Source organism: Sturnira hondurensis, unplaced genomic scaffold (assembly GCF_014824575.4).
Source record: "Sturnira hondurensis isolate 20B ecotype Veracruz unplaced genomic scaffold, ASM1482457v3 Scaffold0001872, whole genome shotgun sequence".
NCBI lineage: Eukaryota > Metazoa > Chordata > Mammalia > Chiroptera > Phyllostomidae > Sturnira > Sturnira hondurensis.
The window spans coordinates 10,448,325-10,520,413 of record NW_028074503.1 but is presented as its reverse complement, the minus strand read 5'-3'; the positions used below and the strand labels follow the sequence as shown (position 1 = coordinate 10,520,413).

At 39.1% G+C, this 72,089-nt stretch overlaps 2 protein-coding genes across 4 annotated transcripts in view; both read right to left on the bottom strand.

The window, feature by feature from the left end:
- RNF138 (ring finger protein 138) overlaps nt 1-24,878 on the bottom strand; it is a 31,269-nt gene extending 6,391 nt beyond the window's left edge. Inside the window, exons 1-6 of one of the 3 annotated variants that reach the window (XM_037032564.1) lie at nt 24,534-24,878; nt 23,877-24,066; nt 14,017-14,182; nt 12,136-12,251; nt 1,963-2,019; nt 990-1,101 (exon numbers count right to left, since the gene is read on the bottom strand). In XM_037032564.1, the coding sequence (XP_036888459.1) occupies nt 990-1,101; nt 1,963-2,019; nt 12,136-12,251; nt 14,017-14,182; nt 23,877-23,986 (561 nt within the window). In that variant the 5' untranslated portion in view covers nt 23,987-24,066; nt 24,534-24,878. Of the gene's footprint in view, nt 1-989; nt 1,102-1,962; nt 2,020-12,135; nt 12,252-14,016; nt 14,183-23,876; nt 24,130-24,533 lie in introns of those variants that run through there. The other 2 variants (XM_037032572.1, XM_037032555.1) reach the window with 2 other exon arrangements.
- A 12,924-nt stretch (nt 24,879-37,802) lies between these two features.
- On the bottom strand, nt 37,803-71,395 carry RNF125 (ring finger protein 125). Its single transcript, XM_037032548.1, has 6 exons — nt 70,942-71,395; nt 58,505-58,658; nt 55,227-55,321; nt 52,221-52,311; nt 44,553-44,660; nt 37,803-41,617 (listed from the first exon to the last, which is right to left on the bottom strand). The coding sequence occupies exons 1-6, from the start codon at nt 71,103-71,105 to the stop codon at nt 41,531-41,533; spliced, it is 699 nt and encodes a 232-aa protein (XP_036888443.1). The 5' UTR covers nt 71,106-71,395; the 3' UTR covers nt 37,803-41,530.
- Nucleotides 71,396-72,089: the final 694 nt, after the last annotated feature.

The window sequence follows — 72,089 nt, the reverse complement described above, 5'->3', positions numbered from 1 at the left end:
AAAAACAAAAATTTGCTAAAAATGTAATATAAAACAAATAAAATCTCTTAAATGTGTGGTTTTTTTTTCCCTAGAGACATCTTGGGACTGTATTTGTTTATTTAACAGTAGCTGACCCTTTCCTAATGAGCAAAGTTGGTGGTATGTCTCCCTTACTGCTAGGAGACAAGTACAAGGGCATCCACAATAATTACTGAGGCATATTCTTTCAGAATTTTTTTCTAGTACATCCACTGAAACTGCTTAGAAATATCTACAATCCTTATTTTATTTGTAATATTTCCTTCTATTCTTATTTCTGAAGCAAATGTTTATATATCAAAATGCACAGCTGAAAGGGCAGTGTCTCTCCTAGCTCAGTTTGTCCTGTTTCACCCACAATTGAAATCACTTACCTGTGAAACTTATGTTCCAAATGAGGAGTTGTAGGATCATTAACACAATGTTGGAATCCTGCACTCTGCACTATCTCCTTCATTCATCAAAAAGGTCTCACCACTTTCTTACACACTCTCAAAATGGTATCAAAAAGATATATATGCACCAAAAAGTAAGTATGATTTCTTTCCTTCCTTGCTGTATGAATTCATATACTAGATTCTGCAAGGATACAAATTAAAAATACCTAGTGACTTTATTTTTACTTACAATTTTCACCTACAACAGATCTACCTGACCAGATAAAGCTGACTACGTCCTATAGACCAAGTAACTGAGCAATGCTAGGTAATGAACCCCCAAGTTCACCTTCCAATACTTCACTCCTCTAGATTTTTCTACATCACCCTCATAATAAGTATCTCCCTTTCATAAGTAAATTACTGAAATCTTACTATACTTCAAATCTTTCATCTTTTGCTGACAAAAATCTACCTTACTGATAATGCCCCTTCCTAATTTAAATCAACTACCTTCCCTGTTACACGCATGATGTGAAATGAATGGAACAGCATACTAAGCTGAAGACTATTAGAAACATATGTACTTACCACAGGAACTATCTGAAAGAGGTGATTACTGTTACAGTGATCCAGTAAACGCTGTCTAGTAAAATTTGATTCTTGACACAAGGGACACTTAAACGTGGGATGCCCAGAAGAACTATAAAACAATTTAAAATGAAGTATACTTAATTTGAAATTACAAATCACAACATAGAAGTAATGCTCTCCTGTTTTTTAACCAGTTACTACAAGGTTCTTTTTTTAAGTTACAGTTATTAGACTACTGAAATATTCTCTAATTTTAAAGGGGAAAAACCTATGTTTTCAATAAATAATTTACAACCAGTGTTTCCAATCTCATTTTAATGTCTCAGTAAACTTTTTCATGGTGCCTCTAGACCAAAACAAAACCAAACCTTGCTGTTCCATGTATTATGTAGTTAGAGCCAAACAACTTATTTGGTCATTCGTGTGAGGACAACAGATGTCACTGCATCCACCTTGAAAATTTTAAATATCTTGTCATGTCCCCGTTTGGAAACCCTCTATTCCCCCTATCTAGGAACTTAATTTTGAAAAGACTTCCAGTAGCTTTCATCTATCCCAGTCTCTGGAACTCCAATATATAAAATTCCTAGGAAAAAGTAAAAACAAAAAGCACTGGTAATCAAACTGATCAGTATTTCAAAACACCTTGAGGATCATGCATCACTGGATTTTAATACTTCTGAATTTCAGGGAAAGTATTAAAAGTTGTCAAATTCAGTTCAATATTGACAACTCTACCTAAATCACACATGAAAGAAACCTAACCACAGTGAAAGAGGATAGCTAAAAACTCTTCCAATTTAACACATTCCATAGGAGTAGCAACTGCATCATTTATTTCTACACTAGTAAGTTCTAGCATTGTGACTGGTGATTTAACTGAATAAAAACTTTTTAACTCAAAAGTCTATTATTATAAAACAATAAATAGATATTATTTACTAACATAGCAGGATTTTCAAAAGCTTACCTTGTATTCTCTTGATAAGTTTCTATGTTATCAGATGTGGATGTTTCACTCCTATTACTTAAGAAGCATAGGGGGATAAAGTTAATACCTCAAGTAATAAAGCACATTACTGATTCATCAACTTGAACTGCTAATGAAGAAGACTAGTCCAAATTTGTTTTAAAACCCTGAACTTCAAATTGTTCTGAACAATAAAGCACATGACATTAGTTACTTTTCAAATAAATTCTAATTAAGATTGTTTACTGTGTCCTTATCATGTCCTTCAAAATGAAAATATGCAGCTACAAAAGTAAAAGAATGTAGAATTTTGAAGAACTACCTTAAATCTACAGCATGATAACATTTCCCCTGGTCCTTTAGACTATAAAATTAAGAATACCTCTACCTCTATCCAAGCTAGTATGTATATGAATGCTCGGGTAGGCTCAAAAATTCAAACTTTTTGGTTTGTAAGTAGGATATGGGATATGGTTTAAGGTTATGGTCTTCAAAGTAGAATAGGTTTAAGAAAATATTTGAATGTTCATTTTCCAAAAAGAAACTAGGCTCTCCAACGTTTAATGTATAGAACAACTTGACATCCTCATTCAGACCCCATGCCAGAATCATGAGTCATATGCATTATTAGAGGAATCCTGAGGGAAGAGGGAGTATTCCATACAGGAACATTACAGAATTTCATCAATGTGGTCAATTATATAAAAACACCTTTCAATAGCAGAAATGTTAAAACAGAAATGAGATAGCTAGTGAATAAAAGACATACAAGATATATATACCACATAGGTTTAAGAGTTGTTAAACTCAAAAACTGGTTATTCATTTTTCTTTTACAAAAAAACAAGCAGCATAGCTGGTATTCTACATCCAAGGATTTTGCATCTGCAGATTCAACCAACCGTGAACGGAAAACACACAGGGAAAAAAATATATCAGGAAGTTCCAAAAAGCAAAAAACTTGAATTTGCCACACACCAAGCGCTATGCTAAATCCATGTGAATGACATGATGCATAGGTAAAGCCTCCTGTAACCTATTTGCAAATACTGGTTATAGGCAAACACTATGCTTTTTTATATAAGGGATCTGAGCATCCTCAGATTGTGGCATCCGAGGACGGTCCTAGAACTAATCTCCCTAACAGATGCTCTTTCCTTTTTTAATTTTCTTTTTTCAGTTTATTTTTTCATGATAAGCTACATACAACAAGGTGTATTTAGTGCAAAGACACCCTCCAATAACTGTTCCCTTCTGTGAAGATAACAATGTGACCTCTCCACACATATTCTATGCTAGGCAAAGAAGCAAACTCCCATTTAATACTCAAATAAGAGACTATTAAACCACAATTTTGCACCTTTCTGGCAGATTAATGTGTGCTAGGTATAGGTAAAGGTGGCATTTTAATAATATGGAGACTAACAACTGCTTTTTAAAACAAACTCAAACTATTAAAAAGATGTTATAATTTTGTTACCCAAAACATTATGTCATCTATTTCTTAAAGTCTCACATCTACATATTCAAACTTGGTAACAGATTTTTCTACTTAGTTTTTAAATTATCCATATAAATACAATCACTGAGTTTTAACATGTCCTTTAAAAATAAAAACAACTTCTGATTGGTTTGTAGAAACACCTGTAACATTATCAGGAGAGATGAGATTAAAAATCTTAGTAATCTCAACCTATGACACAATTCTTCCTTTGTGTGGTAGATGTCTTTTCTCCAGCCATGACAGTCATCAAAACCAGTATCAAAGTAAAGTGAACTTAGATCCAAATCTTCAATTACTATATCATAGTGTTACACTAAGATTTTTAAAAATTTAAGAGAGCATAGTCAACAATATTATTTTCAGTAAAGTATTAACAAACTTTCAAAATTAAAAAAAATTATGCCATTACATAAAGCAAAATTTATTAACTTTTTCATCTTTCCTTCAATTTTTCATTTTATAATGTACCTAAAATATCAGTACCATAAAATACATGCAGTTTTTATATAAACACATATTCTAGGCATACTTAACTCATATTTTTCATTAATGAGGTATGCAATCATAAAATTCTGATTTAAAGAATTTTAATATCAAAATTAATGTCCTTTTTAAATACTTTCATCCATCTCCTACTATAACTCCCTATTTTTCATTATTACTATCTTTATATCAACCTAGTCTTCCCTAATCATCCTATATCATGCCTTGGCTACTACTGGTAGCCTACTAATTTATTTTAGAAACGCATGAATGGGTTCAACAACAACAAAAAAATCTATTACTGATACCATACTTTCAACTAAAAATAGGTGTGTGAGCCTGCCTCAAACTAAAAAGCTACTACAGAGTAAAAACCACAAAACAAAACAAAAAAAAGGCAAAAAATATGGAATCGGAGAAACTATTTGCAAATCATGTTGTATCTAATGCAGGATTAATTACAAAATACATAAAGAACTCCTACAACTCAAGAGCAAAAATGCTAATTACAAAAAGTGCTAAAAACTTGAATAGACATTTCTCCAAAGATGAAACACAAATAGCCAACAGGTATATGAAAAGATTCTCAATGTCACACTAATCATCAGAGGAATGTAAATCAAAACCACAGTAAGATAATATCTCGTCCTGGCTGGTGCAGCTCAGTGGATTGAGCGCAGGCCTGCGAACCAAACAACCATGGTTCGATTCCCAGTCAGGGCACATGCCTGGGTTGCAGGCCAATTCCCAGCAGGGGATGCACGAGAGGCAACCACACATTGATATTTCTCTCCCCCTCTCTCCAAAAATGAATAAAATCTTTTTAAAAAAGATAGTATCTCAGATCTGTTATGACAGCTAATTTTTTAAAAGATAAGTGTTTGTGAAAATGTTAAGAAATTGGCACCCCTGTATACTGTTGGCAGGAATGCAACATTAGTGCAGCTGCTATAGAAAATAGAACTACCATATGATCTAGCAATCCCCCTTCTGGGTATTCATCCAAAAGGGCTGAAATCAAAACTCTGAAGAATTGCAGATCTATTCAAAATAACCAAGACTTGGAAAGAACTTTGTGAACAGAAAAAGAAAATGTGGTATATAAATACAATGAAATGTTATTCATCCTTAAAAAAAAAAAAGAAAGAAAAGAAACCTGCAAATTTGACAGCATGAATGAACCTTGGGGACATTATACTAAGTTAAAGCCAGTCACAAGGCAAATACTGCATGATTCTACTCATGTGAGGTATCTATAGTCAAACTATTAGAAACAACAGAATGATGGCTGCCAAGGGCTAGGTGACGAAGGAAGAGGAAATGAGTTGGTAATCAACACATATACAATTTCAGTTATGCAAAATAGGGTCCAGAGAGCTGCTGTACAACATGGTGTCTATATATAATACTGTACACTTAAAAATCTATTAAATCTTTAAAAACCAGTTAAAAGGATACATATCTCATGTTAAGTATTCTTACTACAATAAAAAATAAAGCTATATATGACTATGTCACTTTATGCTAAATTAAATTGTGATACTGCCTAAAGCAGTTTTCAAAATACTAAAGTATCTTATTTCTAGTCTTTTTAGAATATAAAGAAAAATCTCAAGTTCTATATTTACATTTTGCAAAACAGCAAAAACAATTTCAATTTTGAATACAAAAATATACTTGCAACACATGTAATAAAGGATTATTATCTAGAATAAAGAATGCCTATAAATTAGAAAAGAGCATTTTATTTAATGCTTATACCAGACTGTTTAATAGTTATTTAGCCACTTAAAATGTTCATTACTTTTTGCCCTGGTTGGTGTTGCTCAGAGGATTGAGCACCAGCCTGGGGAATGAAAGGTCACTGGGTCAATTCCCCAGTCAGCGCCCATGCCTGGGTTGCCTGTGAGGCAACTGACTGATGTATCTCTAACACACTGATGTTTCTCTCCCTTTCTTTCTCCCTCCCTTCCCCTCTGAAAGTAAGTAAATAAAATCTTTAAAAAAAGATACTAATTTAAAACAAAAAGTCCAACAACTTGAAGAGAAATCTATTAAGAACAATGGAAGAGCTGTATTTGGACTAAACAGTCTGAGCTTACTGATACTCAGTTTACAAAGAGTCAAGATTAGTAGGAAAAGCCTGCAAACAGACCAAAATAATTTCCAAAGAAGATAAATAGAATGTGTTCCGGTTTATCTTAATGATTACATGCATCCTCCTTTTCTCCCCCTCTTCCTCCTCATTCTAGGGGCTAAAGAAAACAGAAAGCTAGTCTTATATGTTAAAAGCAGAATTTTATTGTTATGAATAAGAAATGGCCTTAGTAAAACAAATAGTATATAGCACTGATATATACTTATTATGAGAAACTCCCCACGCCAATGCAATAATTTGTTAAACCTCCTCCAAGTTTTGTTAGTTTATAGTTCTACCCTGAATGATCTGACTGAAATCAGTGCTAGCTGATTTTGAATCACTCAACTGTAAGTTATACTACTTAAATACATGGAAAAGGGGATTACGTCTATGTAACCCATCCTTGTATATTCAATAACATGCAGAATGTGCCCGGTAGTTCAAAAAGTAGAATAAATATATGTTGAATAATGAAATGTGCCCTGACCAGATGGCTCAGTTAATTAGAGCATCATCCCAATATGCTAAGTTGCAGGTTTGATCCCTGATCAGGGCACATATAAGAAGCAACCAATGAATGCATAGATAAATGGAATAATAAGCTGGTGATTCTCCCTCTCTTTCTCTAAAATCAGTAAGTAAAATTTTTTAAAAAGAGAATAATGAAATGATCTGTGGATTTTCAAAATTTTTTGACTACCAAGAAAGGTACATGTAAATACCACTTTAAAAATTTCTATAACCAGAGTCCAAAGTCTTAATCACTCATTTGTACTTATAAGAGAATACTTCAAACTATATTCTAATAAAGCACAGGCTCTATCCCGAGGTGGTCCCTTGAATTTGCTACAGAAAGGTTTTGTGTGTTTTTTTAATCCTCACACAAGGATATGTTTATTGATTTTAGAGAGGGAGAAGAAGGGAGAGACAAACATCAATCAGTTGCCTCCTATACCACCCTGACTAGGGATGGAATCTGTAGCCTAGGTATAAACCCTGACCAGGGATAGAACCCACAACCTTTTTTAGTGTACAGGATGATGCTCCAACCAACTGAGCCACCCAGTCAGGGCCAGAGAGGTCCTTATTAAAATAGTGAATCTTCATAAAATGCCACCAAACCCTGCTCAACTAATAACTACAGCATATGGACCTGTTCTTAATCAACAATATAAAATATATCTGCTCTCCAGTTACTTGACAAAGAGTAGAAACTTTAAATTCTCCAAAATAAAGTTTACAAAAAGCATGCTGCTAGCCCTGGCCAGGTGGCTGTGTTGGCTCCATACACCAAAAGGTTGTAGGTTCAATCCTTGGTCAGGGAACATACTTAGATTGCAGGTTCAATCCCAGGTCAGGGTCAAACAGTAGGCAACCGATCAATGATTCTCTCACATTGATGCTTTTCTCTCTTTCCCTTCCTCTCTCTCTAAAATCAATAAAAACATATCCTTGGGTAAGGATTTAAAAAAAAAGTATAGCTGCTAGAAATAATCTTCATGAAGAACTACCTGAATGTATGTATCTTGTCTGTTCTATCACCAAACCTAGCCAGAATATCGCAGAAAAGCCCCTGAAAGAAAAGCTTTAATAAACTGCAATAGTGCATGTGATAGTCTACAAGGAAGGTCTTTAAAGTATAGCCCTAAGTTAGGAGATACTTATTTCCCAGACTCCTCTCCAGCAAAGTTGCCTTGACTGACTACATCCCTCACTAACTGCCCTCTCTACACAGCTTTCTTTCTCCAAGTTCTGGTTTCAACTTTCTCTCCTCCTCTGTTTTCATTACCCCAGGCATATATCACTATTCTTGGTGATTTTCTATAACCTTCTCACATACTGTACCTGATACCCTTATCCTTTGAAAATAGTCCCTTTATTAAATTTTTCTCAAACAATGTAATTTGAACATATTATCTGGTTCTTCACAAGATCTTCACTATATTCTGGCTTTATATCTTTTATTTCCCAGCAATTATTTTTTAAAAACTTTTCCTTTTGCCCTAGCTGGTGTAGCTCAGTGGATTGAGTGCAGGCTTGTGAACCACACGACCGCAGTTCGATTCCCAGGCAGGGCACATGCCTGGGTTGCAGGCCAGTTCCCAGCAGGGGACACATGAGAGGCAACCATACATTGGTATTTCTCTCCCTCTCTCCTTCCCTTCACCTCTAAAGACAAACAAATGAAATCTTAAAAAAAAAAAAAAAACCTTTTCCTTTCTTTACCAATTTCCTTATAAAAACTGAAATACAAACTCAATTTTTCTATTGCAATTAGAATTTTGCATAGAATATAAATATGAATAACCACATTCTGGATAAAAAGATATACATAAGTACAACATATAAAATAAAGTATAAATAAATATAAAGTATTAGACGGTCTAGTACTTTTCTCTAAGACTTTTCTCTAAGTCTTCAGAGAAAAGAAAGTCCACCAGCTGGCAAAGCGTGGGTTGAGGTGGTGAGGAAAGGGAGCACTTCTGGTAAAAGCATGGAGGTAAGAGAGGGATTACAATGATAATGATGATGATTAAAAACCAACATGTGCCTAAGAAAGTACTGTTCAGTATGCTTTACCTGTATTAATCTATTTATTGACTCCTAACCTAATGAGGTGCTAATAAGTATTCTCACTACCATCCACTTTTTTTAAATAGATGAGAAAACTGAGATACAATTTCTTACCAAAATTATACAATTAGCAAGTCACAGAGCCTGGGACCTAGGCAGTCTGGTTCCAAGCCTTCATTTTTAACCTCTAAGTTATACTGCTTCTCAGGGATGACAAGGGTATAATGCAAATAATTCAACATAACTAAAGCATATGATACAAAGTTGGGAAGTTAGGAAAGATAAAGGTTAAAAAGAAAGGCAAGTGCCGGATCAAAGAGAGCTTTAGAATAAGAAATTTTGTCTTGTAAGCCATTTGTTGGATTTTAGATCAAGAAACCCCTTAAGAATCTTGACCTCCCCAGAAAAAAAAAGTACATAAACAAAATTTTAGCAGTTTAGGTGGTTTAGAACCCTTAGTGACCCATGGAACCTTGGATGAGAAACACTGTTACAGGGCTATGACACGTCATTAACAAGGTATAGGGAGAAAGGTACAAGGACAGGGAGAAAGAGATCAGAACTGCACTTCTGAAATATCACTTTAGCTAGAGTATATAGGACAGATAAAGGAAAACCACTACCTAAAGTCCCATTGCAATAAATGGTTCAGGTGAGAGATGATGAGGGCTTAAGCTAGGAAAGTGACAACTGAGATAGAAAAGAAGACCATGAATGAGGGATACTACTATTATAAATCATGATTAAAGAAAACATCAGCAAGCTGAAAAGGAACCAACTGTATGGGAAAATATATTTGCCAACGATACCTAGGACAAAGATCTGAGCTCCAAAATATATAAAGAACTCACATGACTGCACTCCAAGAAGATAAACAATCCAATTAAAAAATGAGCAAAGGCCCCTGGCTCGCATGGCTCAGTCGATTGAGTGCCAGACTGCAAACCAAAGGGTCACCAGTTCAATTCCCAGTCAGGGTTCATGCCTAGGTTGTGGGCCAAGTCCCCTGTGGGGGGTGCACAAGAGGCAACCACACATTAATATTTCTCTCCATCTCCTTCTCCCCCTTTCCCTTCTCTCTAAAAGTTTAATACATACATACATATTTTTAAAGGGGGAGGCAAAGGACCTGAACAGACACTTCTCCAAGGACCATATTCAGAGGGCCCAAAGACATGAAAGGATGCTCAGCATCACTATCAGACAGATGCAAATTAAAACCACAATGAGATACCACTTCACACCAGTCAGAATGGCCATCATAAACAAATCAACAAACAACAAGTGCTTACAGGTTATAGAGACAAGGGAACCCTAGCACACTACTGGTGGGAATGCAGACTGGTGCAGCCACTGTGGAAACAGTACAGAATTTCCTCAGAAAACTAAAAATGGAACTGCCTTTGGATCCGGGATTATACCTTAAGAATCCTGAAACACCAATTCAAAAGAACGTTTGCACCCCAATGTTCACAGCAGCAAGATTTACTATACCCAAGTGCTGAAAGCAACCCGAGTGGCCATCAGTAAATGAATGGGATCAAAATGGGATATACACAGCAGGAAGAAAGAAGGAACTGCTACCTTCTCTCTTCCTGGAACTGAAAAGCATGAATGCTAAGTGAAATAATCCCGGCAGTCAAAGACAAATACCATATGATCTCACCTGTAAGTGGAACCTAATCAACAAAACAAATAAGCAAACAAAATATAACCAGAGATACTGAAATAAAGAACAAACTGACAGTGACTAGGGGGGAAGGGGATTAAGGGGGAAAATAGGGGAAGGGTCATCAAGGAACATGTATAAAGGACCCGTGGACAAAGCCAATGTGGGGTAGCATTGAGTGTGGGGTGGGGGGTGAGAGGAGTAGTGGAGAGTGGTAGGGGAAACTGGGGACAACTGTAGTTGAACAACAATAAAAATAGATAAAAATTTAAAAAATAGAAAAGAAATCAATAGTACTTATGACCAACTAGATCTGAAGAGTAAGAAGGAAGAAGGCACATCTCCTAAGAAGAAAACTTGGTCATTTCACACTCAGTGATTACACAAATCATATGTATTAGCAACTTTGCTAAGAGCTGGAGATACAATGTTCAACAAGACAAATACCACCCCTGCCCCTAAAAATAATCTATTGAGTTACTAACAAATTGTTGAGTAATTTCAATAAAGAAGTACAATAATAAAAACAGATGAAGAAACCAAAGGGAATTTTTAAAAACTGTCATCCAGTGACATTAAGTAAAATGAGAACATGAAAGCATTCTACAGAATAGGCAATCAGAAAATTACTAAAGACAGAAAAGTTTTAACTGAGAAGTACGTAAAAAGCCTACCTAAGTATAAGTGATTACATTACCAAAAATCAGCAACATGTGATGTGAATTGCTACCAAAATAAAATCACAAGAGTCTCTGCTTAACATACTGTCTCAGGGGCCTTTCTATAATACTGCCAATACTGTTTTTTTTTTTTTTTACACAATTGTGTGTGTGTGCTTGTTATTCATTTTTTAAAAATTAAACACTTCATTATTAGAATACATGCAGGAGTGGTAATACTATTTAAAAAGGGGGGGAATTGTGCAAAAAAGAGAATAGTGGTTACCTCTGGGCATATGGAGTTCAGATGACCATGGGCTCAAAAGGACACCAGGTCCTAATAAGTGTTTTATTTCTTGACCCGAGTTAGTGGATAATTAGGTATTTATCACTATTTTTAAAACCACATATGCATTTTGGCCTCTCTTCTATATAAAATACATTTCATAAAATGTCTATTATACAGAAATCTGAGACACTAAGATATAAATTAAGCCAAAATCTAGTTTTCAAAAAAAAAATGAGACTAACCTAGAACTAAGAGTTTAACAGTACCAGGTCTCTTTTAAATGACATCTTATTATCAGGGTAAAAATCTCAAATAACTTTATTTCTTAGGTAGTAAAAGATTTCAGTTTGTAAATACACTACTAAAAGGGATTTTTTCTAGTTTTTAAATAATCTCATTTGAAAAAAAAAGAAAAAAAAAACAGCCTTCAACTCTCGAGTCTATTTTTTAGAGGAAGGGAGGGAGGGAGAGAGGGAGAGAAACACTGATGTGCAACAAAGTTCATCCATCAGTTGCTTCTTGCACACCCCCAACTGGGGACCTGGCCCACAACCCAGGAATGTGCCCTGACTGGAACTAAAACGGTGACCTTTTGGTTCACAGGCCAACACTCAATCTGCTGAGCCACACCAGCCAGTGCTCCTAAAATGATTTTTAAATAACATAAGCTTAAAGATAGTCTCCCACATGTAATCTTACATGTATCAAAGTTCTGAATACACAAATGATATAGTTCTCATGTTACTTTAAATTAAACATAAACACATAAAACAAAACATACCTTATTATATAGTTCCCCAAACAATTTCCATTTCAACTATAAAAATTCTCTTTTTAAGAATAAATATTGCTTACCTGCTCCCTACTGAATCTTGAGAGATCTGAAAGTTTGGAATGATAGCAGAAACACCATATTCATCTTGATACTTCTTACAAGACTTGTAATGATGTCTCATGCGATAGAATTTAATCTGTAAATTATTGATTAAAATGTAACATGACTTTTTTCAAAAAATTTCTATTTATATAGCTACAGGAATAAAAAAAGGCACAGAGAACACGCTGGATGGTGCTGTTTTAAATAACTAGGCACAGAAAGATCTATCCACACCTTCAGAGGTGAGGTGCTGAAAAAGTCAGCCCCCCAGTAGCCAGAAACAGACACACGGTAAGTAAAGAAGGCAACTCAACAGTCCAATTGTCGACAGTGAGAACAGTACCAATGCAGTCAGACCACACCTTTGTTCAGCAACCTCAGTACTTGAATTCTGACTAAGAAAGAATTCAGAGTCAAGACTCAAACTATAGAAGAAAGTTTATTTAGAAAGTCACAGAGGTAGAATAAGTGAACTGTAGAAGAAACGGACTTAGGGAACATGTTACAGAGGCAAAAGAGGGCTCTTGGAGCTTAGGAGAGTGAGGCAAAGGAATGTGGCAAAGAGGAACAGGGTGGGGGGGAAAGGAGCAGGTGTGCGCCCTACAGAGAGCCACGGTAATGTGGCTTTTATTTTTACATAAAATTCACAAGATTTGACATACTGTCAAAGGGGGGAGAAAGATAAAAATTGGTAACTAAATATTCCATTGAAACAAGAGATTTTTTTAAACAAGTGATTTAATTCTTAATATGTTTCTGTCTATTAGATGAACTGACAATAGAGAAGAGTCCATCTGTCTGTAAACTCACAGCAAACAATATTAACAAATAATTTGTTAGTATTTTAACAAAAACATTTAACAAATTTGTTATACACTTGAAACAATACTAATAATATACAAAAAATGAAAGTATTACAAAGATGCCTCATGGTATTGGGTATTTCTTTATTCTTTAACTAGTGAAACTTGGCAGAAGTAGAAAGCACTTTAAAAAACTACATTCCTTGGTTAACACTTGGAACATTTTTCAGTTTCTCATTGACTAGAGCCAAAAATCTCTCAAGTGTAGTTTCCAGCTTCACTTCATTGCCCTGTCAGTTAAGACCTCCCTCAAAGAGATGGAAACACAGATCTGACTTGTGTGAATGCATGAAATAGCAACTGGGTTTACTCACTGACTGTATTAGCTTTTTGAAAAAGTAGCTGCAATAAATCCACAAACACATGGATATACTCAAGGCCTAACCACACTTCACCACTGCACTCCTTCTCCAAATGGGAGTACAATAAAATCCAGATTGGAGAATTAATGCCAGTTACTTGTCTAGCTAATTTTCCCACTTGGTCCTTAAAATTTAAGCAAAGTCTTCTGTTGATATTTTGTGATTTCTTAGATGAAACACATAAATAAACAAGTGGGCAGCTAATGATTCCTTGACTACAAAAATCCATTTGGTTATTTCTACGTGCAAAATTGCAATGATGATACTATCATCAGAAAAACTATTTAATGGTTGAATTTGTATCAGAATGGGGTTTAAATGAGTAGAATACTAGTTTGCTCATTTTCATTTAGTTCAAATTATCTGTATTTAGTAGATAATAAATGAGTAATTACTTTGAGAAAAAAAGAATATGGTAAGAATTACGGTAAATTCAGAGATTGTGCCTTTCAGTTTCTGTTTTCAGTAAAGTTTATAATCTATAGCCATAGCTTTCTTTTTTCTTTTGGCATTTTCAGCCCAATTATCAATCTAAATAACTTCTTTCTCTTCAAAAGGGTACCCATAAAGAATATTCAGACAGGAATTTCAGAGTAAAACTTGACTTTCAAGAGCTATGTCACATTTACTGTACCTGTTTTGCACAGCATCTGCAGCTACCAGACAACTTCCTCATGACATTTTCAAGGTCTAAAGCTCGTTCAGGACATGCTCTTTCTCTTCTAGTCACTGTTCCACGACAGAGGGGACAATGTATTCCACTTTCTCTCATCGCAGTCAGGAAACATTTTCTACAGAAACTAAACCAAACATGTATGACATGTTAACTAGAGAAAAAAGTAGTCTTTTAATTGCTATTATTAAAAACAAATAAGCACTTATGAATATGTACTCACACTAAAAATAAGTTAGGCTATTCACATGTACATAAATCCTGAAAGAGGTGGCTTGGAGAAGGGAATGACAGGAGTTTCTGGAGTGTTGAATAGATAGGTGTGCTTGGTTTGGGAAAAACTCGCTAAGCTGGACATTTATGATGGGGTACTTTTCTATTATGTATATTATACATAAATGAAAAAATCAGAAGTAAAAAACAAGGGTAATTATGTTAAAATTGTTATAAATAATAGTTAAACTAAGATTATCCTATAACGAATGTAAGATAATATTGAATATAAACTATAATTAAAAATAAAATTTTGAAAAGATTATCATCTAATCAGGCTTAAAATAAAATTAAAAATTTTCAAGAATCAGCCCTGGCTGGTATAGCTCAGTGGATTGAGCATGGGCCTGTGAAGCAAAGGGTCACTGGTTCAATTCCCAGTCAGGGCACATGCCTGGGTTGCGGGCCAAGTCCCCAGTGGGGGATACATGAGAGGCAACCACACATTGATGTTTCTCTCCCACTTTCTCCTTCCCTTCCCTCTCTCTAAAAATAAATAAACAAATAAATACATAATTTTTAAAAATTTCTAGAATCAATCCTGCGCTCAATCGACTGAGCTATACCAGCCAGGGCAAAATACACTTTTATAGTACTAGTGGTATTTTGTAAGTTAGCCCAATTTTGTGGAAGGCAACATGACATTTATAAAAAAGAGCAGTCAACCACTTATTGAGTACTTAATATGTGCTAGACAACATTTCAGAAAACTTATATTATCTTGAGTTCTTAAAAATAAGTATTTTAAAAGACACTTAGTTTCCTCATCTGTAAAATAAAGATGAGGAAACTAAGGCTTACAAAATAGCTTTTTTAAAATTATTAAGAGGGTATGAGCGAGGGCCTGTGAACCAAACAACCATGGTTTGATCCCCAGTCAGGGCACATGCCCGGGTTGCAAGCCAGTTCCCAGCAGGGGATGCACGAGAGGCAACCATACATTGATATTTCTCTCCTCCTCTCCTTCCTTTCCCTTCTAAAGATATATAAATGAAATCTTAAAAAACAAAAAAAAAGAAAAAGAATGAGCTCTCCTGACAAATAAAATAAAACAAAACAAAACAAAATAGGCTAAAGGCTAAAAGATGTTCCTTCACTAAAATACAAGGCCCTGAATGTTCCCTGTACCTTGGAGTCTTTGCCCAGAATGTTCCCTCTACCCCAGAATGTTCTGTACACAAACACAGCCCTCTAAGCCCTGGCCAGGTATCTCAGTTGGTTAGACCATCATCCCAATACGCCAAAGGTTGCAGGTTCAATCCTCCACCATGGTACATACAAGAATCAAACAATGAAGACATACATCGATAGAGCAAAATTATCGATGTCTCTCCCCCCCCACTTCCCCTCTCTCTAAAAAATCAATAAATAAAATAAATTCTTTAAAAAATCAACCACAGCCCTCTATCAATACCTATATACCACTTAAATCTCAGCAACAGTACCTCTTCCTCAAGAAACAGTCTTTGACTACCCACCCATCCACCCCTAACCCATCTGAGATCTGATCCCCTTCTTATATGTTCTCAGAACCTAAGTTTGCAACTACATGTTTATTTGAGTATTTATGTGAATGAGAATACATCTCAGCCCTTGCTGGTGTGCCTCAGTGGATTAGGTGCCAGCCTGAAACACCAAAGGTCACCGGTTTGATTCCCAATCAGGGCACATGCCTAGGTTGCAGGCCACATCCCTAACAAGGGGATCATGAGAGGTAACCACACATTTATGTTTCTCTCCCTCTCTTTCTCCCTCCCTTCCCCTCTCTCAAATAAACAAACAAAATCTTTAAAAATAAAAAATTTTTTTAAAGAAAATACATCTCAATAACACAAGCTCTGAGAGAGAAGGGATCATCATATCTAACTCTTCAACACTGTATGCCCAGCACAGAGCTGGGCAACTAATAGGCCAGCTTCATTAAATCTGTTAAAACAGTGAATGCCAATTTACCTTAATCCAATCCAAAAACTATTAAATCTCTTAACTCAAAGATATAATCCATAGTCCTCAAATCAAAACCATGAGCCTTTCCCACACACAAAACACTTTGCTAAAGATGTAATCATCCCTGTATGTATCATATAGCTGACAAAATTCCCCTGTATTTTATCCATTCACCCAGCATTTCAACTTGTGAAAATTTATCTTACAGGGAAAACTCTTACATGTGAAACAGTATTTATGTAAGTTTAATCACTGAGGTATATTCATAACAACAAATAATTAGGAACAACCTAAATGCTCATCAATATTGGAACTGGATAAATAATGATACATCAAACAATGGAATACTAATAGAATACTAAATTATATTCTATGAGGTCAGGGATTTTTACCTACATTAGTATTAGTATATAATGATTAGTGGATATTTGGTCCTAAAACATCCACAGAGACATTTAGTTCACAACAAAAGATCCTTGAAATATAGTACTATCAAAAATGTCCATGAGCCCTGGCCGGTATAGCTCAGTGGATTGAATGCAGGCCTGCAAACCATAGGATCGTGGCTCCATTCCCAGTCAGGGCACTGGCCAGTTCCCAGCCAGGGATGTAAGAGAGGCAACCAGACATTGATATTTCTCTCCCTCTCTCCTTCCCTTCCCCTCTAAAGGTAAATACATAAAACCTTTAAAAAATGTCCATGAGCACATTTGGCCCATGCCAAATGGTCCTTGATATTTGGTGCTGCCAAAAAAGTCCATGGGTTCAAACAGCCCATGTTTACTTTTACTTCTGATTTACAAGACTAATATATTAAAATACTATCATGCTTTCTTGATCAAATAACTGTTGTGTCTGTACTGCCAACAATAACCCTGCCTACTTCTACAGCCTAGCAGGTAGTGGCACATAGGGTTAGATAGATGGGCTGGCATGAACATCTCCATGGATGCTTTGGACAGGACCAAATGTCCTGCAAGGTACGTAATGCATAGGCAACGATGGTTGAATGAATGAAAAGTTAAAAACCAAAAAAGAAAGAAGGTACTCTATGTACTAACACAGAATGATCACTGAGATAGTAACATGAAAATAACAAGGTACAAAGGAATGTATACTATATACTGTTCTTTATGTGAAAAACAAGAAAATACTTGTAACCTTGTTTATACACATATCACTGGAAAAATATATAACAGTGTTTGTAGGGCACAGTTATTTTATTCCCCTTATGTCTTTATAATTATGAATTACAATATTCTCCATTCACCACATATCCTTTGGTATTAACTACCTGGACCAAAAGAACTTGAAATAGATGCCTTTCTATTTACAATAATAATCTAGCTTTTTGTGTATATGCTCCTTGCCCATTAATCACTTAGTAACCACCTTAGTGACCAAATCAGCTATCCCAGTATAGCAGTGGTTGTGTTCAAGTAGCCCCTATTTTACTTACTAATGGCCCCAAAGTCATTCCCATACTTTTATTATAGTATAAGAATTATTGTTGTTATTCTCTTACAGTGCCTAATTTAGAAATTAAACTTTATCATAGATATGTATAAGAAAAAACACTGTATGTATAGGGTTCCGATATTATCTACAATTATAAGAACCCACTGGGAGTCTTGGAATTTATCCCCCACTGATAAAGGGAGACAACTATACTGAAACTGCCAGACACCACAGAATAACATTTATGGAGGTATAAATTAGGAAAAGGTTGTGTGAAGTCACTTCATGTGCTAATTTGAATTTTGTTCAGCCAAGGATTCACTCCCCACCCCTCCTATCATAAGAGCAATTAACATACTTCCCTTTACCATTGCTGTTGGGCATGGCCACATGACTTGTTTCAATCAATGAATACGAGCAGAGGCTAGCAATAAGTCTGCCCTCTTGGTCTTGCTTCTTGCACTTCTGACTCCAAAAGAATTACTGACATGTGGAGCAGGCCTGCAAGCCAGTAGCCTGGAGCCAAGCCCAGATGAGCCAGCCTACATCAGTCAAATCACAGCTGATCTGTAGACTTATGAGCAATAAACAAATGTCAATGTTGTATGTCAAATTTTTTAAAATTTACCTTTTTTGTGTGAAGTGCTGTAGTTATTAAACTAATGACATAATTTTATATTATGCATTTTGAAAACTGTTAGACACATATATATTATGCATAAACACTACCTCATTTGTTCCTTGCAACAACCCTGTGAAACAAGTAACACATTTTTTACCCATTTGGACAAAACAGGGTAAAAGGAATTAAATGACTTAACAAAGTGATACAGCTATAATCTGTGCTCTCCAACACAAACCCACTCGTTTCTTTATTCAATATTGAATGCATATCCACTCAGGTAAGTGAAAGTAGACCTGGGATACTGCCTTTATAGAGGTTATAGTCTAAGAGGTAAGAATGACAGTAGTCAAATCATGATTCCAAAAATGTTGATTATAAGCTGTGACAAGAGGTACAAAGGAAAGTTATTCAGGTCTTCTATCTCCAACTGGACTTGTTCCTTCTTCTATATAACCAAACATGAGTCTATAAAATTGCTTACTCCTTATCTCCCTTTGGCTGGACTATGTGAATCTGCTAAACAAAGCTTACTTGAAAACAAAGTATGGAACGAGGAGGAGAAAAGGTACAAATCAAGATTACTACAACAATTTTTTTCACATATCAAAAGATCTTGTGTCTTTAGCATAGTAAATTACTGTGAAACAACTTAAAAATGTTATCTTTAAGTTTCTTTCAACTTTAAACTAGGAAATGCTACATGAATTACTATCCTTATCCATTCTCCTCTCCTAACAAAAGGCTGATCAACAGACACTGTCTTTTTAAAGATTTTATTTATTTTTAGAGAGGGATAAGGGAGAGAAAATGAGAGGGAGAGAAACATCAATGTGTGGTTGCCTCTCGTGCACCTGGTACTGGGGACCTGGCCCACAACCCAAGCATGTGCCCTAGACTGGGAATTGAACCAGCACTCAAGCCACTGAGTCACACCAGCCAGGGTTATCCTCCTAGTCTTATAATCAAAATCATTCCCCAAAATAACTTTTAAGAAAAAGTTAGACTTTTTAAGTTGGTCTTCAGGACTGAGAAGTCAATTTTCTGCTACATAATTAAATAGCATAGCTTTTTAAAATTATGTCATAGTCTTAAAAACCTTAACGGAAAAAAATGGTCTAGGGCAGTCATTTATTAAACTGGCAAGAACCCATATAAGCCTGGCTTTCAGAATTATAATAAATCTGTAGAAAGAAGAATTTTTAAAATTACATATGCTCAAACAACAAGATACCAATAGTTATTAAAATTACAAGAACTATAAACTGAAAATTCAGGGACTAGATAATCCAAGGCAAGTTATTAGAGAATCATATAAATCTGTGTTTAATGGGAAGTGGAAGCTGATTTACATTAGCTTACTTTAGGATTTTACTTATTTATTTTTAGAGAGAACGTAAAGAAGAGAGAAAGGGAGGGGGAGAAACATCAATGTGTGGTTGCCTCTTGAGCACCCCCAACTGGGGATCTGGCCCACAACCCAGGCATGTGCCCTGGCTGGGAATCAAACCAGTGACCCCTTGGTTCACAAGCCAGCACTCAATCCACTGAGCCACACCAGAGAGGGCCACATTAGCTTATTTTAAGAGGTGCTTTCTTATAAAGATGCCCAAAAGCAAACAGATTAGATTTCCATATTTAAGAATCTGGCAAGGCATCACTTTGTTATTTCTGATTTTCACTGTAATGGAACTTACTTCTAACAATGCACAAGAGTTATTTATTTCCTTGACCATTCACAAAAGATAAGTAAGATTACAAAAGACAACACTGAAGGAGATAAATACGTTACTACTATGCCAGTCTGTACTTTCTTTTGAAAACTGACTACCTGATCAACTTTAATATTCTTAATTCGACTTTACACACTTTTCAAAATAGTACATCTGATATTGCTGATGATTGGTTTCTTACAATTTTTCTGTTTCCACTGTCACATTCCACCCTGGGTTTCCTTCCTATCCTGCCCATTCCTTCTCAGGCTACACTTTTCTTCACTTCATTTTAAAATGTATTCACCAGCACTTTGTTCTGTCTACGCTCTCTGCTACCTTTCAATTTATACACCTCTTCATATGTCTATGTTCATACTCAGTTTTAGATCCATGAATTCCAAACCTACATACACAAATCTAACCAATGAGCATATCAAATCTCACACGATATCCTTAAAATGTCAGAAATCTCTTCTCTCCAGTTCCAGTATTAATTCCTTGGTTCAGGTTCTAATCATTTCTCTCTCTGACACAGCAGTGGATGACTTCTTCACTAGCCTTACCACTAACAAGCTGGACCCCACTACTAAAGTGAAGTTTCTAAAACTGATGTGACCACGCTACTCCTCTACCAAAAATTGAATTGATATCTATGGCTTTCAGGAAAAAGTTTTGGTTTACACAGTAAGTTCCTGCCAGTATCTCTAAGCATTATCTCCACTACATTCATCCTTTGGCTTCAGACAAACCTTGTTAACCAGACGGGATACAGTCATTCTCTGTAATCCCTGCTTGCCTCTGCATATGCTATGAACCTAATCCAGGTATTACCCAACAAACTCTGAATACCAATTCTGACCTAAACTGGTACTTCAGAATTGAAAGAACTATTACTTCATCAAAGAAATCTCACCTATAGTCAAAAGCTGATTTAGATACCTACTCTCAATGCTCACATAAAATTTTATATCTACATCTCTTTCATATTAACCACATTCATATATAGGTCTTCTCCATTAGACTATTACCAGTATCTAGTGATAAAGCACTTTGTTATTCCATGTATCTGACATACAGAAAATATTCAACAATTGCTGTTTGAAGGAATGAATGGGGATTAAATGAGAATTTATATTTTGGTGGAGTTATTCTAACAAAAATGAACTTGGCTTCTTTGACTAGAATAGTAGTGGGCAAATGCTTTGCTGTCATTGAAATGGTAATGAAAACTTTAACTTTCTGCTCTGATTGGTGTGGTCCAGTGGTTTGGGAGTCCGCCTACAACCAAAGGGTTGTCGGTCTGATTGCAGGTCAGGGCATGTGAGGCAACCAATCGATATTTCTCTCACACATGGATATTTCTCTCGCTCTTTCTTTCTCCTTTACTTCACTCTAAAAATAAAATAAAATCCTTTTTTAAAAAAAGCAACTTTATGGCCTGGCTGGTGTAGCTCAGTGGATTGAGCGTGGGCCTGCGAACCGCACGATCGCAGTTCAATTCCCAGTCACGCCACATGCCTGGGTTGCAGGCCAGTTCCCAGCAGGGGACTCACAAGAAGCAACCATACATTGATATTTCTCTCCTCCTCTCCTTTCCTTCCTCTCTAAAGACAAATAAATAAAATCTTTAAAAAAAAAAGCAACTTTATTTTCTAACAGACCCATAGTGCCAGTGACCCAAAGCATTATCACCTCATCTCTCACTACCCATCAATCAAAAACTGACTTTGTAGCCAAATATAAATTTGTTTAAAGCACGGGTTTGTCCTTTGTGAAAAGAGCAAATAACATTGTAAACTTAGATTATTTAAAACAGAACTCTATTTTCCCACCACACTCTTCCGGTCAGTGAGGCCCTGTTCCACTATTTCTATCCCTTCCAAATAGAACTTCATCCTCCCCTTGCTTTCTTTAATTCCTTGTTCAGCCTGAACCCAGAGCAACTGTGTGTGTTGGAGGTTTGAGGGAGGGGGCAAAAGACAGAAAAACAAAATCTGCTTTGCATTTCATTTCATTTCATTTCATTTCATTATCTAGTCTTATCACAACCAAGCCCAATGAGTTGATCTGAGAAAGGTCCTCAAAAGTCATCTCCACTCTCTTTTTCATAATCTTAAAGTCAAGCCAAATTTCAATCTGATTTTAAATGATCCATGAGGGAAACAGACTTGAGCAAACTGCTTGGGATTTTGAGGGGAACTGGAGATTACAAAGAGTTCTATAAGGTCAATGACCAGAGGGTAACTGCAATGATTCGGTCCAGAAAAATTTACTTCCTCTCACCTGGCCCTTCATTCCTTTCTTCCACCCACTACTGGCACAAGCACAGAAAAGGCATCAATTTATGACCATGAATACGGACAGATTAAATGCTAAAAAATACACATTGTACCCTAGACATTTCAAAATATTTTCTAACAATCAGCATTTGTTGCTCCAAAGAATAAAGTAATTTCACACTGTCATTTATCTCCCTTAAACAACAAAAACATAAAGGCATAACTTCTATCATGAAACGCCACATACTCTTGGCTCACATCACCATAGAATAGAAATAAGGTAGGCAGTAGAGTTAATATTGAAGATCACAGTGAGAACAGTGGGTATCCAGAAACAGAAATAAATAACCCAAAATTCAATCCATTCTTTACAAAACTACAGAACCCCTCTCTTCAAAAAAAATAAGGGGGGATGTATTTAGAAACTTGTTTAATTCGTCTCAGCTACTTTCAAGCACACAGAACATTTTAGCTTGAGTGTATTCTTCTAAAATAAAAATTTCTAGACCTAATCGGCCAGAAAGTATATTGTAAGTATGGAATGAAGCCTGGGAACTGATATGTTTACTTAAAAAGTTGCCCAGGGGCTCTGATCAGCAGCCAGGTTTGTCAGAAGTGCCTTTTCAAGAAGGGCTCCTTCCAACCCTTCCTGACATTCCAGCAGTCTATGAGATTATCGAAGCTCTTCCTATAAAAATAAGCCAATTCAAACACCAGGACACCTCACCTAGTCAATCCCTGTGCTCTCCCTCACCCGTTGGATTACTGCCTTATTTTCAGCTCATTCCCTCTAACAGCAGTCTTCCTTTCTTATCTCCACCCTTGTAATAACCAAGAAATAAGCAAAAGAATAAAACAAAGGGAAACTATCACGTCAATACCCGGAAATCCTGTCACTTCCAACATATGAGGGAAGAAACCCCCCTCTAGATCATTCTAACATGCGCTAGATTTAAACGAAACAAAACACTTTCAAAGGAGGTCTGGGAAGCCGGGTTGGAAGGTAAGGTAAGCGCTCTTACATCTGGGAAGGAGGGACGAAGATACTAAGGGAAGAGAAGGTACAACTTTAAAGCCGGGCAGCTCTGAGCGGGGCGAGCGGGCCCGCGCCGGCACCTCCTCCGAGGGCTCTGACACTCGACACCCAGCCTTCACTCGAGTTGCTAGGGAACAAAAAGGCTCCACGTTCCCGGCCATTCCTCCCGGGCCCGGAGGAGAGGCGACGGGCCTCCGGGGCCTGAAGATGCCACGGAGAAGGGGTTGGGCACTGGCCCGGGGACGCAAAAACGAAGTGGAGCAGGAGACCTGGAGCTCGGGCTGATGGACCCGGCGCCTGGAGAGGGCCCGGAGCTCCGAGGGAGGGCGAGCCGGGCTCTCACGCATCGGAATTGGGCCCTCCGCGCGGAGCGGCGCTCGGGTAGGCCACGGCGAGCTCCGCTGATGTCAGGGCGCCGCCGAGGGTCCGGGGCCGGATGCTTGGCCTAAAAGACCACCCGGCACCGCACAGAAGAGGGGGCGCCTACTCACACGTGCTGACAGGCAGCGGTCCGCACCGGCGTTTTGAGCACCTCCTGACAAACGGGGCAGTAGAAATCATCTTCGGTGTAAGAAGTGGCCGCGGAGAGGTCCTCGGCCATGGCGAGAGTGGTTGAATCAAGGCGTCAGTAGCGGCCGAGGTGGCAGAGGCGGCGGCCCGGCCCGACTCCCTGCGTGAACCCTGAGGAGGAGGGGACGTGAGAAGAGGTGGCTCGCGCCAGGAAGGGGGCGGGGCTGGTGGGGGAGGGGAGGGGCGGGGCGGGGCCTAACGCAGAGATACTACTGCCGCGGGCGAGCTCCAGGCCGCTGCTCCCGCCCACGCGGGACCCGGAAGCGGTGTCTGGCCGGAGGCTGTGATGGAAAAAAACCAGCGATTGGTTTCTCTTTCACTTCTACCCGGAGCCGGCGGAACTAGAAGCCGCACCCCTCTTTTGGGAGGGGCGTTCCCGGCCAGTCCGGTACTTGTACTCTGGCACGCGGCCTCGGCTCCACCCCTAGCCTCTACTTCCCTGCCGGCCTCCTTCCCCCGCGCTTTTAGGCTCCTTTTTCCTCGCCCCCAATGTCTATCCCGCAGGGCGGGTCTCCCCGCTGCAACCCACTCTTTCCCGCTGCTCCGCGCCCCGCCCCTCCTCTCTCGTAGACACTCACTTGGGAGCTCCGCAGTGGCGTGGGTGATGGAGCTCTCTCCCCACACGTGGTGAAAGAAGTGGCCCTGCGCCGGCCTCCGGCTCGTCCCGCTGCTGCTCCCTTCCTTGCCGAGGCCGGGAGTGGCCGGCAATATGCGCTGTGCTCATCGACCCGAAACGGTGCCGGGCCCGATGTTCAGGGTGCACCGGAATCCCACCGCCCAGCAGCTCTCTGGTGGCATTGCGCTGCCTGTGGACTGCCCGGCAAGTCACCGAACCCGGCGGGACCGCGAGTGCTGGCAGGGGAATGGGAAGAGGGCAGGCTCCGTAGCAACAGTGCGTGGCGCCTTCAGGTTGTGACGTAAACAGCTGGGTGCCCACCTGTATCGCCCCCACCCCACCTCCCTACAGCGAGGACCTCATTTCTCTCACAACTATCGATTATATTGGGTTTCTCAGGAATTTTTAATCGGAAAATGCCACCCCTAGTGTTAAAGATTTGAGAGATTTGGCCCTTACTACTTGTCTTTGTCATAATGTTCTGATGGTGTCAAGTTGTATTATGAAGCAATAATATCCGTTTGGGGATCTTAATCCCGGGCGGGGGTGGAGGGGCGGCGGGCGGAAATCTCCCTTGAGGTTTCCTTTTCGCCCTTAATGTGACTGATCACTGTTGCAGATGCAGTTTTATACCCACACCTTTGTTTTGTTTCGATTTTTGATAGCTTTGAAGAAAAAAGTAGAAGCATGGATCAAGACATTTCACCAACGTTATTCACTAAATATTATTTTTCATTTTCTTATTTTTGATTTTAGAATGAGGGTAAAGGAGGGAGGAAGAGAAAATGTAGATGTGAGAGAGAATGATTGGTTGCCTTCCCCCACAGTGAATCTGGCCTGTGCCCTGTACCAGAATCAAACTGGCGACCGTTTGGTTTGCTAGAGGACACCCAACCGAGCCACAGCAGCCAAGGCTGCTTTTATTTTTTAATGAGCCCTTAATTTGTTGATATATCCCCATAATTGATAAATCTCCAAAATGGAATCACAATCACAGCCATGAAAAGAGTAAGGAGAATCTGGAACATCATAAAGCATCTTCAGTTAACTTCGGGAGGTGGGGGTAAGGAGAGGTTTCATTAACATGCTGTGTTAACACTCTCCACCATGGTCTAATTAAATCATGAATAGAAGCCATTGAAGGGAGTAGTTAATTCAATTCTGTTACTTATTGTCTAACTTTGTCCTTGACACTATGGTATATGCTTTGCAGATCTTATGAACTTTGCTCCAAGCTAGTTTACAGTCTTGAATGTCTATGAAAATAAAGAGACAAAAATATGGTATTTGCAAAAGCATTAAATTTTTCATTAACAGTTCTGTACTGGTAGGAAGCAGAATGACTGGCTTTGTGTGGCTTAAAGAAAACTTAATGGAGATGGGTCTTAATATGCATCTTAAAATTCCTGTAATAATGTTCACTGAATTCCCTGTAACAAACTGCATATTGTATTTTTGTCCCTCCTCCTCCCTACCAAAAACAGTGGGATTGAAGAAGGATAGTTAATTTTAGCTTCAGATTTCCTGAGAGGAGGAAAAGCACCAGATAGGAAGGACAGCTAATAGCAGTCCAGGTGCTTTTCAAATTCACGTATAGAATGGTTCTTGGAGTCCAAATTTCACTGTATTGATAATATACTTCCAATCATTTCACTCATTTAGGACGTATAGTTTCTACCTGATAAGAGTGTTTCCCTTTACTCCTGGGAAATCCTTAGCCAGAATATTCCTTTTGTAGCTTTATTTGCTTTATTCCTTTTGTGTAATGGCCGCCTTACTAATGCCCTAATTGAAACATGTTTGTGTTGCTTTCTCATGTATTCTAAGAAGTCATTTGGCATACTTGTAAGCATAAGTGATACAGGGTGCAGCTGGGGGGGGCAGGGAGCAAAAAAAAATTTGGAATGGTGTCCAGAACTCAAAGTATATAGGAATATTGGAGTAAATATTATTAAGATGTCCTCACCACCCCCCCACCACCCCCACCCCTGCCCCAGGTGTCAGTTGGTGGAAGGGACAAATGGAGCAGGGCCATTGAGAGCTGTTTTGCATAGCAACAGCTTTGCAGCTAACCTTTGGGATAGTCATTTAACATATCTGTAACCTTTAACTGGTTTCGTAGATATGTTAAATAGCTGTGGCCAAGTTTTGGGCCAGGGAGAAGTGAGTAGCTTGTGCCTAGGATGGAACTGAGGGCTGATCCTCAGAAACAGTACCTGCTTGAGAACCATGTGGCTTTAGCAGAGTGAGGACCCCCTCTTGGTCAGGTGAAGGGGAGCGCCACGCTGTTTTGGAAAGATGTAGACCCCTGGAGCCATTAGGAGGGAGAGCCACATGATTTCAACAGAGTTAAGATCCCCTCTTGGCCAGGTAAAAGGGAAGACCCACCCAGCTTTGCCAGAATGGAGATCCCTGCGGCCAGGTGAAGAAGAAAGATGCAGTTTTGGTGGAGTGCAGACTCCTGCAGCTTTGGTAGAAGAGGCCCACGCGGCTTTGGGGTGCTCCCTTTGGCCAAGTGGCCTGGAAAGCAGGAGAGACTTTCACTGGAACTTGGTACAAAGAACTCTTGCCAGTGGAAGGTGCCGCATGACTTCGGATTAATTGGAGATCCTGCCTGGACAGGCGACACAGCCCACAGTGCCAGCGACCTGAAAAACGGACGTGTGCTCTTTTTCTGATTTACGGTATCCGGAGTTGGGACAGTGGGAGAAGGAAGTGCTGTGTGTATGTGTGTGAGTGTGTGTGTTTGTGTAGGTATATACCCTTAAAGACTTTAATATTTTAATGAAGGCATTAGGCCTAAATAGCATTAAATAAACATTTTGTTTCCTTTTCACAAATCTCTGGCATTGAGAGATGTCTTTCCAAGTGGCAGCGGACAGAAGAGCCCAGTAGATATTAGTAAACCGTCCTCGGGAGGGGCCCCTGTTTTCTGTAGCAGTTTTTTGGTGTCCTTCGGTGGGTCAAGTATTGCCCCCCCTTGGACCCTTTATTCGGTAACATAACCATCAAAAATGTGGATATCAGGAAAATTTGGTTACCTTCTAAGAGGTACGCTTAGAAAAATAAACTATAATTGCCAGACAACACACTCTTCTGTCTTGGCAGTTTTTCATTCATATGAAAACCTACTTGACATTTTTATGGCAGTATCATAGATGTACTCAAAATGCATTCAGCCTTGTAAGTAAAATGTCCTCAGCCTCTGAATAGCAGGAGAAAACCCCTAAGGTTAGACCAATATGATCAACTTAGTTGCAACAATTTAAATAGTTCCTTAAAGGTTAGATTAAACACTGAATCAGTTAATAATCCATCTCTCTCAGTCTGCTTCCATCCAAACGACATTTTGGGGGATAGGAGGGAGGACTAGGAGTAGCTAACATAAACTTGAGACACTACTGGGGAATCTGGGTCCTGAGACCTCCACGGTCTCCTTTGAATTCTTGCTAGACTTTTCTGTAGTGGGGCTAGTTTTGGTTGTGACCTGAGGTACAATGAAACTTGGCTGTCCTACAGGTATCTACTAGTGAAGATGGCTCTGGCCCATCTCAGCTGACAAGGCTTTATGGTATCCCTGGTTGATTTAGCCTCACCAACACTGGAACCCTCTGAATGCTGATGGCAATCATCCTCTAGTTCTTTGACCCTTAACCTGGCAAGTGCCTTAGTAGGGCCTTATACTCTCAACACAACACTGTCCGTGGCATCCTTTCCAATCCTTGCCTCTGCCACTCTGGGAGGGAAACTTACTCTGCCCAAACATTCTATGTCCCTTTATTTCCTTGAATTGTTGACCCTTCTGTTGGTTCTGAACAGCCTGTAAGGCCAATGAAACTTGCTTCCAGCTCCCTATCCCTCAGCACTGCCCTCAACCTAGCTAACAGACCTTCCTGCCACTCTGGTCTCTTTTTCAACCTCATTCATTCCAAGTGAAAAGAATGGACTAAATCCTTCCCACTTACTCATCATTGGAACATGCACTATCTAATCAAAACCACTAAGCCTAAGGCAGGTAGCATTCTAAAGGGATAAATAACTGGATTTAGAAAGTTAGTTTCTTCCTTGACAAAGCCTGGCTGTGTCTCACTACAGAGCATGCAAAGCCTGTTTTTCTGGTAAAAGTGGTTGCCTTTGAAGAAGTGAACTGGGGAGCTGAGGAATGGAACAGGAGGGAGACTCTTGTTTCACTGGTTACCATTTACCATTTGGTATCTCTTCAAACTGGTACCATGTGCAGTGTCGACATTCAGCTGGTTTGCACAAGTACCGCACTGCTAGCCCTTTCTCAGCCTTGTCTTTTCTGATTGGCCAGTAGCCTGTCCTGAATGGCCAGTTATTAATTTGATTCCAGTTGTTAAATATTTTAAACATTATGACCATGTACATAAACAAACCTATGCACTGAAGACCAATCATTTAATTATTCAAGCCTGTGTTAGAAATGTTATTCTTTTTTAAAAAATGAGCAACATTCTTTTCATTTCTGTTGAATTAATCCTAATTTCTTCTTTTCCCCCACACAACACAAAACAGAGGGATGCCTCAAGCCAAGTAGTAAGGAAGTCAAGTGAATAAGAATGTGAAAGGGAAACTATAACAGGTACCATGTTCCTATCACCAAGCATTCATAGACCCCTCTTCCACCCCCCACTCTAACAAATCATGATCATTGTTCAGGTATCTTCTCTCTTCCCAGCTATGTGCCTTAGGAGGCTACATTGATTGCCAGCTCAAGGGGTGAAACCATAATTGAGTTGAACCAATCTGGATGGGCCATTTCCATTTCTTTTCTTTTTTCCCCCAAGATTTTATTTATCTTTAGAGAGGAAGGGAAGGAGAGAAATATCAATGTATGGTTGCCTCTTGTGAGTCCCCTGCTGGGAACTGGCCTGCAACCCAGTCATGTGCCCTGACTGGGAATCGAACTCTGATTGTGTGGTTCGCAGGCCCGCAATCAATTCACTGAGCTACACCAGCCAGGCCCATTTCCATTTCTTGCCAGTGATTTAGGCATGGCCATGTATTAATAACTCAATCATAACTGAGTTTGTGAGGGGAATCCTCAGGGGCTTCAGCAAGTGCTTTGCTGAAGGCAAAACCAGGCAAATAGGAATAAACAATTCCATGCTATGTCCGGATGTTTTCCTATCTGTGCTGCCTGAAACTGCAACCATCATGAAACCATGCACATAGTATGTCAATGTACTGAAGATGCAGAGCTGAAAGATGGAAAGAATGTCCGTCCTTGAGGCTGTTGAGCCATTTAGTTAGGCCCTTCTAGTTTAAGCAATTCTCAGTTGGCTCTTCTGTCCTTTGTACCTCAGAGGGTCTAAGCTGGACGCTTGCTTCTTGACTCTCAGATCCATTTCCCCAATAGTCGCCTGTTCTACTGTACCGCCGGAGCTCACCCCTACAAATTGTTTCCCATTTTTCCTTGCTAACTGACTTTTTGCTATATTCAGTGAATGGGAGGCCCTGATGAGAGAGACTGGAAGGAAGAAATCAAGGTATTGCTCCCTCTCTGATATTGTGATTTATAGTAAGAAATATATATTGAATCTTTGTCCTCATTTCTGGCACAGAGCGCCTAAAATCTTTGGAATTTCTTAAGTGATAAAAGTGGTAAGGGTGCCTTTTGTTATGTTAATGAGGTGAATTCTGGAAAGCCCCTGGGTTGTCTGAGGATGGGCACTGATCACCAGGAGAAACAACCACGTGATTAAAGGGTTGGAATTTTAAGTCCCACACTCAGACCTCTGGAGAAGAGAGGAGCTGGAGATTAAGTTCAGTTAAAATGGCCAATGATGTCATCCATGAAGCCTCCACAAAAACTGAAAAGCACAGGCTTCATAGAGCTTCCAGGTTGGAGATTGAAGAGATACTAGGCTACTCAGAGCAGGGAAGATCTGCACCCTTGTCCCCATACCTTGCCCTGCTCATCTCTTTATCTTGCTATTCCTGAGTAATACCCTTTAATAGTAAACTGGTAATCTGCTGGTAGTTTTCTACTGGTGACCAGTGAGTAAACTGGTTTCCTGAGTTTTTTTGTAAGCCACCTAGCAAATAAATCAAACCTGAGGAGGGGGTAGTGGGAACTTCGGATCTATAGCTAATCAGTCAGAAGCTCAGGTGACAACCTGAACTTCCGATTAGCATCTGTAGGGAGTGGGGGGCAGTTTTGCAGGGCTGCACCCTAAACTTGTGGGATCTGACACTGTCTCCAGGTAGACAGTCTTGGAACTGAGTTGAATTATAGGATACCTAGCTGGTATTGGAGAATTGCGTGGTGTGTGGGATGCACCTCTCCACCCACACAGTGGAATTGAGTGACCGAATTTTACTTTCTCTCTGCTTTTGTCAGTGACTTCATTTCTTTCATGGTTTCAGCTTCTGGGAGTCCGCCCTTTCCTCTGATCCCAGGTCCTCTGGGCTGTCCCTGTCTTTTCTCAGTTGCTTCTGTGTTTGCCCTTGGTCTTTCAGCAATTCCAACATCTTTGTAATTAGTTTTTTACATTAAATGTCCTCTTTTGAATTACTTACTGTGAGTTCTACTTTTCTAATTGGACCCTGACCCATTTTCCTAACTGAATCAACACTTTAGGAGAGGGGAAGGCAATAGAGAAACACTTTGAAAGTATTTCTTTTTCCAAAAGAGAAGGAACTGAGTTACTTTCCATTACAGGTTTGAATTTCCTCCTCACAACTCAGCATATTAGCACAAATGGAAACCTAAAGGGGAAATTAAGTACAGAAAGTAAAGGAATTTATCCTTTTTTAGTGTGCCTCAGTTTGGGACAGTTAAAATTCGACTTTATGTCATTATGAATATATATTTCATGCCACTGACATTTAATTTCATGTCAACCGTATTTTTATGTACTATTATAGAGCTGTCATTTTAAATAATATTCCTATTAGTGACCTAGTGGCCCTATATATCCTGTGCCATCTAGCGTCTATGTTACAATTGATTAGAATAGAAATGTATGTAGTACAAATTTATCCCAGTCACAGTCTCCCAAGAATGTAGAATTCAGATCCCTACATTCTAGCCAATCTCCATTAAATGCCTCAGCTTGGAAGTTGTGTTAACACAGGCCATGGGGCAGCTGTTTTCTCCCTTGGCCAAGCAGAGAAAGTCAGTCAATAGAGAACAAGCTAACAATGAAACAGACATTGTGACTGCAGCTAAAGTTGTTTCACTGAGTAAGGTATGTGGCCGTCGGAGCAGGCAGAGCCATAGACTGACCGGAAATGGCAACAGATTTCAGCAAATCAGCTTATGTTCCAACTTTTCTTTGATTTTTTTATTAATCTTTAAGAGAAAGAAATTTGAAGATAAAATATCCCTTGCCTCTACCCCTCACCCCTCTTTTTCTCTCCATCTGTCTCCCTTCCTCTTTCCTTGTTATTTTTTTTCCTTTTTTCTTTTACACGTTTATTGATATCTTCTGGTCATTGTTCTATCCTGGGCTCATAGCCAGGATAAAGGCAACTATAACAAGATTAGTCTAGTATGAGAATGGAGGCAAAAGCGTAACACCCGTTTTTAAAAGCAAACAAAGCTTAATTTTTAGGGAAATAGAACCTTCCAGTACATATAGAGCCCTCTTTCTATACATAAAGTTCAGTTGGAGATTAAGTTCAGTTAAAAGCCATTCCCCCTTCCATATATACACATTAACTACTTCCTCAGAAGGAGACAATCCAATTCCCTACCAGTTGTGCTTCCAGAAGCAATGTCATGAGGCCACTATTTTTCCAATCCAATGTCTCTTACTTTTTCTATTAATTCTATTAATTGAGTTTTCATCTGGTCCACTTTTAACATTTCATGATCCTGCAGCCTTAGACTAAACTACAAATGTGAGTCCTATCAACAACCGCCTCTATGTACCACAATGCAGAGCAAATTACAACTACGATGAAAACTTCCATAGAACGTGGAGAAAGGAGAAGAAACCGTAGGATATGTATCATCTGCTGCTGGACAGAGTTAATGAAGTAAAGCAGAGAACCACTGAGTCTCATGGGCATCATCTCTTTGACCTGGTAGTGATGAGAATTCTATTGTCAACCAATATCAGCAAGCTCTCTGATACTGCTTGCTGGGATCATTTCTATTGCCAGGGAAACACGTAAAAGGACATTAGAGCATCTGACCCTGTGTGGGGAGAGAGAAGTGGTGTATCTCATTTGAAACTCACTTTTCATTGAAGTTACTGTGGTTCAAAAATGGCCTGAGGCTTTCTAAGGAATTAAGACATTCTGACCCATAGATTTTAATAAATTATAGACCTGTTATACAGGGTTTTTACTGGGCCTACAAGTCTAATAAATTCCAGTAGTCACCTGTCTATCAGTTTCATTGTAGGAGAACTTCCCAGAAGTAAATAGAGCAGGGCTGTTAAATTGAAAATCCAAATCAGGGCTACACTTAATAGATTTTGTTTGTCAGCCAAAACTGTGGGGGCAACACATACCCAGTTTACTCTGTTTGACAAACTTTGTCTCAGGACAAGGTGGAAGAAAGTTGGCTGGATTGGCAGAGAGCTCTTCTCTGTCTTCTAACATATCGCTGACCCCCAAACTGAATTCCAGTTCAGTGCGTATTGCAATGGCAGTGCCATTCTGTTTCTCAGGAAGGGAGCCAGCAACACTCCAGCAACCACACAGTGTTGTGGTTCAGGGAGTCAAGGTACTGCAAATCCCCCATTAATTCACATTTTGAATTATTCCTCCAGGATCTCACATTTTCTGTCAGCATTTCCATTTTATACACAGAAGGGGAAGTGAATCAGAGAAGGAGACTTCTGCCCCTCAGGCCAGCAAACGATTACTTACTTGATTTGGACCCCCAACATTCTCAATTCCCAACTCGTCTTTCTCTCTACCCATGCCCAGGAAGATCTCGATGGGAGCATGCACATTTTTTGTTGGCACTCAAGAAAATTCAACATTTGACTTACAAGTCTGGGTCAAATCAGGAAAGAAATTTGAACATACGCAGTAATTTGAAACTGAGAAAAGTTCATGTAAATAATGTTAACTAATACACTGGTATAAGAAATAGAGGAATCTAAAGAATAGAGGGATGAGTGCTCTCTTTCTCTACTAAAACTGGAACACTGTCTAGAACACCAGTATGGCAGCTATGCAAGGATGACATGCAAATTCATGAAGTGTCCCCCCCCTTTTTTTTAGGAATATAGGGTTGAAATAAAGTATCCAAAGAATGGCTCTACCACTACCACCACCACTAGGGCTAAGATCCTGACCTTGCCGGAGTGGTCCTAGCTGTGGCTCACTGGATGGCAGAGAAGTCCCTGTGGTGCCATGCTGTCAAAACTGGCTGAAAAACTATTTGTTCACAAAGAAGTATCTCATGGAAGGTATTCTGCTACAGTACCACCCAGAGAAATATTGGAGGAAGCCTCTGTATGCAGGGGGCTGTTGGCCACAGGGCACTGCAGAAGCTCTGGCTGGCCCTGTGAGCTACGGGAAACAAAACCCTTTTCCTCCAGCAATTTCTCTCTAGCGCCTTCTATTGGCAAATCTTACCATTGTGCCACCTGGCAAAAGAAAAATATTTAAAGGACCCATTTCATTTTCACAAAGGGGGCAAAAAGGAGTAAGTTTAGACTTGAGAATGAATAGATGAAGACTGACATACTGATACTGACCCATTGTTGACATTGTGCTCCTAAGTCCTCTAAAGCCTCTATGACTATATGCCTTGAGCCTTATATCTACATACAAAATCTTAAGTTCTTACCCCACACGCAATGCAGGAATCTTCACTTTTTTAAAAAATATTTTATTTATTTATTTTCAGAGAGAGGGGAAGGGAAGGAGAGAGGGAGAGAAATATCAACGTGTGGTTGCCTCTCATGTGTCCCCCACTGGGAACTGGGCTGCAACCCAGGCATGTTCCTTGATTGGGAATCAAACCTTGATCCTTTGCTTCGCAGGCCCACGCTCAATCCACTGAGCTACACCAGCCAGGGCAGGAATCTTCATTTTCATGCATCCCCAACCCAGCCACAGCTCAGCTACTTCTCCATTTTGTCTTATGATCTAAAGTAATGATCCCATTTCTGGTATTGATTTTTATATCACTTAAGACTCTTAGGTATAAATTACAGAGCCAAACTTGAACTAGATAAGGAGGTAATAAATTTTAAGGATTCAGAGATACAGCATGGAACCCACATCAGTTGTTAAATTTGGAGGGCGTTGCAAGTGATAGAAATAAATAGGTTTCTCCGGCTCACCCTATTCCAGTGGTAAAGCCTCTGAGAAAATGCATGTTTGAAACCAGAGGCTCAAAATATGTCAGGATTTAGTTTCTCACTTTCTCTTTACTCTGTTTTGCTTGGGTTGACGTTGGTCTCAGGCAAACTCTTCTCTCCTGGTAGTCCCCAAATGCTGAGTTGAGATCAAGATATTCAGTGTGAAAACAGCACCAACACTAAGAACTGCCTTCTCTTCCTAGGAGTTTCTTCGAAACCCCTTTAATTAAGTGATACTAGCCCAGATTGGTGACTGAAGTAATTATAAGAATGTATAACCACTGCATCTTGGGGGGGAAAAGCAGCAAACACAGCTGTGTGCCTTAAACTTCAACAGAAGTCTTGAGACCAGAGGACAGGAAAAATAGCAACAGGGAGGAGAGTTGTTCAGTCTCTATATTTAAATAATCTATTTTTGAAACCTTAAGGGTTTGCCAGTGAGATAATACTTCTTTCCTAAATTTCACCAACAATTGTAAGTTTCCACACTAAGTGGCATAGGAATATATACACACTGTGGTATTCGGTTTATGCGCATACCAATTTTGTTTGTGTTTATTGTGGTAAAAAATATATAACGTAAAAGTTACCATTTTAACTTTTTAAGAGTGAACCACAGTTGCGTTAACTATGATCCTTGTTATGCAACATATCTCTAGAACTCTGTCATCTTGCAGAACTGAAACTCTGTATCTATGGAAAAACTAACTCTCCTTTTCCCCCTCCCACTGGCCCCTGGCAACCACCGTTCTATTTTCTGTTTCTAAGAGTTTGACTACTTTATTTTTTTATATAAAGTTATTGTTTTTCTTTTTAAGGTAATTTTAAAATCAGAATGCCTCAAGGGTGAAACTTCTGTACAACAAACCCTTGAAATACTGTCAAAAGACAGTACGGTTCTGTATATGATTTGACCTTCTTACAGACATTATTATGAATATGTCAAAAGGACAAAGTGCTATATACTTAGAAGTTATCAAATAGAATGGAAATAAGAACTAAACATTTTCTTCATTTTATCTGTTTACTGGGGTTAAGTTTATTTGGCTACCTAGGTTAACTATGTAGCAAATTACTACACTGTATAATCTAGAGCAAATTAAACTCAGCAACTATTATATATAGAAAGTGCAGTTGTGCTTCAGAATTAGCACCATACTTCTAATATTATTGAATGAAGGCAAATTAATGCTGCTTTTCCTCTAACTGGACCGAATCTTTGCTTTAGAACTCTAAGGAAAGAAGTTGTTTAGTAATTTGGTTCACTTGGCAGGTATATCTCTAAAGAGAAAAGATGCATCTCCAGCTTGAAGACCTTATGCATTGAGAACATCTTGTCAATGCTTCCCAAACTACAATTTATTCACTAATTTATTCATCAGGTATTTATTGAGTGCCTATAGGTGCATAGCACTGTGTGCTAAGTTCTGGGGAAACAATAATGATCAAATTCAGAAATAGTGCTGCTCTCTTTAATTTTGTTCTCCATATAGACTTTGCTAGTGAGAAAAGAATATGCAGTCCTGGCTGGTGTAGCTCAGTGGATTGAGCACGGGCCTGCGAACCACATGATTATGGTTCGATTCCCAGTCAGGGCACATGCCTGGGTTGCAGGCCAGTTCCCAGCAGGGGACTCAAGAGAGGCAACCATACATTGATATTTTTATCCTTCTCTCCTTCCCTTTCCCTTTAAAGATAAATAAATAAAATCTTTTTAAAAAAACTTTAAAAAAATTAAAAAAGAATATGCAGAAGATCTAACATGAGTAGTCTGATCCATTTGTCAGCCATTCATTTTTCTATTCAACTAACATGTTATTCTGGAGTGAATGTTTGTGTCTCTCCAAGGTTCCTATGTTGAAACCCCAATCCCCAATAGGAGGGTATCTGGAGATAGGCCTGTGTTACCTGTGTAAGCAACCACTTCTCCAGCCTGTTATGATGAGAAGCACATGGTGACATATAAATGCCATGAGATCAAAGTAATCTGTAATTCCGAGCTGGACAACAGCTGCCTGGAGTATACCCAGGATCCACAGTATACCTTAGTTGAGTGCTGGGATTGGAGGTTTTGATAACCACAGCATGACCTGATCTGTCTTGACCAGTTGCTCCTTGGATTCACCTTTACTGAGCCTCTTATATGGTTGTTTTGTGGGCCATGATTAGCCTTAATCAAGACCCACATGGGGCTTTCTCTGAAATTTGTAGGATTAAAATACCAGGTTATTTTCTAGTGATAAGGTAAAAATAGGCATTTCTTAGCCTGACGGAGCTCAGATATAGGTGGCCCTCTTTAATGTCTTGTTTACTTCAATAAATATAGTCTAGATAACAACAGTAAGCCTTCCCAACTCATCCTGGTTCCCTCTCGGAATGTCACTCATCATAGGTCATGTCAATAATACTTATGTTCTGGTTTGTATCTCTTGTGAAAAATCTAAAAAGCTTTCATATGTTTGAGTGTATTCTGAACTGTGGTACAAATGACAGCTACAGCCACCTAAAAGTTAGTATGTATCAATATTTAGCAGAGAGTAAGAGTTCATCTACATTTTACCTAAATCTCAATGAAGTTCCAAGGGATTTCCTTGGAAGCAGAACCATGGTGATCAGTATTACTTTGGCCTAAATCAGGGTTACTAAACTTCAACACTGTTGACATGTGGGCCATGCCAGTTCTCTGTTGTGAGGGGGCTGTCGTGTACAACATAGAATGTTGAGCAGCATCCTTGACCTCTACCCACATCCCTAGCCAACAGCAATCCCAGTTAAGACTACAAAAAACATCTCTAGACACTGCCAAATGTTCCCTGAGAGGCTTACATGAAGGCATATTTTGGTGATAAATATTGTTGAATGATGACAATTTTGAAAGCTTATTTGGTCTGTGTAAAAAATTATCAAGATGAATATTTAAGAATAGACACAATAGATATTTTAATGAAATTAATGGTCCTGCCATTCTTTATTTCTCACAATACATATTTACAGAAGAAAAAAGAACTGTACATTTTAAATTCTGATCATTATACAGATTTCTTTTTGCAGCTGCATAAGAAAAGAATTGATCTCAATGACTTTTTAAAATAACTGCAATGCTTAAAGGTACAAATTATATAATAAACATTCAATAACTGGAGTAAGCTCACTTCAAAATGAAAGACACTTAGCACCCAGTAAAAGTAATGAAGCAACATGGTTGGAGCCACAGTATGTTAGGAGATCTGACCTAGAGCTATCTTTACCATAGATTCACAGATTCACAGTCCAGCTTTCAACCTGCATTATAAAAACTTGGATGAAAGAATACATGAAAGGAAAATCTCCATAAGTTTTTGTAGGGTTAGAAGAATTTAGCTTTCGAAGAATAACAAGTGAATCAGATTTCCTTTCTAAGGCCTTGAAAAAGTTGCATCTGAGGCACTATTAACAAAGTGGAATTTTTCATTGTCAATAGCTTCATATATTGGTTTTCATGTTTTTAAACAATGAATTTTAAGTTCCTTTTTATCAGAAGTTAAAGGCACAGTAAAACAAGGAATATTTGCACTTGGCCATTTTAGAACTCAAAATAATTCCAAAGGCAAAATAATTCAGGCGTCCAGCACCTAATTTTTCCTGTAGGTGACAAAATTATCAAGCGAGGAATCCAGGCAGGATGCAGGATTGCTGCACTGAGGTCAACGGTGGTAGGTGACTTAAAGCTTTACTTAAAACACGGTATTTAAAGTTTTAAAGGTTTTTCAAGTTTCACAGATTTAAAGTGGACTTTTGTATTGCTCTAAATTAACAAAGATTTATTTTCTGGATAGTTAGTACTAATGCTCAGAAGTATATTTCTTTTACTTTTCAGGGACTAGATTTTCAGTCTGATGATTACTTCTGAAAAGTTCCTCTCCTTTTGCAATTGTCCAACAGGTTTGGCTTTATTGGATAATCCATCCAAATTGGAGGAAGAGAGGTTGTGAAACTAAAAATCTGTTGTCACTTGTTCACAGATGTGGAGTCAGTATCTAACCAGAAGGACATAAAGCCCTCTAAACTTCATTAGCTTTATGTTTTTTAATCACCTTGTAGTAGAAGGCCAAATTGTAAGTTAAGACTTTTAAGAAGTAATGGATAGTTTATTATAGATATTTTGGGCACCATGACTGTGTGTAAAAAAACAAAAAAGTTTATAAATAATTATAATTTTAAAGCTAACTGCAGCCAAATAACATTTTAACTAGTTTAATGGTTTGATTTTCAGATGGAAACGTTATGCTTTTTTCTGGATTCATCATTACAGAGTCAGGTATGAAAAACAGAGCTATCAAATAAGGACGGGTGGCAAGCACTGAACATAGTTACTTGAGAAACTAAGACTAAATGGGGGATAGAGTATAGTATGTTATACCATACCAATATGTTCTGAAAATGTTGATATAGTACAACTTAAAAAAATAGGGAATGGGGAGAGCAAATAAAAAATGTTTGTTTTAATTAAATATTGGCGGTGGTTGTATTAGTGCTGTTGTTCTGAGACAGTTGCGTGTGTAAGGTAGATAAAGAAATGAGTATCTATAGGATATTCTAATTCTGTTGTGGCCTATGTCTTGAAAGCTAAGATTCTCAGTATAGAAAAATGGAGACAGTTGAAATAGAAAGGGTAGGTAAAAACCCTGTAGTACTCAGTTTGATTTGAAAGTATCAAAATAAACTCATGAAGCAATTTTTCTTTAAAAGACAAAGATATTCCTAGCTTTCTCCCAGACACAATGGCAAGCCTAGTTGCAATGATCATAACGGCCCCAATTATAGTTTTGAAATACCACTTCTCACTGAAAATGTCCAGGCTTCTTTGGGAAATGGCCAATTCCAGGTCTGGGGGAGGAAACATACAATCTGAGCCTGGAATATTCTGTCATACGAGACAGCAAGGAAGCTATTAAAGATTGCTAGAGTAATGTCAAAAGGCCTCAGAGACAACATGATGAGGCACCCAGTGGACAAAGATGGGACAATTTGAGCTTTAATAAGGTAATATTTAAAATGGATTAAACTCTATGAAATGTGTTTGAATCTATGAGTTCACAATACTTTAAAAAAAGTGATCACTAGAAGATGACAGGAAGCAATTTTATCTTGAAAACTGGTAAATAAAGGGAAAAATTCAAACATTTGTTTTCCCTTTTCTATATGAATATCGCCACTAAATAACCAAATCATAAATGTGGGTAAACATCTCTTTACAAAAATGTTTCAAGTAACAAACAAAAGAAATGACAGAGTATTCTCCAGCCCACAATAAATCAATGGATCTAAGTAAGCACTATCAGTTTGTGCTGATGTCACAAACAGAGAGAAGCAGACATTTACATGCCCTCTGATGAAAGGACACATCATGACCTATACAGTCTTGCCAAAGTCTTTTCAAACCTCTGCATCCCTGTGTCAATATGCAGAGGACAGAGGAAGACACTAAGTTATGCCATGAGTTTGCAATCAGTAATACTGATAGAGACTGTGGGAAACTCTGGAAGTCGTAAAACCAGGTTCTTCCACAGACAGATTTAAAAAAAAAAAAGAAAGAAAGAAGGAGGAACATGTAGATTAAAAAGGAATGGTATTATTATCTGTTAACAATTTTCAGAGGATAAAATAAAAGAATTAGTGTGTAGAGAATCACACTCGGGTAACAGTACTAAAGAAATGCAAAGAAGTGATTAACTGTTGAAATCGATGTAGTGGTTACTTTCGTGGGGCTGGTGGAGAGGGTTGTGAACTGTCACAGGACACAGAGGACACCCAGGGTGTCTGGCAGAGAACTATCATTATCTGTGAGGGTTCTCTATTACAATGTAATGAACTATACATTTCCTGTTTGGTTTTCAGTATTTATCTTTTATAATTTTTCTAAAGGGTAAAAGGAAAATAATATCAAAGCCCTTTGGGTTTTCCACTAAAAATTATGGAATTGAATACTTCTACTGTAAATATGAGCTGATGATTCTTAAGAAATTGCCTACATTATAGAAATATTTCTAAATAATAAGCTACAAATATTTGAAAAATATAATATTAACTTCTTATGTGTGCAGTTATAAAAAGTAAAAGAACTAAGCATACACTCCTAACACAAAATTAATTTTGTTACATTATGTTATACAATTGGGTTAAATGGACTTCATTAATGTCCAAAATTTTCCTTTCCTACCATACAAGGTTATTAATGTTATTCTATTAGTGATTAGAACATGAACATTAAAACAGATTTCACATTTCCTTGGATGTCCACAATTTTTTCACTTCCTTTTTACAGAGAACAAAGGTTAGTTATCCTGCCCAACCATGGTGGCATTTATTATTACACAGCATTATACACAGTGTTATCCAATGGGCCAATACAGATCCTTCACCCATAAATCCCAGTCTTATGTTCTCTCTCATATATTAATGGCTGATGGAGACTATTTTTTGTTGTTAAGTAAGAAACTCAGGAATGTGAAACAGACTTAAACCATCAAAATGAAAGCAGTTTAAAATGCAAATAACAACATGGACAAACATAACTGTTGTACACTTTTCCCATCAAACATTGACAATTTCCCTCCAACTGTTCAAGCAGCATCTTCACAAGTGGTGCAATTGTATGTTTTGCTTCCTTTTCCTTTCAATAACACTATGTGGTGTTTGAGTGATTCACATATTCCAGAAGTGACCGGTCCAATACCCTTCGAATAAGCGCTTCCTCAATTATATTAAAATCCTACAAGTAAGAAAAATAATTAGAAACAATCAGAGACAGTTTTCACAAACTGAAAGAGGAGGGTCGTTATAATTCCTCCTTTTGCCAGAAACTAAAGCCCTAAGTTTAGTGACCTGTCTGAACTTCCACAAAAAAATGTCAAAGAACATAGGACTTTTGCTTGGGGGCCAGCACATTTTCTACTTCATTTTACTGCCTACAAATTAGCCAGTTATGGTCATAGTAAAACAGTCTTGATTTGGAATTTAAAGCTCTTTAAGTCTGATCTAATGAGCAGTTTTTGGTCAACATTACAAATCCTGGTCAGAGTGCTAGGTTCCACATAAACATGTAATGTGGAGTATAGTTAAGACATTTCCACATGATTCACCAGTGGTACTACTAGATAATCTAGCTGAAAACAAAACTCTCTTTCCTTTGCCTTCCTATGGTCAAAACGGCATTCAAAACTTTGTCAGCACAGCCCTGGCTGGTGTAGCTCAGTGGATTGAGCACAGGCCTGCGAACCAAAGGATCATGGTTTGATTCCCAGTCAGGGCGCATGTCTGGGTTGCAGGCCAGTTCCCAGCAGGGGACACGCAAGAGGCAAGCATACATTGATATTTCTCTTCCACTCTCCTTCCCTTCCCCTCTAAAGATAAATAAATAAAACCTTAAAATAAAACAAACTTTGGCAGCACATTACAAAACAAAAACTATTAACAGCCCTATCCCTTGCAACCCACCTCCTCTTCCTCAAAAAAAAAAAAAACCCAACCAAACAAACAAAAAACTAGAAGCTAAAAGAAAGGGAGGGAGGAAAAAGGTAAAAAGACAAAAAAGTAAATCTCTCTTTGAAGACCATTCTGAAATATAACCATAAGGACAGATAAAATTCAAAGGACAGCCAGAAAGAATGGAAGAGCATAAGATCTGGGGTTTGATACTGGTTGTTTCTTAGGCAATTTATTAACATTTGAATTTCAGATATTTCATACCTACGTGAGGTATAATAACACAGTACTCCCTTGATGGAAGTTGTTGCAAGGAATAAAATGAGATAATCCACATAAAGTGCTTAGCATAGTACTTGGTAGCTGAGAAAACAAAACAAAAAAAAATCCAAACAAAGAACACTGTTTTATCCTTACTTCCATATCAAGAATATAGTTTTGAGTGGGTGGAAAGTGTTCTCATCAAAGTGGCTTCATCCTAATAAGCCCTGAATCTGTACTTTGAAAGATGTTATGAATGGACTGGATGTGCACAGCCAGAATCGGTAATGGAATCAAGCTGGCTTTTATATTCTTAATCATTTTTTACTGTTATTCTATTATAGTTGTTCCAATTTACCCCTTTGCCCTTGCCTGCCCATCCCACACCTCCCTGCCTTCCAAGTCAATTCCTACACTGTTGTCCATGTCTGTGGGTCACTCATACATGTTCTTTGACCTAGTCCCTTCCCCTTCCTTCCACCATTGTCCCCCTCAGCCTGGCTTTTAGAATATCTTATGGAGCTAAAAGAAGAAAAAGTCCCATGTGCTGTGAAAAATGAGAACACATAGCCCGGAACCAAGCTCTGTCACTGAGGCCTTGTGTACTTTAGGGACCAGATGACATCATTTGAGAGAGGGAGCAGAAGCTGCTATACAGCCTCTGTGGTGTAGCTTGTTCAATTTTTCAAGTATTCCTTATATCCCATTTGTTCTGTCCCCCTTGCAAATGTGCCTAACATTCATGCCCACACTGAGTATATCACTTTACACGCATTATCTCATTGAACCTCAAAAGCTTTGGGGGGTAGGTGTTTTTACTCCCTTCACTTAACAAATCAACAAAGAGAGGCTCAGAGGTTAAAGGGTCTGCCCAAGGTCACACAGTTGTGACAGACCTGTTACTTAAATCTAGGTCAGAGCCTACATTGCTTCTTGTATTGAATCTGGATAACTATAGCATGCAAATCAGAAAGCAAGGAGAAAATTTTCAAATGACAGTCTTTAACAATTATTAAATTCTATCTTGAAATAGCATAAAAAAGGTCAGGAGAAATTATATGCAAATTAGAATTAGCTGTTACCACTTCATGTATTTACATAAAAGTTAACAATAAAATATTCTATTTCAGAACACAGCTTTGGTGATTTCCCCCCATAATAAGGCTCAAAGGGACTCAGAGGACAATACATTACCCTCACAGGGCAACACATGGACCAAAGTACAACAAAGCTATGTTAACTTTTTGCTTATTATTCTCATTTCTGATCATGGGAAATATTCGTAAGTACCAGGGCTATTCATACAATACCTAACTTTTCTTGCCTTTTACAAAAAATCTTAATATAACAAGACTGGCCATACTTGTTAGTTACTGATGGGTAGATGATGGGGGTTTATTATACTATTCTTTCTGTCTACTTTTGCATAAGTTTAATATTTTTCATAACCAACTTTTTAGGTTTAAAAAGTTCAGTAAGTGAGTTTCGTGTTTTATAAAATTTAAATAAGAAATAATGCCTGAATGTTCTACACTGATAATGTCATATCTGTTAATAGCCATTCAATGTACCATAAAAGCAACTCGAAGCAGAGCAAATTCTCTGAGTCATTTCATTACTGATGTGATTTCATCTCAGCTATATAAGTTTTCAAGTTCATAAAAATTATAACTACATATGGAGTAGAGTAGAAACAAATAATCTGAAGGTGAATGTGGCTGTTTATACAATGGATAATTATATAGATCACAAAGAAAATAATTTTGTCTAAGGCAGATAACTATTTTAATATTAATACCCAAATTTATAAAACACTGTATTTTTATGATTTCTTGCTTAATGCTAATACTTGACACTTTGGCTATATACACATTTCTTCCTAATTTTGTCCACCAGGATTACAAAGGTAAGCTTAACACAGACAGCATAAAGAGAATGTAAAAGGAAAAATATATACTTACTATGAAATCGTCATAAAATAGAGTGTGACTGACTTGCAAATGTCTTATTAAACTGCCATTGATGCTGTTTGAATTCTCATTAGGCATTAAACGGCAAAGTGGGCAGAACTGGAAACATATAAGACCAAGAGTTCAAGAAAGGATTTAAAACAATCATTAATGTCAATTAAATACTGCCATTTGTGACAACATAGATGAGCCCTGAGAATATGTGAAACAAAGTAAGTCAGAGAAAGGTAAGAACCATATGACTTCACTCATATGTGAGACAAACACCTGAAGCTTGTAGACACAGAAAACAGCATGGTGGTTACCAGAGGGAAGGAGTGAAGAATAAAGGGGGCCAAATATACAGTGACCGAGGACGATTTGACTTTGGGTGGTGGGCACACAATATGATAGTCAGATCACGTATCATAGAAATCTGGACTTGAAACCTATATAATATTAACCAATGTCACTTCAATAAATTTAATGAAAAATTAACCATTCTATAAAATGAATTTTAACTTGATGAACCTATTGGCCATACCTCACTATTATGTTTTAAAATTGAACATTAAAGCAACATTGAACAAATAAAACTGCATTTACTCTTATATGCATTTCCTGCATGTAATTTTGTATAGCTTATTTCCATATTTATCAACTGACTAAACAATATTACAGTTAGTAGATACACTGTAATGTACTAATTACATTAATACTTATTACATTAGTCACTTACCTCTTGAAATAAGTTTTTTGTATGTGGATATTTTATTATTACAAATGACATTATAGTGTTTATCTTCCGGGGATTACCTTCTTAGGATAAGTGACCAGAAATGGAGACTTGTAATCAAAGATTATGAACACTTATGATTCATAATATCTACTGCTTTAAAGTTTTAATTGCCACTGGCAATATAGATAACATACCAGCATCAGTTACTAGTATTTATAGTATTTTCCCAATTTAATAGCTATTAATAACTCTTCAACAAAACCTTTCATTTTGAAATATTTATAAACTCCCAAGAAATTGTGGGTTTTCCCAAATGGTAACATCTTACATAACTATAGTACCTCATCAAAATCAGGAAATTGGCAATGAATTAGACTACAGACCTTCCTGAGGCTTCACCAGTTTTTGCATGAATTCATTTTAGCGTATGTGTGTGTGTGTGTGTGTGTGTGTGTGTGTGTGGTCCTATGAAATTTTACCACTCCGATTCATACAACCATCCACACAATCAAGACACAGAAGTGTGCTGTCACTACAAAGGAACTCCCTAATGCTACCCCTTGACTTCTTCTCTCCATACCCTGGTGTCCACTGATGTTTTCTGCCTCTTAATTTCATCATTTTAGAGTTATATAAATCAAATTATACCGTATTAATCTTGTGAGATTGGCTTTTTTTCACTGAGCATAACGACCTTCAGATTCCTCCAAGTTGCTGTGCATATCAACAGTTCCTAACTTTTTCGTTGTTAGTGGTAAATAGTTCATGGTTTGGATGTACCTATGTTTATCCATTTACTTTCTGAAGGACATTTGTTCTTTGCAGTTTGGGGCTGTTACAAACAAAGCTGCAATGAGTATTTGTATACAGACTTTGCATAAACATGCTTTTATTTCTCTAGGATAAATTTCCAGAAGTCTGACTGTTGATCACATGGCAGTGTTATAGTTAACTTGGTAAAAAAAAAATCTGCCAAACTTATTTTCCAGAGTAGCTATCCCATTTTACATCCCACCTACAATGTGTGAATTATCCAGTTTTTCCTCATTTTTGCCAGCATTTGGTACTGTCAATATTTTTTATTTTAGTCATTTTGATAGATGTGTAGTGGTATTTCATCATGGTTTTAATTTGCATTTCCCCAATGGCTAATAAAATGACTCTTTTAACTTATGCTTCTTTATTACATTTTAACCTAGGCTTGTGTTTTTTAAATTCCATTTCTTCATGTTTTCACTTTTTAAAATGTGAAATGCAGAATCATTACTGACTGCCAAGTATGTGTTAGCATTAAATTAGGTGCTAGTCTCAATTGATCCTAACAACAATCATTAATTATTACCCTTATTTTGTTGAGGAACCCAATTTCAGGGAGGAACTGCCAATATACGGGCTTCTGAGAATCCATAAAATGTACAAAAATCTGATAGGAACCTACGGCCTTGGATTATCAGTGTACTAGATGTTAGCATCTAATGCGGGTACAGCAGGACACATTTTCCAAGGCCCCTCACACCAAATACGAAAGATACGGAATGGATCCGATGCTGCTCCATGGATACACACAGCCAAGCCATCCAGTCCCAGGCCCTCTGAACTGGTCCTAATCAGGTTTCTCAAAATGCCACCCCTCCCTGATCCCCTTAAGGATAAGGGTAGTAACAGAGAACACGACTGATGGGGACAGTCAACCTTCCAGTTCATCAAACTTTGCTTTTCCCCCCATTTTTGTACTGTTAAAGGGGATCCGATAAAGAATATCATTCTCGATAGAGGCCCTTGAAACCCTTCATTGTGATTGAGGTATATTTTATATTGTAAAAGTTGAGATCTCTTTCTAAAGTGTGTACATGACTGATTTGATAAAGAACAGAAAAATTGGATGGGGGAATTTATTTTTTTCTGGTACCCTCTTTCTTCTCAGGTTCTAAAAGCACAGATGCCATGCAACATCGTATTTTACTGTTGAGGGATTTCGGTTGCCAAGTACTGTCCACATATGTCATCTAATAGCAGTGGCCCTTCATGAGTTGCATATTCTGTCAAGACCTGAGACCTGAGGATGAATTCTCAGAGTGCAAGGGTATCCTATCCTAACAGTGTGTCAGGATACAAACATCTCAAGATGCAAAGGATCCAACCCTTTGGCACATCCACGAAAAGGACCCTCAGCTCTGTCTGTGGTTTAGATTAACTTCCACAGCAACTCAGCCAATTATAGAACACTTTCCCTATGATGGCAAATGCCATCTGGGGAAGGAAATTAAAGACGACTGAATCCAACAACAAAAGAAAAGAGATAGGCACCAAAAATAATCACAGGTAAGTACACAACCAGAATCAAGGTAGGAGCTTAAAAGCAAATCTAATGAAAAACTTTCTCACTTGCAAAACACCTCTGCACATACACCCTCTCTGCCCAGTTAAGTCACAGAAACTACTCATAGAGATAAACTGCTACAGAGATGAGTAGTTCAGGGGCCTGACCAGGTAGCTCACTTGGTTACAGTGTTATCCTGATACACCAAGGTTGTGGGGTTGATCCCATCAGGACACATACAAGAACCAACCAAAGAATGCATAAATTAGTCAAACAACAAATGGATGTTTCTCTCATGCTTTCTCTCTCTCTCCCTAAAACCAATAAATAAAAAAATTGTTTTAATTAACACAATTATTAAAACAAACAAAGAGATGGGCATCCTAAGAAAGTAAGATTTAAGCTGAGTTCTAAAAGACAAATAAGAGCCAAGCAGTGACAGCCCTGGCTGGCGTAGCTCAGCGGATTGAGCACGGGCCTGCGAACCAGAGGATCGAGGTTCGATTCCCAGTCAGGGCACATGCCTGGGTTGCAGGCTGGTTCCCTGCAGGTCAACTCCCAGCAGGGGACACACAAAAGGCAACCATACATTGATGTTTCTCTCTCTCTCTCTCCTTCCCCTTTAAATGTAAATAAATAAATAAAATCTTTAAAAAAAAAAAAAGAGCCAAGCAGTGACAGAAAGAGCACTTTTGCAGAGAGAACAGTCAGAAAGAATGGTTCTTGCTAAAATATCTTCTCTTTACCAGATAAAATACCAACTTTCTCTCAAGTGGTCTCACAATTCAATCTGAAGCATGCTGTTTGTGTCATATGCCTCCTTTGAGTCTAAATTCCACGGATATGCCCTGGCTGGTATGGCTAAGTGGACTGAGCATGGGCCTGTGAACCAAAGAATCATGGTTCAATTCCCAGTCAGGGCACATGCCTGGGTTGTGGGCTAGGTCCCCAGGAAGAGGATTGCAACAGGCAACCACACAGCCCTGGCTGGTGTAGCTCAGTGTATTGAGCATGGGCCTGTGAACCAAAGAATCATGGTTCAATTCCCAGTCAGGGCACATGCCTGGGTTGCAGGCTGTTTCCAGCAGGGAATACACGAGGGGCAACTGTACATTGATATTTCTCTCCCTCTTTCCTTCCCTTCCCCTTTAAAGATAAATAAATAAAATATTAAAAGAGAGAGAGAGAGAGAGAGGCAACCACACATTAGTGTTTCTCCTCTCTCCCTTCATCTCTGTCTAAAAATAAATAAAATATTAAAAATAAATACATAAATTCTACCAATGTAATTTTTCAAAAAATTAAACATAGCAGAATATAATTACTAAATGACAAGAGCTGTTGGCTTTTATGGCTACATATGAGAAAAGTCAAAGTTCCCCAACGTTCCTAACCTACCACTCCAGTTTTGAGCAACTCAGAAAGAGATTAGTCCCTTATGGTTTGATCTCCGAATTACCTGATTATTTCTGGAAGGGAGAATCACTTGTCCAAGTTTCTAACTGCCAGAAAAACTTCTTTGTCCAAGTAAGTCAATGATGTCACTGATTTTATCTGCAGCTAAAACCAGTGATCCAGTCATTCAAAGCAGTGATTCCTTGCTAACTTCTGTACCGACCCAGAATGAGCTTCAGACTCAGCCCTCCTTGCCCAGCAGCACTTCGACACGTGTGTTTCAGCCACGTGTCCCCATTGGAAATCCCTAACCACGTGAACTTCAGCCATGCTGCAGAATCCACCTCAAGCCTTTCACAACCCCAGCATACATCTTACTCCTACTGACTCTAAACCCTTCAAACTGATGTGAGTCTCAAGCTTTTTTTCCTCAAGAATAAAACACTAACATAGGAACTGTAAAGGCCTCTGTTCCAGGAACCATCTCTAGATGGCCCCAGTGTATTACAGAACCACAAATCTGAATAACCTGCCCCGGCCTCAAGGCCATAACAACATCCAGCTCTTGTGGTAAAATTTTACTACTTGACCCCCCCCCAGCTCCTCCTGGCTTGGGTTCACCAAGCGTGAGAATACAGGGATTCCTCTAAGAAATCTCTATATGTTTTATACATAGACGCAAAGGTGGCAGTAACCCACCACTATCCCCTCCACTCTCTTTTATTTATGGGATAAACACTGTGTAACAAAAGGGGGCTGAGTTTATATGCCTGACTCCTTTATTACTACCCTGTGAAAAAGCCATCATTACATTATCATCAACATTTTGCAAATGAGGAAACAGAGACAGAGATTAATGGGATTTGCTGGATTCGGCACCAAAGCTTTTCTCCTCCAATGCCTAGATTCTTAACTACTAAATTCCATGGGCGATCTGATCCCATCAGTCCTGGTTTATTTCTGTCCCTAGGTTAGTCTCTTCAACTTCCAGCTAATCATGGAAGACCTAGCTTCCATGGACCTCCTTCAGTGGCCAAATTTAGGAGCAGGAGGCCTGGATTTCTGCTGGAGCTGGTACATAGTACACGTCGATGTACCAGGATGTGGCCTGCTGCAGACTGCTGCAATGATGAAGTCCATGGTCCGGCATGCCTGGTGTTCCTCCAGCCAGAGAGCACCCTGGACCCTGTACTAGTCAGGGCTCAGGCTGGGTCAAGAATGCCTTTTTTAAAAAATCCTCACCTGAGGACATGGGTTTTCATGGCTTTTAGAAAGAGAGGACAGGAGAAAGAGAAACATCAGATGCGAGGGGATAGTCCGCGCCACCTGACCTAATGTTTTCTTCTAACTTCCTCCCACTCCCCAAGGACCTATTCTAAAACTCTAGCCCAGCTCCTCCCACAGAGCAACCTGAGCAGGAAAAGCCCATTGTAATCTCCCCTGCTCCCCCTACACACATCAAGCTCCTAGTCAGCCATTTCAAGAACTAAATGCCCAGGCCATTAGGATTACTAATAAACACCTTTGACTGTTGTGTGGCTTTCTCATGAACTTGCTAGTAGAGCACAGGGGTTCGCCATGTAGGTAGACCCTGGAGCCAGACGGTGTTTAAATTGTGGCTCTCCTACTTACCATCGTATAAGACTGAACCTCTCTGAGCCTTAGGTTATCATTTCTAGGATGGGGATAATAATCACAGCTACCTCATAGGGCAGTTGTGATGACTATCTGTATCTGTCTAATACACTCATGTTTCAATCTCATCCACCTCCCAAAAGGATTTTATGGGGGGGGGGACACCTAAAACCCAAATTAAAAAACTCATATATACATATATAAATGACACACATATTTCTGTGTGTATGTACGTGTATATATTTTTATGTACATACATGCACATATCCATATAAACATACACATGAAATATAAACAACTAAAATTCAAAATAATCTTCAATACATAATTTTGTATCTGTTAAGTGTGGGTAATTTTAAATAAATATAAAATTTGGGGCAGGTTAAGGAAAAATTAATTTACTTATAAACTGCTGATGGAAATATAAACTAACTCAGACCTTTTGGAATGTATTTTATATTTTAAGTTATTAAAAAGTTTGCACTCTTGGCCCTGGCTGGTGTGGCTCAGTGGATTGAGTGCCAGCCTGCTGCGAACCAAAGGCTCTCGGGTGGATTCCCACTCAGGGCACATGCCTGGGTTGTGGGCCAGGTTCCCAGTAGGTGGCACTTGAGAGACAACTACACACTGATGTTTCTTTCCCTCTCTCCTCCCCATCTCTAAAAATAAATAAATAAAATCTTTTTTAAAAAAAGTTTGCATTCTTGGTCCCAGAAATATCAATCTAAGAAATTTCCTTCTAGGAAAAACATCTAATAAAAGGAGAACTTTAAATGTATAAAAATATGAATTAAAATCCTAAAAATTGGTAATAATTAAGGTGTTCAAAAATAGTAAAATGGCTAAATAAATGATGATGTATCATCATCACCCTGCTTCATCTCACAACTGTCCAGAAATAAAAATTATAGAAGCTACACTGCAAAGTAGAACTAAAATGCCCAGCTGAAAAAAAAAGGCAGCATTCACTATGAATCCAGAAAATAAAGAGCAACATGTATATTTTATGTACAAGATTATGAAATAAAATAATAAATTCATGAAGATGAATGACTTTCTACTTTTCATTTCTAGTGTATTTTCATGACAACTCTATTTGCATTATTAAAAATGTTCTTAACCTAAGACTTGATCATGGTTAATATACTAAACTTAGATCTTAACTGGGCATTTTAGATCTTCATAGTTGATCATATCCATGATTATCTGTAAGACATAATTTTGTCTAATTTCATAAATGAATGAGTGATTGCACATCAGTAATTCTTATCAGTTTCAATTCAACACTTTCACATATAGTTAATGTCACAATTGCCATAACCTTGACATTAATTATCCTTTATATCTATAAATAGAAGCCTGTCAAATGAATTTGCTAATGTGTATTGAGTTTTTAAAATTTTTTTAACATAATATTTTTTCTATTTATTTACTTATTGTTCAAGTACAGTTTTCTGTCTTTTACTCCCATCCCAGCCCACCCGCCCAGTGCTCCCCACCTCCCTCCCATTTCCACCCCTGTTAGTTTTTCTCCATGTGTTCTTTATAGTGTATTGAGTTTAGACATTGCAGAAATATATAAAATCCTTACCACTGGTCTCCTTTCTGATCTGTGATGAGCAATACAATGATCCAGCAAGCTGTGTTCATCCAACTCCTTCTGACAAAATGGGCACACACACCTGGAAATTGTACAGAATACAAATATTACTAAAATTGTTAGCAATTAGATAGTCACTTAACTAGAGGTAAAAGGTAGAATGTAGGCAGGTCTAGTTTCCAGTCCTCATTCTTTCTGATGTGACATTTCTTCCGGTCCTGATAATGGCTTTGGTGCCTAAATTTTTCTCACGAGAGAGGTAAATGTGCATCTCCTTTGGGACAGTAGAGAAACAGGAATAGTGCACTTGAAGCAGCCCTTCACTGAGCAACAGAGCATCAGTCCGCCCACCTGTCCCTGGGTTGCTTTTTCTGTCATTTTATATCCTCCTTTTCCTAATTTTGATTTGGGTGTTATTCATCCTCCAACTCTGCTAGTATGTACAAGGTGGGGCAAAAGTAAGCTTACGCTTATTTGGAAGGAAAATAATACAATAATTAATGCATAATAATACAAGAACAAATTCTGTGTTTCACGTACTCACAACTGTAAACCTACCTGGTATGACAAGTGTCAACTCACATAATTAGTATGCAGGGAAGGATGAAAAGTGACCTACAACTATGCTGTTAAGTCCTTACACCTAGGAGTATCTGTCCTTTATCCCTGTGCTGTCCAATACAGTGGCCATTAGCCATATGTGTCTATTGGGCACTTGAAGTATAGCTAGTCCAAACTGAGATATGCTGAAGCATATAACACACACTGAATTCCAAAGGCTTAGTATTAAAAATGTAAAATACCTCAATTTTTATATTGATCACATGTTGAAATGATAATATTCTGGCTCTATTTAGGTTAAATAAAATGCATCAAAAATTGATTTTACTTATTGCTTTTTACTCTGTTGGCTTAACTATTATATGGAAGCTCAGAATTTTTTGCTCACTTTTAGAAATTTCATTATAGAAATAACTTCCTACACCCCAAGAGTTGTACTCTAGACAAGCTCCCAGCACAAAATTTTTAAAAATTTGAACCATGTAGTAACTTCTATAAAGCAAAGATTTCTATGTTAAATGCAAATAGTAATCTATCTTATAAGATTGATTAATCACCAATGCTTCTCATTTTCTATTATTTTAATTCTTTATTATTTCTAACAGAAGAAATTGGGCTTTAAATTAGCTTTCATATATTTTTAATTATTTTATTTTTATTGTTGTTCAAGTACAATTTTCTGTCTTTTACTCCCATCCCAGCCCACCATCCCAGGCCTCCCCTGGGCTTCCGTCCCATTTCTGCCTTCCCCTAGTTTTTATCCATGTGTCCTTTATACTTGTTCCTTATTTTTAATTTTTTATAAAGGCTCTCAACCTTGCAATCAAATATACATATTTTCTCAACCCATTTGTTACCCTTGATTCTTGTTGTTCCTTGTGGCCAATCTATACTCCTTAGAGCTAAAATACTCACTTAAAATTTGTAATGTCATGATATAAAACTAGTCCTATGAGACAGATATATCTGCAAAGCAATCTCTAGTAAAGCAAAAGGAATGGAGCAATGATTTAGACTTCCAGGTTAAAAAGTATAAGCTCTATTCTGAGTGTGTGTGTGTGTATGTATATATATATATATATATATATATATATATATATAAATTTTATTTTTTTATCTTTAGAGGGGAAGGGAAGGAAAGAGGGAGAGAAATATCAATGTGTGGTTGCCTCTTGTGCATTCCCTGCTGGGAACTGGCCTGCAACCCAGGCATGTGCCCTGACTGGGAATCGAACTGTGATTCTTTGGTTCACAGGCCCGCGCTCAATCCACTGAGCTACACCAGCTGGGGCCTGAGTATATATTTTTTAAGGTTTTATTTATTTATCTTTCAGAGAGGGGAAGGGAGGAAGAGAGAGGGAGAGAAATATCAGTGTGTGGTTGCCTCTCACTCATCCACTATGGGAACCTGACCTGCAACCCACGCATGTGCCCTAGACTGGGAATTGAACCAGCAACCCTTTGGTTCACAGGCTAGCACTCAATCCACTGAGCCACACAAGCCAGGGCTGAGTGTATTTTCTTAAAATAAGCAAAAGTAACATTTTCCTTCAGGAATGAGAAAGAAATTACACTCCTACTGAATACCACTATTGGATAACTGAGTTCATAAGCAGATTTGGTTTCAAAGCCATTAGCCTACGTGGGAGAATGTATTTCTTTAAATCATTTTCTTTAGTAGAGAGGAATTCCAAACTTGGTAATTATTCTGGCTATTAGGAAAATAATGACCCTGATTTCTTTTCTTTTTTAAAGGAAAAAAGGTAATGATCAATATTCTCCATTACACCTGCTAGTCACCTCCACCCCTCTTCCAGCCCCCAAAACTACAGAATTCAGGATGCCTGCTAGAGGCCTATACTTCCTAGTTAGAATATATACAGAAATGTCACTTCCTATTTTCTAAGAAGAAACTAGCAAAATGACAGGGAATGAGCTGGGGAACTGAGCAGCAGTAATGGAAAAGTAAAGACAAAAAAAACCTCTTAATCATGATCTACTTCAGGAGTCTATCAGGAAAAAAATCCTATCAGAAACGAACAATTATGCATTCTGTTTTTGAGTTTTCCTTAATACAAACTTCACTAAGGAAGTTTCTCTAATTTCTCCGGTGTTTGGTTGGCTTCTCCATGCAAAGTTTTTAAAGTAGAGAGAGCAAGATTCGTTCATAATTATTGCTACTAACAAATGATTACCAATAATAGGTATTGTGGAGAAGAGCTTACACATAAGTATATGCATATCTTCACAATAAAAACGTTAAATTTTCCAGCCCATTAAGTTCTCTCTCTCTTTTTTTTGCTTTTCAGTAACATAACATTTTAAACTTTTTTTCCATTACAGTTTACATCCAGTATTATTTTGCATTAGTTTCAGCATTAAATTCTTTGTAGACGTATCAAATTGAGCATTCAGCTGTACTCTATCGAAACAAACCTTGCTGCTGTCTCCCCAAGTTCTTGTAGCGGTCCGTATTTATCTATGTACTTCTGACAAGTTCTTATGTGTGCCCTCATTTCGCTGAGGCAAACCTACGGAAAAGCAAATCGAAAATAAACTCACTGTTGAAAGGGGCTCAATGAAGCCTTCTGTGACTCAGCTTTATTACCTTCATTATTTCCAAAAAGGTCATGGTGCGGATCAGCTGATTTTGAAAGGGTGCATTCATGACAACGGTACAATGAAGTTAAGGCATTATCAAGAATAACACTAGTTTTAATTTTCTCTAATACTTTAAAGGCTGAAATGTTGAGTTATTAAAATTTGGTTCTTCTAGAAAGCATATGTTCTTTAAAGGGGAAAGACGTAGATGAACTCGAATTTACATTTTTGCAATGACATTGCCTAAAATGATGATGGAAAAAAGGAAGTAGGAAAAGAAAAACGGGAGAGGAAAAAAGAGAAAAAGAGGGAAGAAGGGGGGGGGGAAGAGAGAGGAAAGAAAACAAAGAGAGATAAGAAGAATAAATGGATGGATTTTAGAAATGTCCATAGTAAGTAAAAAGAAACGTTGTGCCTCGGGGAGAGATATAAATACCATGGTTTTATAATGTATCTAGTAGCATCACATGAATTCACAATGCACAGTATACTTAATGGCCCCATTAAGAACACACATGAAAGACAGCTCTTGCAGTCCATTTTTATCAAGGCCGAATAAAGAGCCCTTGTTCCTCCAGATATACATTCAGAGACCCCTAACCATGAGGGATCTGTTGCTAAACAACACATATTCTGCTCAATGTTTCATTAGAAACTCTGATAAGATCTTGTGCTACAGGAAGCTTTGACAGCTGTGGTAAGGTGGCCAACGCACACGGCTTCATTCTGCCCAAGCTACGGAAGTTAAACCTCAAACTTGAAATCTACCACGTCAAGGAAACGGTTATAATTGCTTAATCAAAGACCAAAAATAAAAGCAAACCCTTGCTTTACAAATATCCATCTAAAAGCTGTAAAAACTGGGACTTACCTAGGTAACTCTCTTGAAACAGAATGTTATGCAATCTTTAACACCCAACTTGGCCTATTAATACTCTCATCTCTTCACTGCTTGTGTTAAGTTTCTTTCTTCCTCTTTGTATTCCTTTGTCAACAAAGCAAAGCATTCCTTACATAAATTAGCAATCTGGGGACTATATACTGACAAATGAACTGATAAATTCATACAGTGGCTACTCTAGAGATAAAAATACCTAAGAGAGGTATTTCTTCTGTAAGAGAGGACAGAAGAAACATAAGCCACTGTGTTTGCTGTAAAGGTGCTTCTAATCAAATGGGAAGGAAAAAAGATGTGGAGACAAGTGAAGAGGAAGCCATTTGGTCCTGGAGACTGGAATACAAAAGCCTCATGGAACGGCGCTCTGGCCTGGATTCTTCAGAGTAAAACAGAGTCTAAAATGGCTCTAGAAGGAACAGCAGTATTCCTGGCAAGACAAATAACATGAAACAGAAGAAACGGATACAAGAACTACCTCCAAGGAAAATGCAAAAACACTTGGGAAGAATCAGAAATGAGGGGGTGGGGGTTGGAAAACAAAGGGGATTTCCACCCAGGATAACTGAGAGCTTGGTCTTGTTTGTGACAGACACCAAGAGCGGGATGAAGAGACAGAGGATGAAATAATACCCCAAGTTTGATTTGTGCATGTTAAATTTTATGTGATGACAAAAATATCAAGTCAAAATAAGCAATAGCCTATTACAATAGACATAAATATTCATTGATTTTGAGCATTTCCTCTGTTTCAAACCATGCTAAAAGCCGTAAGTTTTATCATTTACCTTTAAAACCATCCTGAGACACAAATACTACCCTTTTCCTTGTGTTCCATAAGTAAACAAAAACTTAGATCAATAATTTGCCGAAAATCACAAAGAACAGGTGAGAGAATTGGAGTTTGGTCCCAGGATGTCTGACCCCAAAGACTATGCATGAATTCTGTCTGTAGTCAGGAAGCCATGAATAGGTCACTAAGTCTCACATAAATATACAGAAAAAAGCAAAAATGCATTAAGCACTTACTCTATGCCAGTCACTTTTCAAAGTGCTGAGTATGCGGTTGCTAATAAAACAGGCACAGTCCTTACCTCCATGGTGCTTAGACCTGGTGGGGGTAACTGGCACAAATTAAAGGACCATGACAGCATAATTACAAGCAGTGATCAGTGCTGTAAAGGGAATACAGAGTGCTGAGACAAATATTATAACAGGCTATCATTCAGGTTAACAATCAAGAAACATTCCCTAAAGAAAGTTAGTGAATATAAATTAATCTTTCTCTTATGTATTAATCAGTACATAATCTTTCTTTTCGGTACAGAATGTTTCTTTTGAGCTCTAAGCAGAGGATATCTAAAATATCCTCTACTTAGCAGTTCAAATTTTAACATACCTCAAATTTAACTCTGTGGCTTTTTCTCTGAACCCCATCCCCGTTTCAACACCTTCACCTGCTCAGAAACCCTGCATTTTGGTGCTTCACTCTCACTCAACCCCACGTGCAGTCAGTTACCAATTTCCTTTGATTCTCTCTCCTAAGGACACCCTGAAAAACCAAACCTCTGTACTTCATACCTCACACTATCACTCCAGTCCAGCTTCCTTACCTGATCCATCCTGATAGCCACCTAGTTGTCTTCACCACTCCTGCTTTTCCCCCTCAAACCACTGTCCACGCACATGCTAGAGCAATATCCTGAAAATCTAAACCCCATCAAAAGCTTACACTTTTTCTATGACTCACTATTGCATTTGAGATACAATCTAGACAGAACCTTTTGTGTGGCCTCCAAGATCTCGCATGATCTAACCATGTATCAAAGGATTCAAACTGCAACAAGAAGTGATCAAGAGAGATAAATACTGCAAAACCCAGAAGACCATAGGTGCAATTATGCCACTGGATTTGATGATAAAGTTATTCATTGATGGGCTGCAACAGAGTAGCAGGAATGGAGGCCCCATAACAGGGGGGGTCATAAAAAATCATGGGAAGAGAGAAAAGGGAGGTGGTCAATGAAAGCATCTGTTTGAAAAATTAGGTGACCGTTTTCCTGCAGCGTACATGTATGAAACTGGAGAGAGGCTGAGACAATAAACTTCAGGAAGTTGGGGCAGGATGAGGTCAAAGGCATAGGCGAAATGATTAGCTGCATAACAATTTTCTCAGTGGTCTAAGCTGGTAACCAGGAGTACAGACAGGGCCCCTTACCAGGGTGTCACACTCGGTGCAGTTCTGGTACTCTGACTTCATTCTTTTGGCCACATCCGTGGCTGGAACTCCTTCTGAAGGAAGGTACGCCCGGCAGTAGGGACAGGTCCACTTGTTGTTCTTCAAACTGGTGGCAATACAGGAACGGCAGAATCTGCCCAGCACAAAACACAAATACACTTCCTCGTAACAGAGCTACCACTGCGTGTTCATTTGTGTAAACTGTATTTTAATAACACCTTGTACACTAGGAGCTGTACTACCATTTGCACCCTGCACTGGTCAGAGTCTCTTACCTCCCCCCAGTAAGACTTCTCTGGGATCGCACATTCTCACCACTTGCACTGCACACATTTAAACAAAACAAGACAGACCAAGTAGTGAAATAGTATTCCTGTACTTGGAGTTAAAATGATAACCCAAAGGATATCCACTGTATTCTTCCTTTCCTTTAATCCTACTTTACCTTAAATTTGGGGGGAAGATAAATTCTCTGGTTTACTTACAAATGGTCATAACAAAATTCTAACAGAATCAACAGAATTCACAGAATATCTGGCCCATTTATGGAAGCCGTTAAAGGCTAAGTGCACACGGAAGACAAAATGAGCCTTTAGGTAGGTGATACCCATCGACATAGTCTGATGGCTCTTAAAGCACTCAGCACGGAACAGCTCTGTGGGAGTACTAACACATGCAAAAAGTTATTAAGCTTTTAAAAATTTAATTGTACTATACTTCTGAAAGGTTCACATACAGTAAGTACACAGTTCGACAAAATTTCACAAACTGAATACTCAATTATACCAGCCATTACTGATTCTTAAAAGTACTCTTTTCTGCATTTGTTATTTAAAAAAAAATCTCATTAGCACACAAAGGATGCTGACGTTTGCACAGTGCTTGAGACATTTGCTCGATGCTTGTGCCTGCCCATGTCCATTTCCCCTTTTCCCCCGAAATAGCATCCTTATTTTGTTCTGCAGGAGCTCTACCTCTTACATACAATCTGGCAGGAGCTCAATCAAGGTGCCCACCAGCCCTGGCCAAGTGGCTCAGTTGGTTAGAAGACTGTCCCCATGGGCTAAGGTTGCAGGTTCATTCCCTGGTCAGGGCACATACAAGAATCAACCAACGAATGCATAAATAAATAGAACAACAAATCAATGTTTCTCTCTCTCTCTTAAATCAGTAAACAAAAATTTCTGAAAACAGGTGCCCACCACCCTCTGCTGAAGTAGGCCAGACTAAGTGAACTTCCTCTCTGGGAGATGAGTAGTGAATACAGTGACATAAAGACTGATTCAGGAACAATTCGATGGGACTGTCCTCTTTACTTAGAAGTCCAGATCTGCCTAAGTTTCTACCCTTTTCTTCCTAGGTGTTTTTGCTATGATTACTGTTTGGTGACTCTTTGTTTTGATATAATTTCAAACTCCATACACTGTTTTTTAAATAAAAAATTTTAAAACACTTTAAAAAATACCTTAATTCAAGGGTTCTCTCCCTCTCAGGAACATGCCCACACCTTTCCCTTCTCCCCCTCCTCCCCACCCCGAAGGGAGTTGGTTACCTTTGCCTTTCTCTCTCCTAAATTTCAAGGGCCCTTCTTTTTCTTCTGTAACTGGTTCCTTGAGCCCAAACAGCCCAGCTGGCTCACTTCTACCACCTCTAACTTAGAAACTTTCACTTATACTTTGAAAAACCAAACAAACAAAACTAAGATAAAATAAAATACCTTAATTCATTTAACCTTAACACACCCCTAAGAAAGATGATTATTTCCATGTATAGATGAGGAAAGTGAGGTACATAGAGATTAAGTTACAAAAGTCCGCAAGACCACATCGGTAGAAAATTTGAGCTGGGATTTCCTGACCCAAAATTCAGTGAGTTTTCTTTCTGCCCCCACAGCTGGCCCAGTCAGTAAGAGCAGTACCTTTATTGGCGTTGGGACACCTAAGTCCTCTGCTCTATCGTATTTTTCTCTGCCTCATGATTCATTTAAGTTCTAAAGCACACTCTGCCCTTGCAGAATTCGTTCTCAAAATGTAGGCTTTGAAGAGTATTTATTACAAATGGTCCAAATGCTCAACTCATAATGAACATTTCTAATACAACATCTATGGCTCTGACATGAATTATTTGTTTACATAATTTAGGAACAAGCAGATAACCCTTTGTTTTGTTTTGTTTTGAGCTAAAAGTCTTCCCCCTTCTTCTCACAATGTATTTGAATGTGATGCCAATACAAGGAGCAAACCTCGTTTAGCCCTCACAGTAACCCTAGAATGTTGCTCTGCATTCTCTTCTCTTGCTTGATGGCAAACGGAGGTTCAGAGAGGTGTAACAACTGGCTGAGGTCACACAGCCAGAAGACAGCCGTGCTTTTCCCCTAAGTTTCAGGAGAAGCTTAACGTCTGTAGTCTGTTTAAAGACACTTTCATTCCTCCCAGTGATAAGCAGAAGTGGCACAATTACATCACTGATGTACCTGTATAAACCAGTGGGCTTTACCCAGGGGACATTTCCACTGTCATTTTGTAAATGTTTTGCACAAGTTTTTTTAACCACAACAATGGAAATGCCTGGTAGATGATGGTGAAAAGTAGCACACTTGAACCATTATTTAATCAAGTCGCCTCACTATAAGCCCCCTACATCTCTCTGTACTGTGCTTAGTTACGTGGGGTATGAAACTCTCCGATGAGCATTATACAGATGTTACTACTGCATTACAGAAGATACTAGTTGCAAATCTGGTTAAATTAGTCAATTCGCAGTTCTCATTTTAATAGAAATGGTTATTAAATGGAGAAAACACAGACCAAGGTGTTTTGGAACAGACTCAGTTTATAGATTATGAAGGTGTAAAAACCACGACTTTTCAAAGTGTCACTTTGGAAAGGAATTGGATGCTACTGCCGCTCAAGTCTTACTTTCTACGGTGCAGAAACAAGATTGCAGACCTGCTACATTCAAAAAACCTGAGGTTAAAATTCTCTCATTAGAGGTATAGGTATTAAATTCAAGTAATGAGAGCTGGAGAAGTTAACATCCCCGCCGTAATACATGAGCATAGAAAGTATACAGGTGATCAAACATTTCATGAACTGACTAATTAGAATCCACACAGGGCATTCCAAGTTTGGGTGATACGTACTATCAAGGCCCATAAATAAGATGACTCAAAACTAAAATCTCTTAGGAGGCAAAGTATAGAGGTGTATACAGAGTTACTTTTAGGTTTGCAGATGTATAAAAACATCTAGGATAAAGAAAATAAACATTTATCCACCTGTTGGAGAAGTGGGAAACTGGAAAGAAGGGGTATGAGGTAGAAAGAGGGCATTTTCATTGCCAAATTTTAAGTTAGAACCATATGACCACATTACCTGTGCAATGAACAATTCTTAAAAAAAACATACAGGCGCCCCTTGGCCTTGCATATAAGCCCATGTATTTACCCAAGAGAAATAAAAACTATGTTCGGTTGTACAAGAATATTCATAAGGAATGTTTTCATAATAGCCCCAAACGAGAAATAACCCAGGTATCCATCTACAAGAAAATGGATAAACAAACCACAGCATATTCCCACAATGGAATACTATATAGCAATAAAAAGGACAACTTACTGATACAAGCAACAACGTAGATGAATCTCAAAGAGATATTGAATAAAATAAGCCAAACATAGCAAAATGCATCCTGTAAAACTCCATTCATACAAGGCATTCGAATAGGTAAAACTGGTCTATGGCAGAAAAAAATCACAACAGTAGTTACCTATGGGGGTCTATGGACAGGGGTTGACTGGGAAGGGGCACAAGGAAACTGTCTCCTGAAAATACTGTAGCCCTTGATGAGGGTTTAGCTTCAATATCTGTCAAAAGTCAGCAAATGTTACACCTAGGATGTATGCATTTATGTACAATTTACCTTAAAAAACATAAACAAATATTGAATTCTGCTTAGTATTATGCATACTAATATGAGAAAGAATCAGAGCATGCTAATATTTATAACCTACCCTGAAATGCATCAAAAATAAGGTGGATTAGTGGATGGATAGGTATACAATAAAGTGAGAGAGAAAAGCAAAGGTAGCCAAATTAATAATTATAGAACCTAGGCAGTGAATGTATGTGTATTCGCTGTACAATTATATCAACTTAACTGTACATTTGAAAAATTTTACAATAAAATGCTAGGGAAATGAACCACCTTACTATGACTTACATTTTCTTTACTCCTGAGAAAAATTTAGCTTGGATATTAGAAAGGGAAATGTTTGAAGAATGAGAGTCTTGAAATTTACAATAGAATGTGACTCGAAGACAAAAACATTTTTAAAAATATTTTTAAGGGCATCCAAATCCAGTGTGAGGAAAAGGTTACACTGCATTTATGATTATTTAAGTAAAAGTACACTGAACAACCCTGGCTGCTGTGGCTCAGTGGACTGAGCGCTGGCCTGTGAATTGAAAGGTCGCCAGTTCGTTCCCGGTGAGGGCGCATGCCTGGGTTGCAGGCTCGCTCATCAGCTGTAGGCATGTGAGAGGCAACCTACTGATGTATCTCTCCCACACTGATGTTTCCCTCCCTCTCTATAGCCCTCCCTTTCCTTCCCTCTGAAGAGATAGTAAATAAATAAAATCTTTTTTTAAAAAAAGTGCACCGAACAATTTGAAATCTAATAAAAGACTGAAGAGACAAAACACCAAACTTTTAAAAAATGAACTTGTGTAGCTTTTAGTAAGAACAATTATCCCAGGGTTGTAACGAAGACTTTATGAGAGAATGCATAAATCCACACAAATCTCCCAATACCCAACCGTGTAAGCATGCATTCACTGGCAAAATTTTCAGTGAGAGCTTACTATTGCCAGGCCGTGATTGACAGGCCAGAGATGAAACCGGTGCCGTGCACCAGGTTCCTGTTCTCGGGGTTCCAGAATGGGGAGAGGAAGTAGGCAGGCAAACAACAAATGCTTTGAGAAGAATAAAACAGCTGACAAAAAAAACGGAGTGGGTGGGGCAGAGGGAGCAGTTAGATGATATTTGAAGGCCTCAGTCTTGGGAAGAGCTGGGAATGGTTTTCCAAACTGCACACAAAACATACATAAGCTAGGAACCCGCTTACTGAGTTATTGAAAACCAGAGATAACGGTGGGAGAGTGAGTAGGTAGGAGACAAACCATAAAGCCATGGCTAAGAGTGATGGGGAGGCACTGGAGGGTTTTCAGGAAGGGAGTGACATGATTTGATTTACACTATGTAGATCACTGGCTCCTGTGTCAAGAATGGATTACAGAGGTACAAGAGCCACAGTGAGGGGCCCAGGTTTAAGTCCGTTGTAATAGTTTAAGACAGGATGGTGGCTTAGACCAGCAATGTAACAGTAGACAGTGCAAGGGGACACACAGATTTAGAATGTCTTTAGGAAGAGGAAAAAGGACTTGCAACATACCAAATGACAACAAATACATGCCCCCATTATGCTACATGAAAGAAGCTGAACACAAAAGACTACTTACAAAAGCGTGATTCCAAAACTTAGTGACAGAAAGCAGATGAGGTTGCCTGGGACCAAAGGTCTGGGAAGGGGATTGACTGCAAAGATTTTGAGGGAACGTTTTAGGGAAATGAAACTGTTGGTTCTTGTGTGTGAGGACGGTTACAGGATTTGCATACAATTACCCAAATTCATCAACCTGTACCTTTTGCGTGAATTGTACTGTATCACTTCAATAAAGCTAAAGAACAATAGACAGAATAAAAATGCCCCAGACAACAGGTCAGTGACAAGAGCACACTGCACGAAGATCCTGGAAATGCAGACAGCACAGAGCCATTCCGAATCTGGCAGGCCTCCCTCCTACTCAGGTCCAGGCACACAGTGGCTACTCAGTAAACTGAAATCACTAAACTAGTGATGAGGAATTTCCCCAGGGGAACCTTCTGGGCAGGGCCCAATGTTCCCATGAATAAATAAGAGTCCCGAGTCCTTCTGGAAGTGCCCAAGAGACAGAAATGGACACAAACCCAAGGAAGTAAGGGATTCCTGCTTCTCTACCCTCTCCCACTGAACAATGTGGTTCAGAACGATGAATTGTAAAAGGCATGGTCAGAATGAGGAGTATTTTTCAATGAAAGTCAGAAGCGGAGAATGAAAGTCAATTGCATGTTTTTTTTTTTAAGTTGTATCTTTTATTTATTTATTTTAAAGATTTTACTTAGTATTTATTTTTTAAAGAGGGGAAGGGAGAAAGAATGAGAGGGAGAGAAAGATCAATGTGTGGTTGCCTCTCACACGGCCCCCACTGGGGACCTGGCCCACAACCCAGGCATGCGCCCTAGACCAGGTATTGAACCAGTGATCCTTTGATTTGCAAGCCGGTGCTCAATCCACTGAACCACACCAGCCAGAGCAATTTATTTTTAGTTACTAAATTTATTGGAGTGACACTAGTTAATAGAATTATATAGGTTTCAGAGGTACAATCCTATAACACATCATCTGTATGTTGTATTCTGTGTTCACCACCCTGAGTCAAGTCTCCTTCCATTTAAATGCATGTTTTTTAAGACCAGTTTAATGTTTTCAAAAATTCTGAATGAGGTGCTATTGCTTTAAAATCAGATTACACACACAAAGCCAGATTTCTGGCTTCTCTCTCTTTTTTAAAAAGATTTTATTTATTTATCTTTAGAGAAGAAGGGAAGGAGAGAAGGAGAGAAATATCAATGTGTTGCCTCTCGTGCGTCCCCTGCTGGGAACTGGCCTGCAACCCAGACATGTGCCCTGACTGGGAATTGAACCGTGATTCTTTGGTTCACAGGCCCGAGCTCAATCCACTGAGCTACACCAGCCAGGGCCAGATTTCTAGCTTCTCTTGAAAACCTAACCAACCTCCTGCAACCCCGGACTCAATTTCCAAACGGCCATATGGTTGGTGGCCCTTCCTGTGGAGTAGTCACCCCCCACAATCATTTGCACCACTTCCAACCCAGCTCTGTTGAGTTTACTGACCCTAAAGAAATCAGTTAAGATAATGACTCCAAGACCTCTGCAACCGGCTGGAAACATAACTACCCACTCCCACTGGTCATCTTATTAATCCCTTTCTGTTCCTCTGAATTAAGGGACTGGTGAAGAATGTATAGGAGGGAAACAGGAAGAGTTGCTGAGGCCACTGGGTAAAATTATGCAACCAATCTGAAGAGGTAAAACGAACCCGAAGTATAGCCGATTTAAAGAGGAAAGATGTGTTAAAGACTTTATGAGGCCTGGGCTAGACAGCAAAATGACTTCCCAGAGGTGGTCCCCAAATGTGGTTCTAGAAGAAGCCTCGGCTAACACAGGGCCAGTCTAAACACTTGATTTTTGTTCTCAACACCAGGCTGCCAAAATGGAACAGACGAAAGTCTCAAGCTGGCTTGGTGAGCTTGAAAATGTGAATAGAGTAAGGGGATATGCTACGGTTATTCGAAGTGACCATAAAAAGTCTCAGGCTAAAATACTCCAATGTAGGGCAATAAAGACACAGTCACACACATCACTCCCTCTTCACTGATGATGGATCAGTCTGGACAGGTCCCAGTGCAACTATTAAAGCACAGGCTCCTCCAACCAGGGACTGCCCCCCAAGAATTCCTTTGATAGGCTTGTTATTCACTTAGGTCACCCTCCAAGTCCATCCTGGGAATCATTCAGAAAAATGACTGTACATATCTCTACACTCCACTACGTGTGGGTTTTAAATTTAACCTGAAGGCAAATTTTATTTCCTTTTACTTGACATCTTAGAGGGGTGCCTCTCCATATCCTTCAGACACTGTCCTCAACTTACTGCATCTTACTGTCATTTCAAAAGGGTTCTCTAAGGCTGTGCTTCTCAAACTTTAAAGTGGTTACAAATCACCAAGGCATCTTGTTAAAATGCAGACTCGGATTCATTAGTTCTGAGGTGGAGCCGGAGGTACTGCAATCCCGCTGGTGCAAGGACCAAGGTTCTAAGGAGAATCTGGGCATAAAACTCAATCTGCCGCTGTGTTTAGGTGCTGTTTGTTAGAGAATACATAATTTAATAAATCCCTAATGCTTAATTTGCCTATGACAACACTAATGTTGCTAAGTAAACACAGAGCAGTCCAACCGCCAGATGAGGCAAATTTCAGGCCAGCTTAATCACATCTTTCTGCTATTCTCAATAATACAAGCACAGAAGGGTAACCCTATAAAAGGAATAGAGTTCAAAAACTATCTTGGGATTCCTGTCTGTTACTCAAACTACATATCATCAGCTGGCTGGCACGAAAGTTGTGCCCACTTGAGGGACATTCACCGAAGTATCCAAACTGCATTTTGTTTTAGAGTTGTTCATTAATTCAACTAATATCCAACATCTATGAAGTGCCAGACCTTAAAGGAATGGCAACGTGGAAAGTAGCACGCCTTCATCAGACCAATGGTTCGCAAGAGTTTGTGAACCGTGATGATACAAAAAACTCCACTCATCCCATTTTAACTGACATTTACCCAAGTACCTTGGGAGAAGGAGGCAACCTATCTACATTTGTTTTTAGCATCAGGAGGCTGGATGGTTCATATTTAAACTGTAAAGTGCCATCTGAAGTCAAATAACAGGCCAAATGTTACATCGATGATAATTTGTAATCACAGGGGAACTTCCACACTCCCACTGCCTCAATTCAACTACCTGCATCTATGAATGAAAGAACTGATGTGTATTTCCAGCTTAATTTAGAACTTATCAGTTGATTTTTGGACTCTTTTTAGAGAATCACTAATTTGATGTAGGCTGTATTGCTTGTACTTGACCACAAATGGAACATTTCAATCCACTTACTTCAGAGCAATTCAGCATTATCTTGAACCACTGCATTAAAACAAATGGACAAATTGTGTGACATAGAGCAATTCAGGTAATTCAATCAGTTCAATGGAGATGTGGCTCTTTGTATTCTCCAGTTAGTCCTTAGCTCTGGTGGTCAGTTTTCAACCTTTTAGCCCTTTGTAGATAACTCCCTCAGCTCCAGTTCTGATCTCTTTCCCCAAACCCAGTGTCCTAGCGCCTCTGGCGTATTTCTACTTGTATATCACCCTGTGGAACTACAGTACTGTCCACAAGCCCAATGTCAAGTTCATTAACTTCCTCCTGAGCTAAACTCTGCCCCCTTTATCTCTGTCACTTGTTTGGGAGTTGTCTTGGACTTCTTCTTTCCCTGTCCCAACCATATCCAATTGGATAACAAATGTCTTTTAATATTCCTGAATACTTCTTTTGAATGTATATCAGATTCCCTTTAAGTTTCATTTACACAGTTTTACTAATTTCCTTTTTCCCTATCTCAAAAACAGAAGATAAGGTGACGATAAAGAAGCCTCCCACCTTCAAGCATTATTTTTACAATTGATAGAGTGGTATAAATAGTCATTTTGAGATGCTGAAACTTTAAAATGGAACTTCTTAAAGTGCACCTTTTCTGGACCAGTTTGTTTCAAAAGAAATATAGAGACAAGAAAGAATAACCTGCCCTGGCTGGTGTGGCTCAGTGGATTGAACGCCAGCCTTCAAACCAAAGGTTTGATTCCAGTCAGGGCACCTGCCTGGGCTGTGGGCCAGGTTGGGCCCCAGGTGGGGAGCACACGAGGAGCAACTATACTGATGTTTCTCTCTCTCTCTTTCTCCTTCCCTCCCCTTCTCTTTAAAAATAAATAAAATTAAAATTAAAAAAGAAAGAATAACCCTTCATGGGTTTTTGCTTTGTGAAACGACTTTGAAGGAAATAAAAACTGTTTTGAGCATATATAATAAATATAGGCTACTTGTACATTTTAAATACTCATAAAAGTCCATTACTCGCCTGACTAGTGTAGCTCAGTGGATTGAGAGTGGGCTGCAAACCAAAGGATGGTTGGTTTGATTCCCAGTCAGGGCACACGCCTAGGTTGCAGGCCAGGTCCCCAATGGGGGATGCATGAGAGGCAACCACACAATGATGTTTCTCTCCCTCTATTTCTCCTTCCCTTCTCCTCTCTCTAAAAATATAAATGGAATCTTTAGAAAATTCCACTACTCACCCTATTTTGGAAATGAAACAGATTCAAAGGGCTCACACAGCTGATTAGAAGCAGAGATAGATTTCAAATCCTGCTTCTCTATTCAGCCCTCTGTTTTTACTGCATCAACATACAACTTATAAATTGCTATACACAAATTCACTCAAGATAATATTGTTGCCATCATTGTACTTGCTTGGCTTGAAAAGGCTTATAAATATAAATTAGCATAAATGACCTACTTCAACAAGTTTGAAAATTGGCTTTAATATAGAATAATATTGAGAGGTCTCATTTTCATTTCTTTATTTGCCAATTTCAGTTCAATGGAAGAGAGTAATTGATTTACAAAGTACAAATGGTATTAACAGTACTCACCATCTCCAGTGCAGAAGGAACTCTAATTAACATTCACAAAATGGAAGGGGCCCAAGTAAATTTGCCAAAAAGAGGAATATGGAAATTCTGCCCACAGCCAGAACAATGGACATAGATTTGTCAAAACAAAGAACAGTGAAGTGAGGGAAGGCCATTCATCCAGCCCTTGTTATACTTCATGACTACTTTTCCGGTTGCTGGTTTTCTATTCACTCTAACAAGGGAAAAGATTATACAAGACCTAACATTTTGCAAATGTATATTATCCCTCAGCAGAAGCAAAAACACTGAATACAGTCAGTTACAGCATTCAAAATCCAAAGCAGGGAAAACAATCTCCAATCAGATAACAACAATCTCCAGTATCCAACAGCAAAGCTGCTCACTTCAGGTCTACAAAAGAAATCTTCAAGACTTGATAACCAGTATACGTCTTTGGTGCAACTATAAAGTTTTAATGCTAAATTTAAATGAAGCTGTTACTACCCTGAACAAATCAGTGTGTTTTATGCTGTTATGCAACATCATCTTGGCTTCCATATGGCCTTAGGATAGTAAATCAATGAGCTACATCTGGACAGCTGGGAAACATCAGTTATCAGACAGGAGGTGAATCCGTCTAGAGTTTAAAGTACAAAGCTGATACAACAGGCCCTGAATACAGCCACGGAATATTATGCCCAAGACACTCCTTATTTCAACATTTTGTAAGCTAAAGATTTTCATGGCTCACTGCTGTGCTTTTCAGGGGTGAAAACCACTTCTCATGGACTAGGCTACAGGTGCCCAGGACTGTGTCAGCCCTTTGGAAAATACTTTAGGCACTTAGAATTTGGCACTTCTTTTTTATGGGGAAGCCAAAAGCACTTACTAGTCTCTGCAGTTATTGCTCGGGAGCTTCATCTAACTATAGTTTGTGGGCGGTCCCCAAACCATATTAAGTGGGTTTCTGCTCTTGCTCTATGCAATCCCCGCTCCCACACAGTCACCTATCTCTGCACCCGTGAAAATAAAGCTTCTAAGTAAACAAATACAAATCCACAGGCGAAACTCACACTAGTTACTTAAGCACATATTTAAGAACCTGCCAATTTTATATAGATATTTTGCTTTTATTTAAACTCTTCTTAGAAACTACCACAGCTGAGCGCCAACGGCCAGTTTTAGTTATACAGCACATGATTTTTAAGACAGTTATTTTTACCCACACCTTCTACCGATGTGCGGAAGCGGTGAGTACGGCAGGTAGTCACAACCTCCTGGGTTTTAAATGGCTACACCCACCGACCGGCTTTGTGCTAACGTTGAAGCCCCAGATCCCTACAAGGACAGGTTGTTAAACTCTTAAGACTACCGTTAACCACTTGGACATCCCAGTTTCACTAGTCGGAAGGGTATAGGTGTCAGTATTGGGACAGGAACGTGGGGGTTGGAGTGGAAGGACAATTTGCACAGGTCCTTGTTTGCTCAAGAGAGTCAAGCCTCAGCGGCGTTCTGGAACTCGTGCACACCGCCAGAAAAACAACACTGACCGGGGTGGGGGAGGGTAGAGGGGCACCACCGGATTAACGGAGTTCAGCGGGATAACTGCTCTGCGAGAGCTTACTGCCTTGTGTCAAGGCGGGTGCTGGTTCTCCTGCCAAGATCATCCTCCTCCCCAGCCAGCTGGCGAATCCTGGCTCTTGGCGGTCCCGTGCCGCCTGGGATTCCCATCCTTGGGACTCCGCACCTGGCTTCGGGAGGAAGCAGCTCTAGGAAGACTGCAAGGGCCCGCTTTTTTTTTGCTGCTTTTGCCTACTGAAATCCTGTGTCACCTTCCGACTGGGCATTTTTTTCCTGTGGCCCGCACTCGACAGGTCCAGGTTTCTTCCTGCAATCTTCTTAATATCCCTTCCCCATACTCTCGGCTCCCTCAATATCGTCCGCCCCACGGGGGTGGGCGAGCAAAGCGCGCTCCCCTGGCACTTACACGTGGCCACAGCGGGTCCGGACAGGCTGGTGCAACACCTCGAGGCACACGGAGCAGTCGAAGGACGTGACGGGCAGCTCTGGGGCTCCTCTGCGCTCCAGGGCCCGCGGGGTGGCCGAGGCGGGCGGGGATTTGCCGCTATCGCTGCTCAGCACAGAGCCCATCGCTGCGCGTCTCACCCAGACAGCTGCCAAGAGCTCAGTGCCTGCTGCCGGGTTGTTTTGTTGTCCTGTGGTGGAGGAAGGAAGTCCCGGCCCAGCTGCGATCGCCGCCTCCCAGCGCGTCCAGCAAAGGCAGCCTACAAGCAGTCTCAGTCGCAGCGCCCAACCTCGGTCTAGGGCAGTCGAAGTGCGCGGCTGGAGTCTGACATTGCCTTTGAGTGCCGCCTGGCTTGCTGGAGGTGCGGGGGCGGAGGCGGCGGCCGAGCAGTGCAAGCTGCAACTTCTCGTGGTCCTGAGAGGATTGAAACCTGAAACCGCGACTGCAGAGCAGAGGACCTGGTTCAGCAGTGAACCTTCCAAGCGGTTGTGCACATCCACCTTCCCCAGGGTCGCAAGTTAAGGAAAAAGCAGTCCTGGTCATGTTTTATGGGAATCAGAGAACACCCACTTCCAAGGTGGTGGTCCCATTAATCCTGCACTGTTGTAATCATAATAGGCTACAAAGATGATCGATGACTGAACATCTCCTAAGACAGGACTAATCACTAGCTCAATCATCTAATCAATACTCCATTAATGGAGCGGTAGCATGGAGTAGTGGAGCGGGTTCTGAAGACCCGGTTTGAATGTCAACGCATCAAATGCCAGTGCAAAACGGGAATTCTCATGCTAAATTCTTCCATCCCCCTTTCTTCGGCTCAGGATGAATCTATTGCCACTGTTTGTATTCTCTGCCCCGTCCTCTTTTAAACACAACCAAATATGTCATTTATTAATTCATGCATTTAATAAGACTTACTTAGTGCCCACTGCATGCCATACTCCACTCTGGTAATGGGACCCACTTTCCAACAAGCAAAATTCAGCTCTCCACGGAACTGAAAACAAAACAAAACAACAACAACAAAAACCCCCAAAACCCCAGCCCTGGTGGGGATACTCCGTTGGAACTTCCAGTTCTCCAAGGCCGCTGTTAGATGCCTAGTC

Bases quoted from the DNA above. Each gene is read 5' to 3' on its own strand.
- RNF125 (XM_037032548.1), bottom strand. From the start codon at position 71,105: ATGGGCTCTGTGCTGAGCAGCGATAGCGGCAAATCCCCGCCCGCCTCG. The intron at 58,659-70,941 runs GTAAGTGCCAGG...TGTGCTGGGCAG, and splicing joins CGGACCCGCTGTGGCCACGT to ATTCTGCCGTTCCTGTATTG. The intron at 55,322-58,504 runs GTAAGGGGCCCT...GCTTTTCCGTAG, and splicing joins GCACCGAGTGTGACACCCTG to GTTTGCCTCAGCGAAATGAG.